We start from the raw sequence: 72,089 nt of genomic DNA, 5'->3' as shown, positions 1-72,089 counted from the left end.
ACTTCCAGTCACCCACATGGTAGGTGCTATCATCATTGCTCTTGAGTGAAGAAACTGAGACAGAGAAAGATAAAGCAGTTTTCCAAAGTCATACAACTAGTCAGTGAAGGAGGCAAAATTTTTACACCACGAGTAGGAACTCAGAGCCCAATCTCTTCACCTCTGTGCAATTAGTGTCTTAACCAATCATTGTAATCCCATCCCTCTTGCCAGTGATTGGTTCAGCAACCTAGGTTTAAGCCAATTAAAACACTCCATAGGTTCCCTTGGAGACAATTTCTGCCCCAAGGATGAGGAGTGATCTAAAGTGATTCACAAAACCTGGAGAGTGAACTTTTTTCAGAAGACTTAAACCTAACTCACAAAAACTTGAAGTAAAACCGATAGTTTATTATTCTTTAATGTAAAATTCAAGCTGGTAAGGTAGCTCTCCTCCACAGAACTGTCAGATGTCCCAGCTACTTCTACCTTACTGCTCTGCCCTTTTCCATAACAGACCATCTCAAGGACTAAGCCCACCAACAAACCCTCATTCCATCATGTATGTGTGTGTGTATATATACACACACACACACACACACACACACACACACACGGACAGAGACAAGGAGAGAGAGAGATTGGAAGAGAAATGTTATTATAGGAATTGACTCACGTGATTACGGAAGCCACGAAGTCCCACAAGCTGGAGAACAGGAAAGCCAATGGCTTAATTCAGTCCAAGTCCAAAGGCTTCAGAACCAGGGGAGTCAATGGTGTAAGTCCCATTAGGAGTCCCAAAGCCCAAGGCGGCGGGGCGTGGCCCAACTTTGTAAGTCCTGGTCCAAGTTTTAAAGCCCAAGAACCAGGAACACTGACGTCTGAGGGTGCTCAGCTCAACACAGTGAGCAAATTCACCCTCCCTCCTCCTTTTTGTTCTATTGAGGCCCTCAGCAGACGGAATGATGCCCACCTGCATGTGTGAGGATTATTCGCTTTGCTCAGTCTACTGATTCAAATGCTAATCTCTTCTAATGTGTGTTTCTAGAAGACACATTTTACCAGATATCTGGGCATCCCTTAGCCTTGTCAAGTTAACACATAGAATTAGCCATCACAAGGAAGAATAGATATTGGGTTATAACTAAGGTGTCTGACATATTCAAGAAGAGATATTTGCTTCTGGACGTGACCAAGGAAGCATGCTTCCTTGGATGTTGCTGGCAAGCATGTCAACACAATGGGAGAAGCCAGCCTGAGAATAAAGACAACGTAGAGAAGAGGGAAGAGGCCAAGAGAACAGAGAAACAGAGCAAGCATCCTGATTTCCTCATGCCTGAGGTCCATGCTACCTGTTAACCACCTGTTAGGTGAGATAATAAATTTCTTTATTGGTTGAATTAGGTTGCCCATTAATTGCAGCTGAAAGGAATCTAACTACTACAATGGCCAAAAGACAAACAAGAGGAGGGAAGGAGAGTAGCAGTTGGATCCCAGTGACCTCATAATAATTAATGAGGGCTTTCATTTCTCTTTAGGTATAAGAACAAACTTCTCTACTGCTTTTTACTTTATCCTCTCAGTAAATTCTTAGTTTTCTACAGGAATGTTGTACATCATCTGTATTTGAAAACAGAACTAATTTGATGCCCCTGACAGGATGGGCTGCCTTGTGCTGAATTGCAGGTCTCTCTAAGTGTGGTACACAGTGATACATCTTAATTAGAGAGGGTCATTGTAATCTCTAAGTCAATTAAAATTGCTCAGTGGCTTAGTTGTAAGCAGCGTTCAGTGAAGCTGCAGACTTGTGAATAATAATCTAAAATCATCATCATTGCACATTAAGAACAACACCTAATGTCAGCATAAAGCATAAAAGTACAAGAAGGAATGAAAATGCAGTGTTTTCATCATGCTATGTAGTGCCCTGCAATTACTTAAATATCCACACAGCACACACTGCCGTTAAGCTGTTCTAAGTTTTAATCCCTAATTCTATAACCAAGTTTAACTCATAAGTTCATACCTCAGCCAGAGCCATATTTACAGTCCCATTACAAGGACTAACTTATGCTTTTGCCACACACCAGGAAAATGACGACTTCTGTCACTCGTTAAAACAGAAATCATACAATATACCACCCGGTTTTGCAGGGGAAATCAGTTGTAAGGCAAACAAAACATAAAGACTGTATCAGTAACATTGCAGTTATATGTAGCTTAGTCTACACTGTAAAATATTCACCATATCCCTCAGTCCATCCCAACCTCCCCCCTAAAAAAATGTGTTCCTATGTTTAAAGACCTATGGATCACTCTAATCCTGGCTGGATGATGAGTACTATTACATCAGTTCTAAATTAATGAATAACTGCTCAGATATTTCTCACACATGGATACCTCCAAATTATTACAGTCTAAATTTTAATTTTTCCCCCATGGCAATCTTACCCCAAGTCAAGTATTTCAGATCATGACAATGCATATCCTTCTAATATCAACTCATCTAATATAGCATGAAAGAAAATTTTAGAACATTTCCTTTGCACTGTAGTATTTTCTAATAACTTCTGATCACAACACTTCTGAAAGCGATTTCAGTTTATCTGTAGAAGTTATTTTATTTTAAAAAGTACAATACATATATACTTACATCGTGGTAGCTTGTATTTATCAGCAAACATTCACGCTACCTACTCCCACCCTTGCTCTGTGGGAAGAGTATACTTCTCAGCCCAGTTATGGGTTTGCTCAGAAGACTTTCTTTGCAAATGGAATTTGAGTGAATATGACTTATGTCCAAGCAGAAACTTTTAGTACAAGTTTCTATCACTCATTGAGCTCCAGCCCTCCACCATGAAGAAAACTTTCCCTACATAATGGCTGCTCATTTCACTTAGGGCCCCAGAATGAAAGAATATATGAAACAGACTTGAACCCAGTCCACAGCCTGGAGCCCAGCCCAGAGCAGCCAAGCAGAGCTGAGCAAAGCTATAACCAACCTGTAAACACATGAGTGAGAAATAAATATTATAAACCATTGAAATTTGGCGGTTGTTTGTTACTGCAGGAAAAGCTCACTAATATATACCCAATGCTTCTGAAGGGCATTTAAGAGGATATATAATAAATGTAACCCTAAATTAACCCCTTTGAATCAGATACTTAAAAGTTATTTGACCAGAACATAGTCAACTAGAAAACCAAAGGGCCATTTTCTTCTTCTCACTTTAATAGGCTTATTTTTTGTCTGCTCTGACACCTCTCAGTAGAGACAAATAGCCCAAAACTGCTATACAAGTCTTTGAACACTTGAGGGTAAAGGATGGGAAATCCCTATGAAAGAGTTTAAAATTCTATCTTGATTAGGATAGAATGGAGCCAGGTCAAACCCTGAATCTAGCTCCTTCCATTTTCATCTACCTCTCAGCTACTGTCACCTTCATGTCATTGGGATATGACATTCCTACATTCTAAGAACTTTTAAGGATAAGATAGGGACCCTGTCATATTCATTGCTGTATGAATTCCCCCAGTGTTTATTAGTGCCATCCGTAGAGTAGGCCTTACATAGATAGGATGATAAACAGAGAGACAGCTAGATGCAGCTAGCTATCCCAGCCCCTGGTAGATTTAACTGCAACATTACTAGAAGCAACTACTTCACTGGATTCTCATCGCATGCATTCCACATGATGTCAGCCCACACCCCCCTGTTTGCAGTTCTGAAAATTCACCAATCTCTTTCCAAACTGTAATTCTATCTACAGGAGCCCCTTACAGGAATGGCTTTCCTCCCTTTTCACCAAAAAAATACTTCAAGACACGGTTTAAAGTCATCTCCTCTGTCTTTCCCACTAAAGTGCCAGCTCCATGAAAACAAAGGCTCATCTTTCTTATTCAAAGCTGTATCTTCAGCATCTATCTTGATGCTGGTATGAGGTAGATGCTCAATGAATACTTCTTGAATGGGGAAATAAATTAAAATTAATGCAAAAGCTCCCCTAATCCTCACAGACTGCTTTGAACCTCTCTTCTGGTCTCCTATTATAGTTAATAAATACTTTAATTAAGGAATTGACAAAACTGTATGATAACTATCTATCACAGTACCCAACTGTTAATGACCAATAAATATTTGAGGAGTGAAATATTTATGGCAGAAACAGACTAAGATTCTCAAATCTGTGCCTGTGGGGGGTTTTTTTTAGCACACATAACTGAGAACTGGTTTTCTAGTGAGAGATTAAATAATACAGTTTGCTTAGGTTGGTCATCTCCAAACCCTGTTTTCTTTTCTAGCAAACTCTCAGCTTGAGGATGACCAGAGACTGCTTTGGGTCTGGCTAGGCACACACACACACCTTTATTTTAATTTTTTTCACTATTTTTGGCCCTCTTTGTCATCACTAAAATTGCCTTCAATGATATTTCTTATTTTTTTCTGAGTTTTGCTTTCACTTTCAAATTATCTTAAATCATTTTCTTGTCTATAAGGTGTTAGACTCCACTTCCCAATGTAACACGGCTCATTAACTTAATAAGCATGTTTTATTATCTCCTAACAAGTCATTATTGCAACATGAAGCCTGGTTTCTAGGACAACAAGCCTCCCTGGAACATCACACCATAAGGTTCCCAGGTTGGTGTTAACCACTGATGCCCAATCTTTGAAAATAGTCCTGAAACCAGTGATCTAGGTTTAGCCCTATGTTCCTTAATCCTTTCTCTTTTTTTAATGAAGCAATCATTTGTTGATGAATAAGTGTCTTTTTCCTTTGTCCAACATTTAATTGGCCCACATTCAAAGAAAAGTTTAAGAAATGACAGCAATGTTGGATTTCAGAGATATAAAAAATACCTCTTGTTGGTCATTCTTGCCCCGCAATTTCCCTCAAAAAATTCTCCATCAGCTTCCCAGTTTCTGAAATTCCACCATCAGTATTCTGTTGATTTGTTTCATTTCCTTTCAAAAGATAAATATCTAGGGGTTAAAGTAACAAAGAATTTTCATTAATATCTAAGCATTAATTCACTTATATCTAAGCATGAATTCACTTTTGGGAGCAATTTTAGTCCCACAAAAGTAGAGAACCACTAGGGGAGCTTACATTTGAGAGTTCTGGAAATCTAAGAGGAATGAATGAAAAGCAGGAGGGGGCTCAGGAAACAAACTGACCCACTTGTAGAAAAAGAGAAGTAGATTAAAACTCCAGAGACTTGCATGCAGACAGTCTAAAGAACTCCTCTAAATCAAAACGAAAAAGACAACCCACTAAAATTTGGCCAAAAAGTTGAACAGGCACTTCACAAAAGAGGATATTCAAGTGGTGAATCAGTATACGGAAAGATGTTCAACATTTTAAGTACTACTGATACACACAACACCATAGATGATATTCCAGACAGATGTTGAGGAAAGAAGACAGATATGAAAAACTCTAAACTGCATGATTCCATTTATATGAAGTTCAATAACATGCAAAATGAATCTATGGTAATAGACATTAGAGTCATGGTCATGTTTGTGGGATGGGGTGATTTGACTGGAAGTGGGCACAAGGAAGCCTTCCAAGTACTGGAAATTTTCCATATCATGACATGGTGGTGATTTCATGGGTATCACCATCTGTTTAAAGCCACCAAGCTATACATTCAACACAGCTGCACTTTTCTGAAGGTATATAATATACCAATAATTTTTTTTTCTTTTTCAAATCAGAAGCCTTTGGCTGCAATATGAATGCTGCAATATTTGGGTCCTTGGGTCACACATCTTGAGTTGCAGAATCCAGGCTTTGGACTCTCTTCCCTCATGAGGAGTTGGTAAGGTGAATATAGAGATCCTTTCCAGGCCTGGGTGAAAGCTTCTGCCTCCTTTGGTTCTGGACTTTGCCAGCTCAACTTCTGATTTCCCCACAGAGTCTTTAGCCCTCTCCTGCTTGTCAGTCCAGGATCTTAGAAACAAGACTTAGGGTCCCAGATTGTAATACCCAAATGTGAAAATGTCATTCTTGGGTTTTTGTTTAACATTTTTTTCCTACTAAGACTGAACTTTTTGAAATAAATTGCTTATCTAGTACTCCATGGAGTAGTTAAATAAGAACATCAATCAACCAACTTGCTGGATTAAGTGTTTTCTCCAGTTCTCTTAGAATAGCTATGGCATTTAGGTTCTTGGTCATCCCTGAGACAAAAGGATGGAACAACCCTTGTCTTTACTTAGTCACCTCTTCCATTCGACTGTGACTTCCTTGAAGACAAGAAATTATCTCATTCTTCTTTGTATCCCTGGCATCAAGCCCAGTGCCTGGCACATAGTAGGTGCTTATTAATTTTTCTTGAATTAAAATGAATGAGTAAGACCTTCACAAAATCTTTTGTCAGAGGCAATTTTAACTTGCATTCAACATCCAAGGAGAGTGGGTGTGCTGCTTTGGCTCTGACATTGAATAATCTGGATGTTCCAAATTTCTTCTTGCTCATTTATCCTCAGGGAAAAAGGGAAGCAGGGGAAGATCATGTTTGTGGGCCTGGCAGACACATCTCAGACTCATCACCCCGTGTGACAGATCACATGAAGCAGCAGCAAGACCAAGGCCACCTGCCCTGCCGTCTTCTGACTGCTGGTGTTGCCTTAATCACCGAGCCGATGCAATTTCCTGCTGCTAACCCTCGCTATGGTCCACTGGGAGGTCTCATTTGTCACTGTCATTACCTTTCAGATCAGCAAAACATCCATCTTTAGTTGGGCCTTCCTTCAATGCCTTGTTCAGGTATATAGGAAGCTTATGGTCAGCAATGGCAATCCAGGACAGTGGTCCTCGGTGCCTCAGTATGAAGGTGGATTCATGCACTTTGATATACTAACTCTATCAACAGTAATTTTGAGGAGAGGGTGAACCTCAGTCTCACTTTAAAGGAGTAACACTTTATTTTTATATATCCTTTATAGAACATATTTTTTGTATTTGTTTTAATAACTCACATATTCTATGGAAAGGCCTTGATTAAATGTATAGCTCCAGGGCTTCCCTGGTGGCGCAGTGGTTGAGAGTCCGCCTGCCGATGCAGGGGACGCGGGTTCGTGCCCCGGTCTGGGAAGATCCCACATACCGCGGAGCGGCTGCGCCCGTGAGCCATGGCCGCTGGGCCTGCGCGTCCGGAGCCTGCGCTCCGCAACGGGAGAGGCCGCGACGGTGAGAGGCCCACGTAACGCAAGAAAGAAAAAAAAAAAAATAGTATAGCTCCAATTCCACCAACGCTCTCACCTCTGTTACTACCCTGGACCCAAATCAGTCCTCTTCCCCCTCCACTCAGCTGAAAAACTGAAACATACCTGACCCCAAAAAGGAATCGGAACCATATGCAAAATGCACCCTCTCACATTTGACTTGAATAGAACTGGCTTTCTCATCTGACAAACATCTGTCTAGCATTCACTATGTGTCAGACACAGTTCTAAGAATTTTGCAAATATAAACTCATTTATAACACCAAAATCTCATTTTATGGATGAGGAAATGGAGGCACAGATAGACTAAGCATCTTGCCCAAGGTCACATGGCTAGTAAATGAAACTCTAACCTAGTGCATCCCATTCCTGAGTCCATGCACTTAATCAATCACTACAGTCAGACAATAGGAGGTCTTTGGACCTAAAGGCCAGGCCCAAAGCTTCCAGTAGTGTTCTGACAACATTACTTAATTACCTAATCAATTCTTTCAGCCCTGGCTCAGAACAAAGGAGAGGCGTATGTGTAGGTGTGGGTGTGGGTATGTGGGCGGGGGGGGCGGTGTGCACATGTGTGAGTGCACAGTGAACAAATGGTCCACAAAATTGTACCTCTACCACTGTCTCTCACATTTTCCATCTCATGGTCACCAGTTGGGTCTCCAGAAGCAAATGTTCAGAGAGAATCTGAGGCACAAGATGTTTATCAACCCCTGTGAAGGGAAGGGAAAGGAGGCAGAACTGAGCAGGGAAGAGCCCAACTGTAAGGAAGGCCCAGCAAAGCCTCAGTCAGGAAGCAGAGAGTCTGGAGCACATATGGGTCATCCAGGTAACCACCAAGGGCTGAGCAGCTGGGCCTTTTTCCACCCACCTTGCTCGGTTATCGGTCTGGGGCTGCCCCACGAAGGGCAGTCTCAAAAGAGGCAGCTCTGCAGCCAAGGCAGACCTTGAAGGAGCACAGTCCCTCAGGAGGGCATCCAGACTTTCCTTGAAGGAGGTGAGGTCTGGGTGGCGCAACTCCACATGTACCAAACCAAAGTCCTACACAATCTGTGACCCCATTGCCTCTCTGACCTCACCCCCCGCTTCCTGCAGTCTCACTGGTCTTCTTGCCAAGCAAGCCCCTACCTGAGGGATTTTTGTCCTTGTGTTCCCTCTGCTTGCTCTCATGTCCACATGATTCGCTCTTTTGGCTTCTTCATATCTTAGCTCAAATATTACATCTCAGTGAAGCGTTTTCTGAACACTATTTTAAATCTCTCTCACCACCCCCCAACCCTACTCTGATACTCCCAATCCTTCTTCCTGCCGTATTTCTCTCCATACCATTTATCATCTTCTGACATAATATATAGTTGATGGCTTATATATTTTTAATTCTTTCTCTTCATAAGCACTATGAAGACAGAGGATGTTTTCCCCTGTTGTGCTCACTGATTTATCCTCAGTACCAAGAACAGTGCCTGGCACACAGTAACCCTAAGGCAATGAATGACTACACAGAGAGTAGAAGAAGGAAGCTTCTGTCTCCTCAGCGTCCTCCACAAGCTCAGGACAAGAGAGATGCCTTCCATGCATTTCCTACCTTAGAGGCAAGGAACCCTGAACATGCAAATCTCTCATGTCATCTCTATTAGACACAAGGTAATTCTTATACTTCAAGCAACAATAAATATGCTTTAATTCTAGTTCCTAGAACAATCAAGCACTCCTACTAAATTTTCCCACCAAACTCACATGGATTATTCACTAGGCTGATCAGAGCGCCCAACTACACACTCCATTATCAGTAAACCCCATCAGTTCCAACTGCAGTTTTGCATGAAACCCATTCTTGTATCCCCTGCTGAAATATCAGTGGATTCTTATCCCCTTCTCATTCCCTTTCCCACTTGGGGTGATAGCCTTGAGAAACTGAGCTACTACCATTCTTTTTCCCATTATATCAATACCAGGTCTTACCAGTTAAGCTTTTTAGTAAACACTGCTTTGCTCCATTGGTTAAGAGGGCGGGTTCATGATATCTACAAAACAAAAACAGACACACAGACATAGAGAACAGATTTGTGGTTGCCAAGGGGGAGGGAGTGGGGGAGGGAAGGAGTGGGAGTTTGGCATTAGCCGATGCAAACTGTTATATATAGGGTGGATAAACAACAAGGTCCTACTGTACAGCACTGGGAACTATATTCAGTACCCTGTGATAAACCCTAATGGAAAAGAATATGTATATGTGTAAGTGAATCACTTTGCTGTACAGCAGAAATTAACACAACATTGTAAATCAACTCTACTTCAATAAAATTTTTTAAAAAGAGTGTGGGTTCCTGGCTCCCCCACCTACCAGAAGGGTGTCCTTTGACACATTGCCTAATAACCCCATGCCTCATTCTCCCCACGTGATCTATCACTTAAGGCACTTTAGACACATAAAGCTCGGTGCCTGGCACGTTGTTGGGACCTAGGAAATAGCAGTTTCTATGACTCCATAATTCTCTCTCTCCTGCCTGCCCCACCCCCATCTTTGTCACTGGTAACAGCATTGCTCTCAATTTTTCCTTCTCCCTAAGTCCTTCTTCCAAGTTTTACAGCATCCTTATATCTTAAAGTCTTACAGTCTTCTTGCCTCATTTTAAAATCATTTTGTAAGTGGCTTCACAGATATAGAATATAGTAATTCCCAGGACTCAGGATGACCCATTTGGGGCTGGGTTAAGAGATAAAAATGGATTAGACACCCACTCAAAAGGAGCATCATCGCCAGCAACAGGAGACACGTTCCCCTTCCATACTTGTAAGCTCCTCATTGCAACCCTGTGGAACCGCCCAGTAGTCCCCTGTCCCCACAGGAAAAAAAAATTCTGTAGCTCTTTGAAACACAATGAAACATAAAACATGGCATTTCATGAAGCCAGTTTCTTAATTATGAAATCTAAGAAGTCACAGTTTTAGTTGCTTTGCAACTAGACTAGTAGTTTGTCATTGTTGTTTTACATTAAGATGGAAACCAAAAGCAAGATAACCTGTGAGCATCACCTTGTAGAGAGATTTACAACCACCACAGCAGCTTGGACCCCATCAATCTTCATTCACTGAATTAATGTGCTGGTGCTGGGGAAAGGGCAATAAACAGATAAAAATCCTTGGAGTCCTGGAACTTACTTCCTAGTGGGAAGACAGAAAATAAAGATCAGTAAGGGAAATATATATTAGATGTGGTGAGTGCTGTGGAGAAAAAAGCAAGGATGAGAGGATGAGAAATAGGACATGGGAATGCAATTTAAAATCAAGTAGTCAAAGACCTTACTGAAAAGGTGATATTTGAATAAAGGCTCTAGAGAGAGGAAGGGGCCAGTCATGCAGTTACCTGGGATAAGAGCCATTTAGGTAGAATGGCACGTGCAAAGCCCTAGCCCTAAGTGGAAATATGTGAGTGAATTGGAGAAATAGCATTGAGGGCAATGCCCAGAGTGAGCGTGGAGGAGATGGCAGAGTCAGAGGGAAAGCAGGGGCCCGATCACACAGGGGCCTTTCCGGTCATAGTAAGGAATCAGCTTCTACTCCCAATGAGACAGGAGCTTCAAGAGGCTTTGAGCAGAGGAGTAAGATGATCTAACTTCCTTTTTAACAGGATTGCTTTGATTAAAGGAGTTGGAGACAGAAATAGGAGATACTGCCTTTAGACCCAAGCAAGAGGGGCCCCTGCCCTGGGCCCCATATTGTACGGGGTCCTGCATAAAACAAACACAAAACATGTACATTTATGATAGTACCCAGGGCATCCTTCTTAGCAATCAGGCTCAATTCTGGCACAGCACAACCTGCAGTCTTAAATATGTATTCCCATGACTACCACATTTTAGACCCTTTTAGACTCTTCTCCACACCTCCTGCCATGTGTGCATCAAACAAAAGGTGACTGCCTCCAAATGCCATCAAGGCTGCAAACATGGGAGCTGGACACTGCTTAGGAATGTGGGGAGGATTTGAGAAATGGATGTGCCTAATTAAGAGAAGTACGACGTCACTTACTAACTTCCTCTTGGAGAGCATAAGTGCCATAGATAACAACATATTATGTCTCAGTTGTGCTTCTCTTTGTGTTCCAATTCAGCATTCTTGAGATATTCACGAATGGCCCAGGGTTTGCAATGGTTGCATACTTAATGGCTAGAAATATTAAACAATTCATATCTCTCTAAATTTGTATTTATGCAGGTCCAAACAAAATTCATGCTGGAGCTAAATTCTAGAATATTGTTTCAAGAGATGACGAAAATGGCAATATAAGTGATCATAGTTTATAGGATGAAATTTAAATATTTTGAAATATTGTTTACAATAGTCGTAATGTATCATCTGCAACCCCAATTACAATACTTGAACATGATGTGTAGATGTTGTGGTTCTTATTGCTAGTTCAGATGAGCAAAGTTTCTCCAAACTGAATTGAAATTAATATGTTTAATTAATTTTTAAAATACAAGGACTCAACAAGAGTGGTCTAATTTGATAAAACTATCAATAGAACATCAACTACATGGAAATCTTGGTTATGTGGCATATATTTTACTGAAATTAAGTTTTAAAAATAACATCTACAGGATAGACATATAGTAATTCATAACTTAAACTCTTTCTATACTCATCCAAATGTCACCTACCCATTAAGAGAACACCCAGACACACACAGTAGTAATTCAGTCATCTGTTATGTTTTGCTTACTGTTGGTCATATAAAAATCATTAATTGTTTCTTACTTTTTCAACATAAGAGTATACGTTAAAGTAGGAGGGTAGAACATATTTTAAATAACTTTGTTAGATTGACTCATAAAGTTCAAATATTTAGATATTTATTATGTTGGGTCCCATTTGTATTTTGGCCCCTTGTATCTTAGGGAAATCCATTTTGCAGGTTACTGCAATAAAAAAATCCTGGCAATAAATGATGATGGTCTCATCAGGGTGATGGCAACGGAGATGTGAGAAGTCATCAAATTCTGAATTCTTTCTGAAAGAAGCACCAGAAGGATTCCTGACAGACTGGATTTAAGTGTGAAAGGGAAGAATCAAATGACACAAGGTTTTTAGCCTGAGCATCTCCATAAAAAGCTGCCATTATGTGAGCTAGGGCAGGATGTAGGAAGAGCAGCTTGGGGAGACTTTCAGAAGCTTGTTTTGTCATGTTAAGCCTGAGATGTATTTTAACTCTCAGCAGTTTTTTTTTTTTAAATACATTTATTTATTTACTTACTTACTTGCTTACTTTTGGCTGCATTGGGCCTTCACTGCTGTGCACAGGCTTTCTCTAGTTGCGGCAAGTGGGGGCTACTCTTCGTTGCAGTGCGTGGACTTCTCTTGCAGTAGCTTCTCTTGTTGCAGAGCATGGGCTCTAGGTGCACAGGCTTCAGTAGTTGTGGCACGCAGGCTGAGTAGTTGTGGTTCACGGGCTCTAGAGCGCAGGCTCAGTAGTTGTGGCGCACGAGTTTAGTTGTTCCGCGGCATGTGGGATCTTCCCGGACCAGGGATCGAACCCGTGTCCCCTGTTTTGGCAGGTGGATTCTTAACCACTGTACCACCAGGGAAGTCCTCTCAGCAGTTTAATACTCTAGGCAGGCATTCAGGGGAGAGGTCAGGATATGCGACAGTCATTAGGGTAGGAGCAGGATATGGGTTACATTCAAATCCTTAGGATGCAAGAGATCCACTCTTTGTTTTTGGGCTTTCAACGAGATGGAAGACATGGTATAGTTGAAAGAAGGGACATTGTTGTGCCACTTCACCCTTGTAGCAGAGAGTGGCATACAGAACCCAGAAGTCACCTCCCAAAGCCATCCCAAAGGCTAAGAACTTCCTTAGTTGGGATGCCCTGAGGAAAATTCATAACTAACCACCAACCCTGGATCCTAACCCTAAACTCTTAACTTCAGACTTCCTACAAAATGTTTACCACAAACACACATGTAAGACACCGCTGGATATCATATATCCTCCATGTGAATTTTTCCTCTCTTACTGGCCCTCTGCCCAGCTGCCTTTTACATCACATCCTTTGATATGGTTTATCTTCCATCTTCCTAGGTTAGTTGGTCTCAGCCTCCCAAATCCCTATGACCCAAAGATGGAGAAGGCATAAAGAAAGAAATATATCTATAAGACAATACAGAGAGACAAAACTCTAAGTTCCTGGAATCTCTTCACTATCCCGTCCTCAAACTGGAAAAGAAAAGTCTAAGTGCAAATATCGCTGCCTTAATCATTTGTGAATTCTTACTCTCCCTGTGACAAATACAAGCAAAGCCACAATTAAAGCAATATTGCAATCTAAATAGAGAAGAATTGCTGAAGCAAGGGCTAAATGTCAAGAGTAAACTTTATCCCAGCCTGCTGGGTAATCTTTGGATGAGACACTAATGCAACATTTCCAAAATTGGCATCTTACAGAACGCTGTTCCATGGGATGCTGCTTGATGAGTTCTATACTCAAAATAAATGGACAAAGCAAAATTAAACAAATTTCTTTTCTGTAGGAATATCAGGGACTACACTAACATGCTCTATGAATCTTTAAAAGGGAGATAGAATACAGCATTTCCAACATTTGTTTGACACAGAACCCACTCTTTGCAGTAGCTCATAATAACAACTTCCAGTAATGGTTTTCCTCTGAACACAGTTTGAGAAGCACTATTCTAATATATATATACATATATATGAAGATCAAAAATAAATTATGTTTTTCAGAGCTTGTTTATCTGGCAGAGCAAGGCCAAAATGTTTCCCATCACCCACGCCCTGATTTGACTCACCAAGATTTGCAAATCTGCATAACTATATGCTTCATTAAACCAAATTCAAGAGTCAACAAATTCACTTCTTAGTAAATGAGGCTGTTGAGTTATTATATATTCACAGCTTTAAATATTCACATTGCAAGTGAATTCCCAAATACCCACCTGTTACAGCAATGTTATCACTGAATAACTAGAATTAATTATTTTAGAGATGATGATAATGAAGCCAAAGAATTTATCCAAATTGAATTAACATTACCTTCATGTTCTTCCATGAAGAAAGGGCTGAAACTTTAGATCAATAATGATTTAATTTTACTCTGAAATCTTTGGGGGACATTCAGTTCTTCTAAGCACAATAATTAGATGAACCGCTGGATCTTTGCTATGATGAAGCAATATCTATATCAACTTTCTTTTTACCTTTTACCCAACACAGAAGTCCATATAATACAGGTTTTTTATGAGCAAACCCTTACACACTGATTGATCTTAAAAATACTTTAGCTAGTCTTTACTATTCTTTCTGTGTACTCTCCCTGAATTAAACTAACGTGGGAATCGTCCTATTTTGTGGGAAGGCAATCCTCCCAACAGAATTAGAAACTTTTGAGAAATACCTACCCATCATATGTCAGCTGTTAGCCTCACATTCACACTGAAAAGAGTTACACACGTTTTTATGAGACAGAAAATATTTAGTTAGAATATATGTATTTATTACAAATTTCATTCATATTTTTGTATACAAATATTATTTGAAGGGCTTGAGAAATGCCATTAAATGCTAAATGAAAAAGGCTAGCTACAAAATTAATAGACACATGCTCTCAAATACATATAAATATTTTTTAAAGGTGATGTTCTAAAATAGGATTATTGACTCTAGGTGATATAATTTTTTCTTAATTTTTCTGTATTATTTTTATAATCATGAAAAAAAAAATGAAGCTTACTTTTTTCAATAGCACTACCCAATGTTACCTCACTTATTCCACTAAACCCAAACTACAGTGTTGAAGATACAAGTTTATGGTGAAATGCCAGGGTTTTCCTCTGGGTACAAAAGGAACCCAGTAAAAATGCTATCATCCTCAGCACTGACATACACCCCATTCCAATCTTTTGAAACTTCTAGCCAGACTTGGTCCCCTGCTTTTAATTTCAAGATGATGAGGAGAGAGGCCTGGTCTATTTCATGACCATAGAGCGTTTCTCTGGACTTGAACTGCTTCCTATTCCAGGCCACCAGGCTGATCTGAGCAGGTCGGCCCCTCACGGTGACGTGGTAGGAAAAAACATATGCCCCAGGAATACTACAGTTAAATTTCCCAGTGACAGGGCTGTAGTTCCCTTGGTCGTTATAGAGAACCTTGTCAAACTTGATAGGGGCATTTGGAGGGGGGAAAGGCTTGGATAAAGCAGCACTGAAAGCTGACTGTGGGACTCTGGCCATCTCCCCCTTGGAGCCCTTGAGGCCCCGAGAGCCCTTCTTCCCAATAGACCCTCGGACCCCTTTGCTCCCAAGTTCACCCTTTGGCCCTGCAGGTCCCACAAGACCAGGAGGACCCAACTCTCCCTTTTCTCCTTTAACTCCTGGATCACCTTGGGGCCCAGGGGGCCCAGGCAGCCCGTCTGAACCACTTTTCCCTTCCATTCCAATATCTCCTTTGCTACCTTTTTCTCCTTTCATGCCCTCCTCGCCTTTTTCTCCTTTTCCCCCCCTCTCCCCAGAATCTCCACAGTAGCCCTTATCCCCCATCTCCCCCTTGTCTCCCTTGGCCCCAGGCTCTCCATTCAAGCCTGGTGCACCCACAGCCCCTCGGTCTCCTTTATCTCCTTTGGTACCATTGGCACACGTGTCCCCCTTCGAGCCTTTTTGTCCTTTCACTCCTGCCAGGCCAATATTTCCTCTATCCCCCTTAGGACCAAGTCCACCTGAAATGGAAAAATTAAAATAATGGTTAAGGCTCACATATGGTATGAGCAGTATGCTATTATCAGAGAGCTCACAAAATGAAACAAAACCTCTTAACTGGAGCTGGAAACCTGCTTCTTGCCTGAGCAATGGCCATGCAGAGCAGACTCTTACACTGAGCCATTCAAATCAAGAGACTCCCTCATAAAGGAAAGAGTTAATGTTACTGAGAAGTAACAGCTTATATTTAGATCTTATATATCTAGTTTGTCTGTTTGTTTGTTTGACTTTTAAGATAATGAATATTAGAACTATAGTTGCCCGTTGTGTTCCATTATACTTTGCATTTTGGCCCAACCGAGCTATTCTCCTAAATCTCCATATTGTCCATCCAAACCCAAAATCTTACAGGCAAAAAATCTGCAACCCAGGAAGATTTAGAGATCTTTTTCCCAAGGACAGCGAGAAAGAGGTGCAGAGTTCAGATACTTTTACCATTTCCAGATTCCTACACCAGTGCTGATAACACTCCATCCAATCAGTACACTAAATTATTAGAAGATTATTACTAATTGATATTTCCATCTTACCTCCCTGATAACTTTAAATACAAACAGGAAGAAAATTAAGGGCCATACTGCACATGTGACTACACACAGTAGATATACTTTATACACTACCTGGTACTCCAGGTTTTCCTGGGTATCCTGGAACTCCATTTGTTCCTCGCTCCCCACGTTCTCCCTTAAGTCCTAAAATGATACCAAGATTAACTTTTTTCTAACTATATTAGCTATGATATAACAAACACCCATTTCACAACTGTGTCACATTCTAATGCTTCCTTTACCAAAATGTGTAAAGGTAAAACAATATGGAAAAAGAATTTATTGAGCAACATTAGGAATATTTTATTCCAATTGATGGTGAACCATTTAAAGTATATTTGGAGGTAGTGCCAAATCTCTTCAAACAGATTTCAGCTTTTCCCTCAGCATTCTTGTAGCTCTTCAAATCTCTTACAAAACCTATGACATTCTGCCTTACATTATGTATGTCTGTGTTTGTGCTCTTCTTATTACGAATTCTGAATGACAGTTAAAAGGTCCTCTTTTTTTATATCCCTCACAGTGTGTGAGAGATCGTACCGTGCACCATATAAGCTAAAACACAGAGCACAACACTCTGCAGTCAGCTAAAACTATTCATGATAAAAACCCACACAGGGGGCTTCCCTGGTGGCGCAGTGGTTGAGAATCCGCCTGTCGATGCAGGGGACACGGGTTCGTGCCCCGGTCCGGGAAGATCCCACATGCTGCGGAGCGGCTGGGCCCGTGAGCCATGGCCGTTGAGCCTGCGTGTCCGGAGCCTGTGCTCCGCGACGGGAGAGGCCGCAGCAGTGGGAGGCCCGTGTACCGAAAAAAAAAAAAAAAAAAAAAACCCACACAGGATAAAAAATATTGTCCTTGATATACATAAAGCACCAAGGAAAAGCTAATTTTCATTTTGTTTGGAATTTTTTTCATACACTCTTTGGGCAATTATAAAGCTATGAAAATTCATGTTTGAAAAAATAAAAATATCTGGGCTTTTAGATATTTGCAATATTACCACAAAATGGACTTTTATACTGGGCCTGGCCAAAGGCCCATCCTGTTACAGTGCAGCCACTCTAGATTTATTTTAATTGTAACTAATAATAGCAAAAATAACAGTAACAATAATAGCTAACTCTCATTGAGCACTTACTTTGCACCAGGTAATGTTCCAAGCTCTTAACATGAATTTTTAAATTTCAAACTTTTAGTTTAATATTAATTTTTATTTGATAATAAAACAGCCTCTCATATAACAGGGAGGCTCACATAACAGAGCACATTTCATCAATTGGAATATTTTTCATTTACAAAAGTTTGTAGCATCTCCCATCAAGAAAGGTAGAGCACATATTTTTGTTACCACTTTCATCACAAAAGCAACTGAGGTATGAAAAAGTTTAGCAATCTGTACAGAGTCAAACATAACTGTATATAATATTGGTTGGCATCAACTTACCAGCCATATTATTTATGATATAACCAACATATTTTGTTTCATTTTTTCCAGGGAAAAAGAAACCCTAAGTCAAATTAAAAGTCATGAGAAGAGGGGGCTTTTCAAGATGGTGGAGGAGTAGGAGGACATGGAGTTCATCTCTCTCCACAAATGCATCAAGAATACATCTACAGGGCTTCCCTGGTGGCGCAGTGGTTGAGGGTCCACCTGCTGATGCAGGGGACGTGGGTTCGTGCCCCGGTCCGGGAAGATCCCACATGCCGCAGAGCAGCTGGGCCCATGAGCCATGGCTGCTGAGCCTGCGCGTCCGGAGCCTGTGCTCCACAGCAGGAGAGGCCACAACAGTGAGAGGCCCGTGTACCATGAAAAAAAAAAAAAGAATACATCTACAGATGAAACAATTCTCACAGAACACGGGCTGAACACTAGTAGAAGACCTTGGACACCAGAAAGGACAATAAAGATGCCTGCATAACCAGGCAAGATGAAAGAAAGGGAGAAAGAAGAGGAGAGGAAATGGGATGGAACCTGCTCCCCAGTTGGGGAGCTGAAGCAGAAGAGAGGTTCCCACATCTGGGGAAGCCCCCTCACCGACAGAGAAATTGGTTGGGACAGAAGGGAAGCACCTGAGGCTGACAGAGGAGGGTGGAACGGCCAGTCTGTGGCAGAGAGCACAAAGTGAGACCTACACAGACAGTCCATGCAACAGCACTGCATGCCCCACACTGGGACGTGTGTCCACTGGTGCGCACGGTGGTGGGAGCTGGAGCGTGGGGACTGGAGTACAAACCCAGAAGGAGTACTATTGTTGGCTGCAAGGAGACAGCCGATGGGGATGGGAGGGAGGAAATATGCAACTGGGAATGCCTGTAGAGGAAACCTGGACTGCCATGGAAGCAAGGCACCACTGCTGAGTGACATGCAGGGGATGGAGCCACCGCTGCAGCCTCTCTCCCCACGCACCAGCCCCTGCCCATCCCCGCAGGTGCTAGGAGAGGGCCCTGACAGGGCTGGCCCTCGCACACCTGCCACTGGGCACTAGAAAATGCTCACACTAGGCCAGATCTCTTGTGCCTGTGGCTGCCACTTCCCTGCACATCTGTCACCACTGGAGCTCCTGCGACCCAGGCAGCCATGCCACCTCCATGCCATGTCCTCATGGGGCAGGCCCAAGTGCTCCAGGGCAGCCTAGGGAGCAGAATCCTGTGGGTGGCCCACATGCAGAAGTGGGGCTAAAATCACAGCTGAACCCCAGGGGCAGGGTGACTAAGGAAGAGGAACAAAAATCTTTCCATCAGTTGCACAAGCTACATATTAAGGCCCTGTGATCAGCTTAGTAGACCCTGCATCTATGGATCTGAATGGACAATGAGTGTTCCCACAAATGAAACTGGTCTAGCTCTGGCAGCTGTGGACTTTGGGGGCAAGCACACACATGAGCTGGGCCAGATCAGAGTCTGACCTGTCCTCACAGTGCCCACAGCAGGTCGAGAGACCAACCTAGAGGCACTGGAGGGCCTACTGGGGAGGTGGAGGTGGGCTGTGGCTCAGAGCAGGGGCTAGCACAATGACAGCTGAGACCCCAGGAAAATATTATTATTACTATTATTATTATTATGTTTTGATTTGTTCTGTTGCTGGCTTTGTTTTTTGTAATTATTATTCTTTATTTTTATTTAGTAGTTTGGGGGGTTTTAGGTTTGTTTGGTTTTTCTCTGTTTTCTTTTCTTCCTTTTTATAATTTTGTTAATTTTTTTGTTTTTATTTTTCATTGTTCTGTTTTTTTCCTTTTCTTTGTTCTATTTTGTTTTTATCTTTTTTTCCCTCTTTCTGTTTTTTCTTTTTATCCTTTTTTTAATTGTTTTTGTGTGTCTGCTTTTGTTTGCTTTATTCTTCAGTTTGCATTCTGTTTAAGTTTTGTTTTTTGTTTTCTGTTTGTGTTAGTTTTGTTTTTAATTGTTTGATTTCATTTTGGGGTTCTGTTTGCCTGGTTGTTCTCTTGGGTTTTGTTTTCTTTGGTTTTGTTTTTGTTTCTTTTTGTGTGTGCATGAGTTTGTTTTCATTTTTGTTTGGTTGGTTTTGCTTTTACCATTTGTCTGGAGTTTTGTTTGTTTTTTGGTTTTATTGCTGTTGTTGCTATTTGTTTCTGTATTTGCTATTTCTCTTGGGTTTTGTTTCTCTTTTTATTTTCCTTTGTTTTATCCCCCCACCCCTTTTTTTCCCTTTATTGCTGTGATGTGTGGCTTGTGGGGTCTTGGTTCCCCAGCCAGGGGTCAGGCCGGAGCCTCGGGGAAGGGAGCACTGAGTCCAGGATGCTGGAATGCCAGAGAATTCCTGACCCCAAGGAATGTTAATTGATGAGACCTCTCACAGTGGTCTGCATCTTGAATACAAGACATGGCTCTACCTAACTGCCTGCAGGCTTTAGTGCTGGATGCCTCACAGCAAACAACAAGCAAGACAGGAACACAAAACTACCTCCTATCAGCAGACAGGCTGCCTAAAGTTGTGCTAAGCTCACAGACACCCCAAAACACACCACCTGACATGGCCCTGCTCATCAGAGGGACAAGATCCAGCTCCACCCATGAGAACACAGGCACCAGTCCCTCCCACCAGGAAGCCTACACAAGCCACTGGACCAACCTCACCCACCAAGGGCAGACACAAGAAGCAAGAGGAACTATGACACTTCAGTCTGTGGAAAGAAGACCTCAAACACAGTAAGTTAGACAAAATGAGAAGACTGAGAAATACGTTGCAGAAGAAGGAGCAAGGTAAAAACCCACAAGACCAAATAAATGAAGAGGAAATAGGCAGTCTACCTGGAAAAGAATTCAGAGTAATAACAGTAAAGATGATCCAATTCTGTTAAACAGAAATGTTTAACAAGGACCTAGAAGAACTAAAGAACAAACAAACTGTGATGAGCAACACAATAACTGAAATTAAAAATAAACTCAAAGGAATCAATAGCAGAATTACTGAGGAAGAAGAACAGATAAGTGACCTGGAAGATAGGATGGTGGAAATAACTGCCATGGAGCAAAATAAAGAAAAAAGAATGAAAAGAAATGAGGACAGTCTCAGAGACCTCTGGGACAACATTAAAGGCACCAATGTTCAAATTATAGGGATCTCAGAAGAAATAGAGAAAGAGAAAGTGTCTGAGAAAATATTTGAAGAGATTATAGTAAAAAACTTCTCTAACATGGGAAAGGAAATAGTCAATCAAGTCCAGGAAGCACAGACAGTCCCATACAGGATAAATCCAAGGAGAAACAGGCTGAGACACATATCAAGCAAACTAACAAAAATTAAACACAAAGAAAAAATACTAAAAGCAGCAAGGGAAAAGCAACAAATAACATACAAGGGAATTCCCATAAGGTTATCAGCTGATTTTTCAGCAGAAACTCTGCAGGCCAGAAGGGAGTGACAGGATATATTTAAAGTGATAAAAAGGGTAAAATCTACAACCAAGATTACTCTACCTGGCAAGGATCTCATTCAGATTTGATGGAGAAATCAAAAGCTCTACAGAAAAGCAAAGCTAACAGAATTCAGCACCACAAAACCAGCTTTACAACAAATGCTAAATGAACTTTTCTAGGCAGGAAGCACAAGAGAAGAAAAAGACCTACAAAAACAAACCCCCCAAAATTAAGAAAATGGTAATAGGAACATACATACTGATAATTACCTTAAATGTAAATGGATTAAATGCTCCAACCAAAAGACACAGATTGGCTGAATGCATACAAAAATAAGACCCATGTATATGCTGTCTACAAGAGACCAACTTCAGACCTAGGGACACATACAGATTGAAAGTAAGAGGATGGAGAAAGATATTCCATGCAAATGGAAATCAAAAGAAAGCTGCAGTAGAAATACTCATATCAGACAAAACAGACTTTAAAATAAAGACTATTATAAGAGACAAAGAAGGACACTACATAATGATCAAGGGATCAATCCAAGAAGATATAACAAGAGTAAATATTTATGCACCCAACATAGGAGCACCTCTATACATAAGGCAAATGCTAACAGCCAAAAAAGAGGAAATTGACAGTAACACAATAATAGTGGGGACTTTAACACTCCACTTATATCAATGGATAGATATCCAGACAGAAAATTAATAAGGTAACACAAGCTTTAAATGACACATTAGACCAGCTAGACTTAGTTGATATTTATAGGACATTCCATCCAAAAGCAGCAGAATACACTTTATTCTCAAGTGTATGTGGAACATTCTCCAGGATAGATCACATCTTGGATCACAAATCAAGCCTCGGTAAATTTAAGAAAATTGAAATCATATCAAGCATCTTTTTTGACCACAAGGCTATGAGATTAGAAATCAATTACAGGGAAAAAAAAACAGTAAAAAACACAAACACTTGGAGGGAAAACAATATGCTACTAAACAACCAAGAGATCACTGAAGAAATCAAAGAGGAAATCATAAAACACCAAGAGGGGGCTCCTGGTGGCACAGTGGTTAAGAATCCATCTGCCAATGCAGGGGACACAGGTTCAAGCCCTGGTCTGGGAAGATCTCACATGCCACAGAGCAACTAAGCCCATGCACCACAACTACTGAGCCTGCATGCTACAGCCCACGAGCCACAACTACTGAGACTGTGTGCCACAACTACTGAAGCCCACGCACCTAGAGCCACAACAAGAGAAGCCACCACAATGAGAAGCCCGTGTACTGCAATGAAGAGTAGCCCCTGCTCGCCACAACTAGAGAAAGCCTGCATGCAGCAGTGAAGACCCAACACAGCCAAAAATAAATAAATAAAAAATTAAAATACCTAGAAACAAATGACAATAAAAACACGATGAACCAAAACCTATGAGAGGCAGCAAAAGCAGTTCTAAGAGGGAAGTTTAAAGTAATACAATCCTACCTCAAGAAACAAGAAAAATCTCAAATAAACAACCTAACCTTACACTTAAAGCAACTAGAGAAAGAAGAAGTTAGTAGAAGGAAATAAATGAAATAGAAACAAAGAAAACAACAGCAAAGATCAATGAAACTAAAAGATGGTTCTTTGAGAAGATAAACCAAATTGATAAAACTTTAGGCAGACTCATCAAGAAAAAAAGGGAGAGGGCTCAAATCAATAAAATTAGAAATTGAAAAGGACGAGTTACAACTGACATTGCAGAAATACAAAGGATCATAAGAGATCCTTTGTAAGCAACTCTATGCCAATAAAATGGACAACTTGGAAGAAACGGACAAATTCTTAGAAAGGCATAACCTTCCAAGACTGAACCAAGAAGAAATAGAAAACATAAACAGACCAATCACAAGTAATGAAATTGAAACTGTGATTAAAAATCTTCCAACAAACAAAAGTCCAAGACCAGATGACTTCACAGGCGAATTCTATCAAATTTTAGAGAAGAGCTAACACCTATCCTTCTCAAACTCTTCCCAAAAATTGCAGAGGGAGGAACACTCCCAAACTCATTCTATGAGGCCACCACCACCATGATATCAAAACCAGACAAAGATATCACACAAAAAAAGAAAATTACAGGCCAATATCACTGATGAACATAAACGCAAAAATCCTCAACAAAATACTAGCAAACCGAATCCAACAACACATTAAAAGGACCACACACCACGATCAAGTAGGATTTATCCCAGGGATGCAAGGATTCTTAAATACATGCAAATCAATCAATGTGATATACCATATTAACAAATTGAAGGACAAAAACCATATGACCATCTCAAGAGATGTATAAAGAGCTTTTGACAAAATTCAACACCCATTTAAGATAAAAAAAAAAACTCTCCAGAATGTAGGCATAGAGGGAACTTACCTCAACACAATAAAGGCCATATATGAAAAACTCACATCGAGCATTATTCTCAATGGTGAAAAACTGAAAGCATTTCCTCTAAGATCAGGAACAAGACAAGGGTGCCCACTCTCGCCACTATTATACAACATAGTTTTGGAAGTCCTAGCCACAGCAATCAGAGAAGAAAAAGAAATAAAAGGAATACAAACTGGAAAAGAATATGTAAAACTGTAACTGTTTGCAGATTACATGATAATATACATAGAGAATCCTAAAGATGTCACTAGAAAACTACTAGAGCTAATCAATGAATTTAGTAAAGTTGCACGATACAAAATTAATACACAGAAATCTCTTGCATTCCTATACACTAACAATGAAAGATCAGAAAGAGAAATTAAGGAAACGATTTCATTCACCATTGCAAAAAAATGAATAAAATATCTAGGAATAAACCTACCTAAGGAGGCAAAAGACCTGTACTCAGAAAACTATAAGATACTGATGAAAGAAATAAAAAAAGACACAAACAGATGGAGAGATATACCATGTTCTTGAATTGGAAGAATCAATATTGTGAAAATGACTATAATACCCAAAGCAATCTACAGATTCAATGCCAATCCCTATCAAATTACCAATGGCGTTTTTCACAGAACTAGAACAAAAATTTTTTACAATTTGTATGGAAACACAAAAGACCCCAAAGCCAAAGCTATCTTGAGAAAGAAAAAAGGAGTTGGAGGAATAAGGCTCCCTGACTTCAGACTATACTACAAAGCTACAGTAATCAAGACAGTATGGTACTGGCACAAAAACAGAAAGATAGCTCAATGGAACAGGATAGAAAGCCCAGAGATAAACCCATGCACCTACAGTCACCTTATTTTTGATAAAGGAGGCAAGAATATACAGTGGAGAAAAGACAGTCTCTTCAATAAGTGGTGCTGGGAAAACTGGACAGCTACATGTAAAAGAATGAAATTAGAACACTCCCTAACACCATACACAAAAATAAACTCAAAATGGATCAAAGATCTAAATGTAAGGCCAGACACTATAAAACTCTTAGATGAAAACATAGGCAGAACATTCAATGACATAAATCACAGAAAGATCCTTTTCGACCCACCTCTTAGAGAAATGGAGATAAAAACAAAAATAAACAAATGGGAAGGACCTAATGAAACTTCAAAGCTTTTGTACAGCAAAGGAAACCATAAACAAGACGAAAAGACAACCCTCAGAATGGGAGAAAATATTTGCAAATGAAGCAACTGACAAAGGATTAACCTCCAAAATATACAAGCAACCCATGCAGCTCAATATGAAAAAAAATACAACCCAATCCAAAAATGGGCAGAAGACCTAAACAGACATTTCTCCAAAGAAGACATACAGATTGCCAACAAACATATGAAAGGATGCTCAACATCAGTAATTATTAGAGAAATGCAAATCAAAACTACAAAAAGGTATCACCTCACACCAGTCAGAATGGCCATCATCAAAAAATCTACAAACAATAAATGCTGGAGAGGATGTGGAGAAAAGGGAACCCTCTTGCACTGTTGATGGGAATGTAAATTGATAAAACCACTATGGAGAACAGTATGGAGGTTCCTTAAGAAACTAAAAGTAGAACTGCCATATGACCCAGCAATCCCACTACTGGGCATACACCGAGAGAAACCACAATGCAAAAAGACACATGACATGCACCCCAATGTTCACTGCAGCACTATTTACAATAGGCAGGACATAAAAGCAACCTAAATGTCCATCAACAGAGGAATGGATAAAAAAGATGTGGTACATATATATAATGGAATATTACTCAGCCATAAAAAGGAATGAAACTGGGTCATTTGTAAAGACGTGGATGGACCTAGAGACTGTCATACAGAGTGAAGTAAGGCAGAAAGAGAAAAACAAATATCGTATATTATCCCATATATGTGGATTCTTAAAAAATGGTATAGATTATCTTATTTGCAAAGCAGAAATAGAGACACAGACGTAGAGAATAAACGTATGGATACCAAAGGGGAAAAGGGTGTGGGTAGGATGAATTGTGAGATAGGGATTGACATATATACACTATTGATACTATATATAAAATAGATAACTAATGAGAATGTACTGTAAAGCACAGGGAACTCTACTCAGTGCTCTGTGGTGACCTAAATGGGAAGGAAATCCAAAACTGAGGGCATATATGTATATGTATAGCTGATTCACTTTACGGCAACTATATCCCAATAAAAATTTTTCAAAGAAGAAACCAAAATAATTTTTTTAGTTTCTTAATCTCTTTTATTTTATTTTTAATTGAAGTATAGTTGATTTACAATGTTGTGTAAGAAACCAGAATATTATCAGAGTCCCAGAAGACTCTAATGTGTCCCCTTTTTGTCACAGCCTAATCTTTGAGAGTAACTACAGTTGACTTTTAGCATCATAGACTTTAGGGGGTTTGTACTAACCATTATATAATTGAAGTTGTAGAGTATATAATCTTTTGTGTCTGAATTCTTTCACTCAACATTATATTTGTAAAATTGATTTATACTGTTGCATATAGTTGTTTGTTGGTTCTCATTATCATTGTATAAATATGCCAGTATTTAATAATCTACTATAAAGAATTTATTAATTTTACAATAAAAGCACAATGGCTGTAAATAAATAAATAAATACATAAATAAAAGTCATGAAAAGCAATTCAGCCAAATTTCATAAGACTAGCTAGAGAAATCCCACCATAAGCTGCTCAACTGAGTTTTCTAAGTAGCTTGCTCCTCTTTATCATTCCATTTAAAACTTAAAATTTGGAAATTAGGGCTTCCCTGGTGGCGCAGTGGTTAAGAGTCCACCTGCCGATGCAGGAGACACGGGTTCGTGCCCTGGTCCGGGAAGATCCCACATGCCGCGGAGTGGCTGGGCCCGTGAGCCATGGCCGCTGAGCCTGCGCGTCCGGAGCCTGTGCTCCGCAACGGAAGAGGCCACAACAGTGAGAGGCCCGCGTACCGCAAAAAAAAAAAAAAAAAAAATTGGAAATTAACCCATAGGCCATCGGGAGAACATCTGTATACCTTTGAAGAGAACATAACTATGAATGGAAGTGAAGGAATAATTCTATTCCCAGTCCTTGTCAATATTCATATCCTGACCTTCACTGCACAGTTATTCTGATTCTCGAGTTCATTTAAAGAGTTTAACTGCTTATAATGAATTTACTCAATCAGATAATGATTGAGTAAAAACTACAGTCATTCTACTCATTTATTTTTTTAACTTTAAGTCTTAAACAAGAGTCCAAGTTAAGTTGAAGTAAAAGGAAAACACAGTTGTCACTTTATAGAGACTGGTTAAATGATTTTATACTTTTGATCCTTCATCAAGGCATATTCTTAAGAACCCCATTTTATAATACTTCCCTGTTTTTTTCTTCTACTTCCAGAAGTCTAACTTTCAAAATGTATGAAACACTGGGGAGGTTCATCACTCATCTTTATTTCACAGGGCCTTCTGCTAACATAATTCAGCCACAAAAGGATTAAATGCTTCCAAGAATGAAAATCGCATAACTGACAAGTGTGTAGTGGCTCTCTCTTACCTTAGCATCTTTTTTGAGTAATTACTTCACTGAATGTTCTACCAGAAATGAGTTAGGCGGTTCCTGAGCCATGCAGAGGGTGATGTATAGATGATATTATGTCTTTTGACACGTGACACTAAGGCTAAAACATTTAACTTGACGGATATATAGTATTTCTACAGGCTGGTGGTATTCCCTGAGGAATTTCTAAATGTCCCAGTGAATCTATAACCTTCCCTCAATACCTTGAAGCACTTATAGAACCAGGGATTTCCCAGAGCAGAGCACCCTCTTTGCTGATACATCTATGGAATTACAGAATTTCTGAGCTGGAAAAGATCTAGGAAAGGCCCCATAATGACAAATCTTCCTTAAACAGAGTATAAATAAATATCTAGTCTAGTCCTCTCAATTTCCAGATGAGGTAAAGTGACGGGTCCAGGGTCACTGCAAATAGCTTGACTTCTTCCATTTTAATTCAGTTCTCTTCCCACCGTTGACACTGCCCCTGATTTGAGAGTAAGCCAAAGGATATGTCATACTCTCCTTAGTAGGTAGTCTATCCATCTATATGGAATATTCTAGAGGATTGCCTGCTCTGATTAGTTTTGTGTAGTATGAGATTAATTTGCATCATAAAGAAGAACTCAAACAGGAGTATATAGGAAAGGACCCTTTCCCAGAGTCTATGCCCTGTGGCTCCCAGTCACTGAGTCAGCCAGGTGGACTATAAGAAACAGAAAAGGTATGTGTGTGGGGGCGAGTATATTACCAGGCAAGTTTTAAATTTCTCAGTTGGCTATTTATAAAGTTAACATTTTTATATCAAATATAACTCACAATATGCTTTACCAAGTTTTTACATTTTAAAAAATAGATCTACCTGTAAGAATCTGGTATTTACTTAACAAGCTGCTCTTCTTAAAAATGATGCAGAACATCTCTTGAGTTCTGACATGAAATGGATATAATTACCTACCCTTCTCTCCTTTCTGGCCTTTTGGACCTTGGGGTCCAGTGACTCCTGGTGGCCCTAGGATCCCCATATCACCAGCTTCTCCCTTAAAACCTGGAAATGAGATTGAAAAACCATCAGGGTAGAAAAATTCTCTTTTGAAATTCATTACTTCCCAAAAAATCAGTCATTTTATTGAGGCCAATGACTGTCAGTGTCCTAATGATAAAATCTGGGTGAGAATAAACTATTACAGAGTTCTAAGGACAATATTTTTGTCTGATTTACAATTTTTCACTACCTGAATAGATAAATTGAGCCCATTAGTACTTGTCACTGAATTCATGGCAGTGATCAAATGATTCAGAGAAGCAGTACTATATCAAACAACAAGAAAAGATGATTATCTGACTCTTAACCTCATGTGGACCACACTTTCAAATTGGAAGTAAAACCACAATACCTAGCACTTTTGGTTTTCCCATTCCTTCACTTATATACTCATTCAGGAAAAATTGCTGAGCCCCCCTACACACCAAGCATCCTGATAGGTGTCAGGAATCAGCCATCAACATTCCAGCAGTCCCTTCCCTCATGGAGCTGAGAGTCCATGAAAGATAAACATGAACAAATAACCACACAAATAAATAGAAACGGCCACACTGTTGTTAGTTATGTAAAGAAAAGAGAAAGTTCCTATTGTAGATGGTGGTTTAAAAAAACACTGGTTTATGGGATCAGAGGATACCTCCTGGAAAAAAATGTCATTAAGCTAAGACCCAATGAACAAATTAGAAATTTCTGAGACAAAGAAAAAAAAAAAAAACATGGATGAGTATTTCAGGAAACACAAGAGTAGAAAAGACCATGGTGTTTTTAAGAAACTGAAAGAAGAGCACCATGGGCGGAGCTAGCGATCAGGGTAAAAGAGACTGAGGGGCAGGCGAGACCTCACTGGTGTCCTCGCTCATCCCAGCAGCCCAGGTCCCTTCCACTTACCTGGGCCACACAGACACCCAAGCCTAGGACAGTTATCGTTCCTGCAACCCCAGTCCTGTTCAAGCTTGATTGGAATAATTTATGGCCAGGTTCTTTGAAAGTTAACCATATAAATAAGTACACTCAATTAAATTGTAATCTTTCATCTTAATTATTATAATTAAGTTGATGGGATGGAGAAAATTATTTTCAATCTGTTGAATTTCCTCTTTGAAAGAACGCTGTATTTGTTTAGATGAAAAGCTTTAATAAATTGCATGCAATGGAGGTTAAGGCTGAAGGCAAGCTTAAGAAGCCAAAGTGGTGGTTAAGCTCTTCTGTCTAAAAAAGAAGGAAGAGCAGAGAGGAAAGGAATGGAGAACAAAGAGCAGGGGAGGCAGAAGCAAGCAAAATGATCAATTACAGTTCACTGTGCAGTGACCCCCCTTCCTCACGACCCCCAAATGCCCAATGTGGTTATGAGGGAAACGCACAGGGAGCACACAGCAACTGCCTGCAAGGGCACAAGGGGCAGGCAGGCTGCCCCTTCCATCTAGGCAAGGTGTACATCTTGGTTAGTTTAGTGTAAATATCGGAAGCCTGGACCTAATGGAAGAGCTGGGGCTGGAGGGTGCACAAACCGAGTTTGACACCAGGTTCTATACTCTCAGGTGCTATAACCTCTAGAATTACCTGAAACTCTCTGAAACGCAATTAAATTATGCACTGAAATGTAATAATATTTTAATCATCTTCTACAAAGATGAGAAACAACATAAAGTGCTTAACATTTCTTGGCACATAGTAGGTAGCTATTATATAACTGAATTAATGAGAGAAGCTGGAGATAAAATTTCAAATGGAATTTTACCTTTACAAGCTATTAGATAGAGCTGAGCTGTATACTTCAAAACACTTTCATTCAGAAACTCTGTAACATTAGGCTCATAACTTTTAAAGTCTACATTTATTATTCACATTACAGTAGATAACACAAATGTGATGTATGTACTATGTGTGTTAATTAATGTATGTAATAAGCTGAGCTCTAAGAACAGTGCAGCTAAATCCACCACTGGGTAAGACAAAAGCCCTGATGCTATGACTTATAAGACAGTTTAGCAACCAGCTGTGTTTACATGACCCCCTCCCGCTCCCCGCTAGCAGCTTGCCAGACATGATACTAAGAGAAACCCTGGTAAATATAATTTTCTCAGTCTCATTAGATCTCCGGTAATGTTTTGGCAAGCCTGAAATCTTGGTTCCCCAGACCCCTGCCCAGCTTCTTTCCCATTCAATACCACCTCCACATAAACACTGATCACATTTCCCAAAAGCTTCCTGAAATGGGATGAAATGAATGAAAAGCTTAATGAGGATGCAGAATTCCTGATTTTATAACTTGAAATTCTTCAGGCAAGACACAACAAATATTTATATGTAATTCTTTCAGGGAATAGTGGATTTGAAATTGACATTCTGATCTCACTTTTTCCTTGAATTCTCTGCTGTAGGACATGTGAAAGCTGAACTGTATTACAATAAAAGTGAGAGTATATTCATACTGTATACATGAAAGACATCTGAAATTTTGAAATATTTAACCATGACGTTCAATGGAGAAAATTGCTGGGCAAGGGGACTGTGTTGCCTCAGAATTTCAATGAGAAGTGAACTGAATCCTGCCTTTATTCTCCACCTCACAGGCATTCCATTTCTAATCCTAACTACAAGTAGCACTCCAAAACCCCATCAGTCAGTACGCATTCTTACCAGACCACAGAATTTTCACTTACCCTACTTACATCAGCCATTAATGAAAAGATTGTGTAACTGGAAGGACTACACACCAGTGCTAGGGTTGGTAGGCCAGTCTCCGCTCTAACCAGCACCATCCAGTAGAACTTCCTGCAATTATGGAAATGCTCTATATCTGTGCTGCCCATTGGCCACACGTGGCTACTGAGCATTTAAAATGGGACCCGTGTGACTGAGAAATTGAATTTTTAATCTCATTTAATATTAATAGCCATACATGGGACTCTGGCTACCCCACTGGGCAACAGAACCCATTGCATTTGTCACAGTGTTACACCTAGGCTTGTCCCATTCGCATGACAATGTAGAAACCCTTGAGGCAATTCCACCACCAATCCACCACCTCTCAACTCTAAGGATGTACAAGTGAGAAATATAGGGCCTCGTATATTTTCAAATACCTGGATTTCCAGTCTCTCCAGGTTCTCCTTTTTGCCCTGGTCCAGATGAACAACAATCACAGCAATTCAAGAAGAAATCAGCCGTGTCAAGAGTGAAGTTTTCAGAGGGGAAGAGGGTGGCAGCACCAAAGACAGAATTGAAAGCTGAGGGGTCAGGGGTTGGTTCTGCCATTTCAGCTGCTTCTGTGAAGGGAGTTTCTTCTTCTTCTGGAGGTTGGCCACTGGATGGCTTTGGACCCTTTGGCATCTCTTTTCCCTCAGACTTCTTCGTGAATTTGGTATATGGTGTGGTCTTTACTATTGTGTCCACACCAGCAACAGCCAAGATAATTAAAATGGCACAAAACCAAGAAAATATCCACATATTTGAGGCTGGAAGAAAGATATAATGGGAATATATACATATATTACAAACAAAAAGACAAAGTGATATAGATATATTCTTATATGAGAGGAATATATATACATATATGAACCATAAGAATGAACAGTATGCATAATACTAAATGATTTTTATACATTTCATATGTAAATGTATGCTTGATTCACAATGGAATATTTTATTTACTTAAAGTATTTATTGTAAGGAACATTTTGCTTCAATACTCCTTTCTGGTTGTTTTCCCAGTGTTACATGTACTAAAATATTGTTCTCAATCGTTAAAATTATCTTGCCAAAAAGCAAACATGATCTATAATAAATGCAACATGACTTAATAGCTCATATACCCTGTGGAAAACAAATATGAATAAAATCATGACTGACTTCACCCAGATTTATAGGAATCAAATACATCTGTATTAGAGGGAGATGAAAAATATTGAGCTGAATTGTTTATTTCAGCAAACTCAATTATTTCAAGAAAAAATACTGGTAAAAGAGTCCTTAAATCTACTCAGGATAATGGTCTTGTTATGAGAACAATCTTTTAGAATCTGTTGTAATAAATAGAGAGAGAGAGAATAAAAAATCATAAATTTAAATATGTGTTATGTCTTCAGATTCTTCACATGCCATTTAACTCTCCAATTCTTTGCTTTATAATTTAAGGGTTTTTCTGCAAACTCACATTTATCTTTGGATTATTTTAATGGGCCAAATAGTGGTTATTCTTATTAAGGCTTTTATCACTGTTCAAGGGGATATAAGGTTCCTGATGAAATGAAATTTTGAGAGTTCATAATATTCCATTCCCCAGAAACTCCCAGTGGTCCAGTGGCTGCTAACAGATAGCCAGGGTTAGAAATGCATGATTTCTGATTGGAAAAGGAAGGAGTGTTTAAGATAAACAGTAAGAGAGAAAAGAGAATGGAAATAAGGATAGTAACAACACCTACTATTTATAGAATCCCTACAAAGAGTAGGTGCCTCATATTCATCAATCCAATCTGTTCTCAAAACAGCTCTGCCAGGTAGACAACACTCACACTCACCTTCACAGATGAGGAAAGAGGCACCAGGTGGTTACATACCTTGTTCAAGATCACACAACCCACAAGTTATTAAGTCAGAACTTAAATCCACGTCTGAATAATATCAAAGTCTCAACCATAGGACCTTCAAGATGGCAGGGAAGTAAGATGTGGAGATCAACTTCCTCCCCACAAATACATCAAAAATACATCTACATGTGGAACAACTCCTACAGAACACCTACTGAATGCTGGCAGAAGCCCTCAGACTTCCCAAAAGGCAAGAAAATCCCCATGAATCTGGCCGTGGGGCTGACAGGGTCTTGGTGCTCTGGCCGGGTGCCAAGCCTGTGCCTCTGAGGTGGGAGAGCCGAGTTCAGGACACTTTTCCACCAGAGACCTCCTGGCCCCAGGTAATATCAATTGGTAAGAGCTCTCCCAGAGATCTCCATCTCAACACTAACACGCAGTTCCACTCAACGATCAGCAAGCTCAAGTGCTGGAAACCCCACGCCAAACAACTAGCAACACAACCCCACCCATTAGCACAGAGGCTGCCTAAAATCATACTAAGTTCACAGACACCCCAAAACACACAATTGGATGCAGTTCTGCCCACCAGAAAATTCCAGCCTCATCCACAAGAACACAGGCATTAGTCCCTTCCACCAGGAAGCCTACACAAATCACTGAACCAACCTTACCCGCTGGAGCAGACACAAAAAACACTGGGAACTATGAACCTGCAGCCTACAAAAAGGAGGCCCCAAATGCAGTAACTTAAGCAAAATGAGAAGACAGAGAAATACACAACAGATAAAGGAGCAAGGTAAAAACCCACTAGACCAAAAAAAATGATGAGGAAATACGCAGTCTACCTGCAAAAGAATTCAGAGTAATGATAGTAAAGATGATCCAAAATCTTAGAAATAGAATGGAGAAAATACAGGAAACATTTAACAAGGACCTAGAAGAACTAAAGAGCAAACAAACAATTATGAGCAACAAAATAAATGAAATTAAAAATTCTCCAGAAGAAATCAATAGCAGAATAACTGAGGCAGAAGAACAGATAAGTGACCTGGAAAATAACATAGTGGAAATAACTACCACAGAGCAGAAAAAAGAATGAAAAGAACTGAGGACAGTCTCAGAGACCTCTGGGGCAACATTAAATGCACCAACATTCGAATTATAGGGGTACCAGAAGAAGAAGAGAAAAAGAAAGGGACTCAGAAAATATTTGAAGAAATTATAGTTGAAAACTTCCCTAATATGGGAAAGGAAATAGTTACTCAAGTCCAGGAAGCACAGAGAGTCCCATACAGGGAAAACCCAAGGAGAAACATGCCAAAACATATATTAGTCAAACTATCAAAAATTAAATACAAAGAAAACATATTAAAAGCAGCAAGGGAAAAACAACAAATAACACACAAGGGAATCCCCATAAGGTTAACAGCTGATCTTTCAGCAGAAACTCTGCAAGCCAGAAGGGACTGGCAGGACATATTTAAAGTGATGAAGGAGAAAAACCTAAAACCAAGATTACTCTACCCAGAAAGGATCTCATTCAGATTTGATGGAGAAATTAAAATATTTACAGACAAGCAAAAGCTGAGAGAGTTCAGCACCAGCAAACCAGCTTTACAACAAATGCTAAAGGAAGTTCTCTGGGAAAGAAACACAAGAGAAGGAAAAGACCTACAATAACAAACACAAAAAAATTAAGAAAATGGTAATAGGAACATACGTATCGATAATTACCTTAAATGTAAATGGATTACATGCTCCAACCAAAAAACAGACACTGGCTGAATGGATACAAGAACAACACCCGTATAAATGGTGTCTACAAGAGACCCATTTCAGACCCACTTCAGACACATACAGACTGAAAGTGAGAGGGTGGAAAAAGATATTCCATGAAAACGGAAATCAAAAGAAAGCTGGAGTAGCAATACTCGTATCAGACAAAATAGACTTTAAAATAAAGACTATTAGAAGAGACAAAGAAGGACACCACACAATGATCAAGGGATCAATCCAAGAAGATATAAAAATTGTAACTATTTACGCACCCAACATAGGAGCACCTCAATACATAAGGCAAATGCTAACAGCCATAAAAGGGGAAATCGACAGTAACACAATAATACTAGGGGACTTTAACACCTACTTTCACGAATGGACAGAAAAAGCAAAATGCAAATAAATAAGGAAACACAAGCTTTAAATGATACATTAAACAAGATGGACTTAATTGATATTTATAAGACATTCCATCCAAAAACAACAGAATACACTTTCTTCTCAAGTGTTCATGGAACATTCTCCAGGATAGACCACATCTTGTGTCACAAATCAAGCCTTGGTAAATTTAAGAAAGTTGAAATCATATCAAGTATCTTTTCTGATCACAATGCTATGAGACTAGTTATCAATTACAGGAAAAAAACTGTAAAACATACAAACACATGGAGGCTAAAAAATACACTACTAAAAAACCAAGAGATCACTGAAGAAATCAAAGAGGAAATCAAAAAAATACCAAGAAACAAATGACAGTGAAAACACAACGACCCAAAACCTATGCGATGCAGCAAAAGCAGTTCTAAGAGGGAAGTTTACAGCAATACAATCCTACCTCAAGAAATAAGAAACATCTCAAATAAACAACCTAACCTTACACCTAACAATTAGAGAAAGAAGAGCAAAAAAACCCCAAAGTTAGCAGAAGGAAAGAAATCATAAAGATCAAATCAGAAATAAATGAAAAAGAAATGAAGGAAATGATAGCCAAGATCAATAAAACTAAAATCTGGTTCTTTGAGAAGATAAACAAAATTGATAAACCATTAGCCAGACTCATCAAGAAAAACAGGGAGAAGACTCATATCAACAGGATTAGAAATGAAAAAGGAGAAGTAACAACTGACACTGAATACAAAGGATCATGAGAGATTACTACAAGCAACTATATGCCAATAAAATGGACAACCTGGAAGAAATGGACAAATTCTTAAAAAACACAACCTTCCAAGACTGAACCAGGAAGAAACAGAAAACATAAACAGACTAATCACAAGCACTAAAATTTCAACTGTTATTAAAAATCTTCAAACAAACAAAAGCCCAGGACCACATGGCTTCACAGATGAATTCTGGCAAACATTTAGACAAGAGCTAACACCTATCCTTCTCAAACTCTTCCAAATATAGCAGAGGGTGGAACACTCCCAAACTCATTCTATGAGGCCACCATCACCCTGATACCAAAACCAGACAAAGATGTTTCAAAAAAAGAAAACTACAGGCCAATATCATGGTTGAACATAGATGCAAAAATCCTTACCAAAATACTAGAAAACAGAATCCTGCAGCACATGAGAAGGATCATACACCATGATCAACTGGGGTTTACCCTAGGAATTCAAGGATTCTTCAGTATAGGCCAATCAATAAATGTGATAAACCATATTGACAAACTGAAGGAGAAAAACCATATGATCATCTCAATAGATGGAGAAAAAGCTTTTGACAAAATTCAACACCCATTTATGATAAAAACTCTCCTGAATGTAGGCATAGATGGAACTTGCTTCAACATAATAAAGGCCATATATGAGAAACCCAAAGCCAACATAATTCTCCATGGTGAAAAACTGAAACCATTTCCACTAAGGTCAGGAACTAGACAAGGTTACCCATTCTCACCTCTATTATTCAACATAGTTTTGGAAGTTTTAGCCACAGAAATCAGAGAAGAGAAAGAAATGAAAGGAATCCAAATCGGAAAAGAAGAAGTAAAGCTGTCACTGTTTGCAGATGACATGATACTATACATAGAGAATCCTAAAGATGCTACCAGAAAACTACGAGAGCTAATCAATGAATTTGGTAAAGTAGCAGGATACAAAATTAATGCACAGAAATCTCTCCCATTCCTATACACTAATGATGAAAAAACTGAAAGTGGAATCAAGAAAACACTCCCATTTACCACTGCAACAAGAAGAATAAAATATCTAGGAATAAACTTACCTAAGGAGACAAAACACCTGTATGCAGAAAACTATAAGACACTGCTGAAAGAAATTAAAGATGATACAAACAGATGGAGAGACATACCATGTTCTTGGATTGGAAGGATCAACATTGTGAAAATGGCTATTCTACCCAAAGCAATCTACAGATTCAATGCAATCCCTATCAAACTACCAATGGCATTTTTCACAGAACAGGAACAAAAAATTTCACAATTTGTATGGAAACACAAAAGACTCCAAATAGCCAAAGCAATCTTGAGAACGAAAAACGGAGCTGGAGGAATAAGGCTCCCTGATTTCAGACTATACTACAAAGCTACAGCAATCAAGACAGTAGTGTATTGGCACAAAAACAGAAATATAGATCAATGGAACAGGATAGGAAGCCCAGAGATAAACCCATGCTCATATGGTCATCTTATCTTTGATAAAGGAGGCTAAAGTATACAATGGAGAAAAGACAGCCTCTTCAATAAGTGATGTTGGGAAAACTGGATAGCTACATGTAAAAGAATGAAATAAGAACACTCCCTAACACCATATACAAAAATAAACTCAAAATGGATTAAAGACCTAAATGTAAGGCCAGACACTATAAAACTCTTTGAGGAAAACATAGGCAGAACACTCTATGACATATATCACAGTAAGATCCTTTCTGACCCACCTCCTAGATAAACGGAAATAAAAGCAAAAATAAACAAATGGGACCTAATGAAACTTAAAAGCTTTTGTACAGCAAAGGAAACCATAAACAAGACAAAAAGACAACCCTCAGAATGGGAGAAAATATGCGCAAACAAAGCAACTGACAAAGGATTAATCTCCAAAATATACAAGCAGCTCATACAGCTTAATAACAAAAAGACAAACAATCGAATCCAAAAATGGGCAGAAGACCTAAATAGACATTTCTCCAAAGAAGATATACAGAATGCCAACAAACACGAGAGGATGTTCAACATCATTAATCACTAGAGAAATGCAGATCAAAACTACAATGAGATATCACCTCACACCAGTCAGAATAGTCATCATCAAAAAATCTATAAGCAATAAATGCTGTAGAGGGTGCGGAGAAAAGGGAATCCCTTTGCACTGTTGGTGGGAATGTAAATTGATACAGCCACTATGGAGAACAGTATGGAGGTTCCTTAAAAAACCAAAACTAGAACTACCATATGACCCAGCAATCCCACTAGTGGGCATATACCCTGAGAAAATCATAATTCAAGAAGAGTCATGTACCACAATGTTCATTGCAGCTCTATTTACAATAGCCACGACATGGAAACAACCTGAGTGTCCATCGACAGAAGAATGGATAAAGAAGATGTGGCACATATATACAATGGAATATTACTCAGTCATAAAAAGAAATGAAATTGAGCAATTTGTAGTGAGGTGGATGGACCTAGAGTCTGTCATACAGAGTGAAGTAAGTGAGAAAGAGAAAAACAAATACTGTATGATAACACATATATATGGAATCTAAAAAAAAGTGGTTCTGAAGAACCTAGGGGCAGGACAGGAATAAAGACACAGATGTAGAGAATGGACTTGAGGACACGGGAAAGGGGAAGGGTAAGCTGGGACGAAGTGAGAGAGTGGCATGTACATATACACATTACCAAATATAAAATAGCTAGCTAGTGGAAAGCAGCTGCATAGCACAGGGAGATCAGCTCAGTGTTTTGTGACCACCTAGACGGGTGGGATAGGGAGGGTGGGAGGGAGACGCAAGAAGGGGGGGGATATGGGGATATATGTATATGTATAGCTGATTCATTTTGTTACACAGCAGCAACTAACACAACAATGTAAAGCAATTATACTCCAATAAAGATGTCAAAACTATAAATAATTAAGAAGGAAAAAAATTATAAAATAAACAGCCTCAACCCTTTCCCACAAATCATGTGACATTTATAAGGGTGAGATTAAAGAATAATAAATCCAAGTGTAAGATCAATGAAACAGCTATGGAGGAGACAGATATAAATCAAAGCAGATGAGAAGGGACAAAGGATGCTGCATTTCCAAAACACTATAAAGATCCAAAAGTGCTAATCTTCCTTCAAGCTGTCTTTGCTACCATATTCATCCATTCAACCAATATTAACTGAGTACTGACAGTATTACAAGCACTGAGAAATTATATGTGGTAACATACAGTAATACAGAATAAGCCATGGCCTGTGCCCTCTGGGAGTTGACAATCTAGTAGGAAAGTTGAGAAACAACAAAAGCAAAGAGGAAAGTGTGAAGGGCAGATGATAATAATGCATCTCTCCAAATACAGATCCCACAGCCCCACTCCCCCCATCTCTGCAACACTGAGCACATAAACAAGGTTACTATGCATCAGTAAGCTAAATCCAGCCCCAGCCAAAACCAGACAACACAGATATTCAGTTTAGATATAAAATAACTCAACTTTCATCAGTTCATACAATTGCATTCAATGAAACATTCATTTGTTCAACAAACATTTACTTAAGCATCGAAGAAGTGTCAGGTCCTGTGCTGGGTCATACAATATATAGACAAATAAATCGAGCCCCATCCCTAAGGATCTTGTCTGCAGTAAACATTCAAATATCCAAAGTGCAAAGTATGCAAAGTGGAATATCGGTAACTTTTAATTTTCTTACCACTTTGCTATAAAAATAATTTGAGCTTACAAAATGTTGAGTGTTAATGCTCTAAGGCATTGTTTATGTTCTCTTAAACAAAATGAGGTTATATGGGGAAAAAACCGTGTTTTTATTCCTTACTAAAACATATCTGTATTATTCTTCTAGGCACACAAAGTATTTTTGATCCTGAAAACATGGTGTGATAGCCCCTTGGTAAACCAGTCATGAGGTGGCAAATAAGAGATAGCTATTGGGATGGGGAAGGGAAAGGAACTAACACTGAGATCATGACAGACATTTTCTAAGCACTTTGTAATTATTATTACAATTACCTCACACATGAACCATGCAAGGTAAGATTTACTATGCCCACATAATGGATTATAAAACTGAGGCACGGAGAGGTTAAGTAGCCTGCCCCAGATCACAGTATTAGTAAGCAGTGGAGCTGGGATTAAAACCTAAATCCATTTGACTCCAAAGTCATCCCATGTGCTCCCCACTGTGCTGTGCTGCCTGGGGATCAGTGAGTGATCAGAGATGCTGCAGAACAAACTGAGTTAGGCCCTTCAAGGAGCTCAGCCTGAGGCCCTTCAGTGGAAGAAAGTGGGACAAGAAACGGGAACCTAATGGGAGACATGAGGAAGAGGAAAGCTAAGAAGTCTGGCTCTGACCGTGGAACATATTAGTGTGGGGCAAAGTTACAGAAGGGAACACAGCCCATCTGACAAGAGGCTAAAGGACCACAGAAAGGAATGAGGAGAACCAAGTAATATTGTGAAGGTGCTCAGTGTTCCTATTGGAGGGTGTGACTTGTCCTCATAAATGTCTTCCTTGCGTTGTAGCTTCCTGCTTCCCAATTTAAATACAGATATTAAAGGATAATGTAGTCAGTACCTTAAGACTATGATGAAGCTCCCCAAGAACTTGGAGATGAAGCCCTTTTTAAAACAGTAGAGCAAGAGTTGATAGCAACCTGATTGATGGTGTTTATATATTATTTCTTTTCATTTGGATTTTTTCATGTTTGTGTAAAAACACAAAAACTTAGCCAAACAAAACCTCCACAATGAGTCAAGCAAGTAAGGGCTTTTGACCAAATTTTAAGTCACTAAAACAATAAGACATGACTCAAATGCTAACTCTGAAGTTTAACACAGGTATAAATCTTAACAGAGGGCTTAGAAGTAAAGATCTAAAAGGAGACTGAGGTCCCCAATAAACCTAAATACAGTAAAAGCCCTTTTACCCCTCCTGAAGTTTGCCTGGACTGTAGGCATTTCAAGAGCAGAAAGTTAGGTCTCTTTTGTTTCTGTGTTCCCAGTGTCTAGCATAATATGTATCTCATAAATGTTTGCTAAAATGAAATGAAGTAAATGTAGTAGATTGCATTATTGTCTCCAATTTTCCACCCTTCCCTGTACTCACACTCTTTGATGAGTTTTGCACTGCCTCCCACAAAAGAAATGATGTCTATACTCCAGCCCCTTGACTGAGTTCAGCCATGTGACTTTGGCCAGTAGAATGAGGTGGAAGTGACAGGATACCATTTCCAAGCCTAGGTCTCAAGAGGCCTTATGGGCTTCCACTTGCTCTTGCACTTTGGCCATTGCCGTGAGATGGATATGCATGGCCGACCTTGCTTGTCACAGAAGGAGGATGAGAGACACATGGAGCAGAGCTTCCCCAGGTAAGCTGCCCCAGCCCAACTCAATCTAGATGAAAGTCCACAGCTGATCCACAGATGTGAGTGAGCCCAGGTGAGACCAGTTGAGGCCAATCTAGATCAGACGACCCTCACTGATCCCACAGACATGTTCCAGTCATCTATTGCTGTGTAACAAAGTACCTCGAACTCACTGACTTAAAATAACCATTTTACCATAGCTCATAATGTCATGGGTCAGGAATTTGGGTCTAGATTATTTAGGTTGATTCTTCTGTTCCAGGAGGCATCAACTAAGGTCACTCAGCAGTATTCAGCTGGTGCATGGGCTAGTCTGGAGAGACTTAACTACAAATCCAATGCCTTGATAAAAATGGGGGAAAAAAAGCTGAGCTCATCAATCACAATCATCTCCCTAGCACGTTAGTCTCAGGATTGTCAAATTTCTTCAATCAGACCTCAGAGTTCCCAAAGAGAGTGTTCTAAGAACATGGAAGCTACCAGTCTACTTAGGCTGTACCTGAGAAGTGGCACAGCAACACTTTTATTGAATTCTATTAGTTACAGAAGTCACAGAGGCCAGCCAGGCTCTAAGGGAAGGGCCATAGACCCTATCTCTTAATGGAAGAAGAGACAAGTAATCTTTGGCCATCTTGAATCCACCGCAGACACTCAAACAATAATTTGTAAGCCATGGAGTGAGTCTGGGAAAGTTTAGGCAGCAAAAGATATTACCAATAGTTCCAGCCTCTAGCCTAACACTATATTTGCTACCATTGAGACAAAAATGACTAAGCAGCCTCCAGGCAGCACCATCTTTCCCTTTCCCAGCAGCAGGTATCCTATGTACTCCTCCCCCTTGTCAATCAACCCCCATAGTCTTGGACGTTGCCCCCGTTGAAAGTTCTTAAGCAGAAGCTGGGCCACGTTTTGTTGAGATGCTACTATAAAGAAACTTGAAGACTCTTCAACCTTGAATGCCCTGTCTAACCTTAAATACTATGATGTGGTTTTATAACAGTAGACATTTTATCAATATATGAAAATGAGTTAATACCATAAAATTGCATTCTAAATACAGGAGACATTACATTCCTTCTAATGGTGTACTCTTTCTTCTCTCTCATTAAGCTAGTGCCCATGCTTGGGAGGATGTTCTTTAAAGATTCATTAGTTTTTTTCCCCAAAATAACTGAGGTATTTACACCAACTTAATAATGTATATTTGTAAGATGACTGGAAAATTTTATGTTGAGGTTAAGGCCATGGATTATAAATAAATTTAATAACTGACTAGCAAGTAATATTAGTAAAAGGACTGAAAGCCATTGGCTTTGTAGACAGTGAGTCCTGAGTACAAGATTCAGATCTTCTATTTACGAGTTGTTTGGGAGCAAGATATTGTACCTCTCAAAGTCTAAGTTCCTTTTTTTTTTTTTTGCGGTACGCGGACCTCTCACTGTTGTGGCCTCTCCCGTTGCAGAGCACAGGCTCCGGACACGCAGGCTCAGCGGCCATGGCTCACGGGCCCAGCTGCTCCGTGGCATGTGGGATCTTCCCGGACCAGGGCACGAACCCGTGTCCCCTGCATCGGCAGGCGGGCTCTCAACCACTGCGCCACCAGGGAAGCCCTAGTTCCTTATTTTTTTAATAGAGATAATAATAGTAGAGACATATTTTACGGTTGTGAAACTTAATGATGTAATGCATGTAAAGCTCTTAACACAGTGCACCTGGTGGTTACTGTTGGCTATTATTTTTAGTGAGGATTAGAGCTAATGAAATTAGCCAGAAATAGTATTTTAAAGCAGTGACAAGTATTTCCTATTCTCATATTGTACCAGATTGGCATTTGGCCCCATTTCCATCCCTTTATATGCTCTCTCCTTTATCTCAGGAACTCAAAGCCTGAGAACTACTTGTCCCCGAATCTCTTGCCATTAGGGCTCCAGTTCAGTTTCTGCCAGTGAGAAACAGTTGCATGGGATGTGGAAGACAGAAAGGAAGCAGAAGCCATTATACTTCTGCCGGCCGCAGCTAGTGACCGTATGGACTTTGGCAGAATCGAAGTTTTGCAGTGTTCTCTGGTACAACAACATGATTTCTTGCCCTGGTTGTGTAGCTGGCTGTGACCATCACTAGCAAAGTCTTAATTCTCTGAAGGCGGGTGACAAACCTGACAGCTAGTGTCAGCCCTTCCTGCCCTGTGCTCCTTCCCCTTCAATGACTGCATGAACACCTAATTACCTGTATCAAATCCCTTTCTGCCTTACACAGCTACAGGGGTCCCAGACTAAATCCTACTATAGTCTTCTTCTTCTCCCTTTACTTTTACTTCCACTTCTCTTATTATAAACTCCCAGCCTGCCTGCCTTAGCCCATCTTATATCCAATCCTACATTCTCTTTTTTCTTAACCCAGTCACTCCTCATCCATCCACAACATCTTAATCTCTTAGAAATTAGCTGGATCCAATTATATCCCAAAAGATTTTGTCAAAAGATCCTCCCACAATGTTCTGAGCCTGCAAATACATCATCCACACCAGTGATGCATCCCAGTTGCATTCTTGAATGCTGACTCCAGTATAATTATAAAGACTTTTGAAATAATTTTAGGCACACAGATAGGTATGGATATGTTGTTGGGCTGTAACAGTGATGGTCTTTTTCGACCTTTTGTAGAGAATTCTTCCCTTCTGACACTTGTATCATTATATAAGATTTTAAGATGGACTTTTATGTATATAGCATTCCTTTCCTATGTGAACAGTTACTTTTAATTTCTCACAACACTTCATTATGAACAATATTCCATGCTGTGTTCCTTCTCATACCCATGTTTCACATTCATTCATTCTTTTATTAAACACCTATTTTGTGTAGACACATTATATGCAGGAGTCGTAGAACAAAATATCTGCTCTCATAGAACTTACATTCCAATGAGAGTAATAAATATCTGATGGTAAAAAAAAATCCAATATTTCAGACTGTAATAGTGCTATGGAAGAAATAAATAGGGGTATTTGATAAAGAGTGACAAGGAAAGATCGTTTCAGACAAGTGGCTAGAGAAAGCGTATCTAAGGAAGTGATACTTAAGTTAGGAAGGCCTGAGGAAGGAGCATTGATGAATCAGAGCAGCCAGTCTCAGGAAGAGCAAGGAGAAGAACTTTTCAAGCAGCAGGAACCAGGTGTGCCCTTGGTACTGGAGGCCTGACCATATGGAGTGAGGAAGAGAGATTACTGTCATGGTCACCCGGGATGCACTTTGTAGGGTGCTGTAGACCATCATTAGGATTTGGGGTTTCTTCTACAAGCTTTAAGAAGTCACTGAAAATTAAAGCATGAGCGAGACCCTGGCTTCTGTGTAGAGGATGGTTGCAGGTAGATCAAAACAATAAGCAGTAAAAGCACATGGGAGCTGCTGCAGTCCAGGCAATAGGAGATGAGGGTGGCTTACAACAGTTTGTTGATATTAATTCACAACTAATAGGTCAACCCATTCTGGAAAACAAGTGTTACTTTAATTTTTATCTGAAAAGTGCATCTTTCCCCAATGTTCATCACAGTGCTGTTTACAATAGCCAAGACATGGAAGCAACCTAAATGTCCATCAACAGATGAATGGATAAAGAAGATGTGGTACATATATACAGTGGAATATTACTCAGCCATAATAAAGAATGAAATAATGCCATTTGCAGCAACATGGATGGACCTAAAGATGATCATACTAAGTGAAGTAAGTCAGATAGAGAAAAACAAATATCATATGACATCAGTTATATGTAGAATCCCCAAAAATGATACAAATGAACTTATTTACAAAACAGAAACAGACTCACAGACAAAGAAAACAAATTTATGGTTACCAAAGGGGAAATGTGGGAGAAAGGGATAAATTAAGAGGTTGGGATTAAGGTATACACACTACTATATATAAAAAAGGTAATCAACAAGAACCTACCATAGCACAAGGAACTATACTCAATACTCTGTAACAACCTATATGGGAAAAGAAGGTTATGAGGAAAAGAGGAAGTTTTATTAGAGCCTGAGCCCCAGTCAAGAAACGGGATGACTTCAGGGCTTGTTCCTAGGATGTCGGCAGCCCCCTGTGACCTTTCCGCCTAAACAAGTAACCAAAAGTGGAGCTGAGAATCGAGAGCCGCAGACAAGTGAGATCATTAACATCACACTCACTTCAGGCATGTTTACCCCAAGGAAGAAGGTCCCACAACAGAGCATATTATATAAGGATGTCAGGAAGAGGAAAACAGGGAGGGCCAGTTGCTGCCACTACTTCCTTCTCCTTCCCCGAGAGCCACATCCATCGAATAATCTCCTCTTTTCCTTTTTAAGGTGCCTGCTGTTGAGCTCTCAATGCTATGCAGCCATAAGGGTGAATTAGGGAGAATTTCTGAGAAGCTGTTTTCTCTTGCCTGGTTGCTTCCAGCAAACTCAGGCAGGCCTCCTTGAGCTCAGAGTTTGAGTTCACAAATAAAACACCATCAAAAGGAAGGAAGAGAAACTTTGCAACTAGAGATTCCTATGTCCCACTTTATTTTTTAAGGGCAACTCCAGAGTGACTGTGATCAGCTCTAATAAGGCTTGCTCATCCCTTTGTGTCAAGAGATGCAGCAAAAGCATCATAATTTCCGTTATCCAGTGGGAGACTACTTCTCCCAGGGTGTCAAAATAAGTGAATCCATTCCAATTTTATTAAGCACATTGAATATAACATTACCTTCTGCCCAGTTAAATGCTTCTTGTATTTAACAAGTATGCAGTAAAATAAAAACATATTCTCATCATTTTTCAGTTAGATAAAAGGGATTAGCTTTGGTTCAGAGTCTAACACCATTGAAAAAAAAAAAAAGTCCGGCAGCAAATGTGGATGCTTTTTTCCTTCTCTGCATGCCACCACTTTTTCAGTTACACCTCTTCTCCGCCCACTTTGTGTTAAATCCAGGAAGCAAAATGTTCTAAGCGGCAGGCGAGGCCCATGGCACAGAATTGGGTGCAGAGAAGGAATCGCATTCAGGAGAGCTGGGAGCAATCAAGCTAAGGCAGGAGGAAATAATCATTCAGGCGAGCAGCTGGTGGAAAAGCCAACTCGACCCACACGGATGAGCAGACAGGTTATAAATGTACTTTAATTTAGGCATGAAAATAAGCCCTGGCCCCAGATCTCCAAAAACCAAAAGAAACCTTTAAGAATGGAATTAGGCAAAGGCAAGAATGAAATTCTTACTACTCTGGTTCATCTTTGTTTATTTCCCTCACAGGGATTCTGAGTGTGTCTGCTGTAGTGGTTTTCCTATTTTATGGAGAGAGAGAAAGGAGGTGAGAAAAGGGACAGTGTGACTGGGTGGGTAGACAGTGAGCCACTGATTGTAAAACGCAGTGGATAACTGTGTGTGAGGGGTGGGGGGATGGGTACATGGGACTCTCTGTACTTTCTGCTCAATTTTCTGTAAACTTGAAACTACTCTAAAAGATAAAGTCCATTGATTAATAAAAAGAAAAAAGCAATGGGGCCCAAACATGATTGATTTGTTCCCTTACTTGTTTATTAGCCGGTCCTGGTGGCAGTTAATAATCTATCGAAGTTGCTGCTAAAAAACTGAATTTAAAATTTACCTATGCCCATGATATATTTTTGTTAAGTTTTGGCACGTTAACAAAAATCTATGGTGGAGCCAAACTGGCTTCCATGTTAGAAACTTTCTTCATGAAGCAGAGATTTCACTGAAATTTTTCAACTTCCTTGACATAAATTATTTAGACACCCATTTCAATAAGTATAACCAAACCTAAGCAAACCACTTCACGTTTCTGTCGACCAAGCAGAAGGTCTGTCGTGGGTGTTCCTCAGTAGGGAATTATTATGGAAAGGAGTGGAAGCCAGCTCACTCGTGCTCCATCAGGTCCACCCGAAAATTAGCCAGAGGTACCCTGATGGGGAGGTTCTGGACAACCTTGAGGATACAGAATCTAGCAGATTAGAGGGTTTAAAGAAAAGAAGTTTGTAATAACCTGTACTGGAAAAGGATCTAAAAAAGTATATAGATGTATATGTAACTAAATCACTTTGCTGTATACCTGAAACATCGTAAATCAACTATACTTCAATTAAAAAATAAAAATAAAAAAGCAAGGACAAGGAGTTTGTCTTTGAAGCAAAAGGTATTTTTCAGATAACGTGATAGATGAAAATTTTCATCACTAGTAGCTTACCTTCTGCTGGTAGCCTTGCTTCTCACTGTTGAAAGATTAGTGTTGATCCTTTTATCAGCTTACTCACATGGTCATATGTAGGGAACTCAAATATGAAGTAAATCTACTAAAGATATGGCATGAAATAAATGCTTTATTATACAAAAATATTTCCAATTACCAAACTTCTATTTGTCTTCAATTTCTGCAGTGTTTAAGATCTCCCTTTTTCTAAAATCCAGTGTTCCAAACTTATTCCAGTGCTCTGAATGTCTTATAAACAAACATTAGAAAAGTAAAACGTTTGAGGATGCCAACAGACATTACATATATCCCAAAAGATATCAGTTCCTATCCTGCCCACCTGAATCCGAACTAGTAACAGCTGTTTAGCATCTTAGATCAAGGCAAGAGCAGGCCCCATAGAAACATTTTAATCATAAGTTACTAAGAGAAATCAATCTAGGCCTATAGGTAATGGAGTTGGTCCTTACCCTGCCTCTAAAACATTTCCAAAAGTTTTTGAAAAACCCTTAATTACTTCCCACCACTCATAAGGTCATTGTCACTGACCCATACCATTGACCAAAAAAAGGCAGGAAACAAGGATATTGGCCACACTGCATTTTTCTGGGTCGTACTGACATGCTGATTCTAGCACTTTCCTGCTTTGCTCTAACTCCATAATTTGGCATTAATTTCCAAGACTTCATCATGGATATGGATTCTGTTAACTCCATAAAATGAAGTCAAGAACCTGGGTCACTAACAGCTGTGAGAGACCTGGGGCAAGTCAGTTTACCATTAAAAACAATGAGTTCAGACTAGATGAGCCAGAGTGATAAACCCTTTTCTAATTCTAAAGTATTAAGACTCTTTTCCCAACAAACCCTGGCTAATCATATCGTTCGAGAATTAAATATTGTTACATCCTCATTTTGTCACCTGGTCCAGGGCCTATTCCAGGACTTGAGAGGCACGTCATGGAAAGCTCTGCCTGTGGCAGTGGCTCTGGAAGACCCTTTAGAGGTCAAGGGCTCTCCTGGAGAAAGCTGAGAATCCCAGAATAACAGGGATCTCTGATGAGCATCAGGTTTGGTACCAGCCCAGAGAAGAACAGAAGGGAGTCTGTCCCTGAAAAAGCTACCAAGAGGTTAATGCTTCACATGCAAACCAGCAGTCCATTTCCTCTTCCAGAACAGCCACGCTATTTAATACCCAAAAGATCAAGGACAAAGAATAAGCACTGTAACTCAAGCAATTAGCCAGGTAATGGTCTATGGGGTTCATTATAGCAGAATGTCAATTAGAACACTTGGAAGGAGATTACACAAAGCCCTTAGATTTCAAATCTTATAAGCTACGCAGTAAGACTAAATTACAGTAAATGTCATATCACTACAGTAGGTATCACATAAATGAAAATAAGTTTCTTTTCTAGTATGGACTCTTGCTTAATATCTTATCAATTCCAGAAATTGAAAAAAGCAGCCAAGTGTCTAGTTTTCATTCAACAATAAAAGATAAGGGATAAAGGCTGTGATGTTTCAGTTGAATATCTTCTTTCCTACCTTTGGCCTTATTAAGCAGTATTTTGTATATCTCTAGTTAATTGTGTTTTAAAGATTAAAAAGTAAAGCAATTAGTTTCATTTTAGACTTCTGCCAAAGAACTTAAGGAGAAAGAAAGGAAGAGGAAGGAATAAAATGCGAATTTCAGAAGGAAAATTATTTCTTAGAAAGATCTTTAGATAAGATTTCTTCTGTTTAATGATCTGCCTGACTTCATTCTCACAGAAGCATAGCATTTCCTTTTTTTTTAGTACAGATATGTTATTAGAAAAATTGGCTTCTTAAAAATAGAAAAATAAATGAAAGAGTTCTTTATGAAATTTCAAAAATGAAAATAGCATTTAGGATCAAAAAGAGATGGCCACAATGATTTGCCTTAAACACTGGTAGAAAGAACATAATACATAAAAATTAGCTTCTGTCCTGAAAACCCTCAAGTCAAGTTTAAGTCAGCAGTTAATTTTTTTTTAACATTTTTATTGGTGTATAATTGCTTTACAATGGTGTGGTAGCTTCTGTTTTATAACAAAGTGAATCAGCTATACATATACATATATCCCCATATCCAGCAGTTAATTTTTATTCATGAATTATAAATCCTTTACAGAGGGGGTGAAAATAAAATGACCATTAGATCTAGAAATGTAATGCTCCACTAATTCTATCATAAGAAGCTAAATGCATATTAAATTTTTATTATTGTTCGTAATTGTTCCCTAAAATACCACAGGCATAACATATTTTTGAAAGCAAACTATCTTTTCTCCTCACCAGATAATTATTATGATAGAAACCACATTTCTGATACAACTACCTACATCATCTTAACTGAAGATATACCACAGTATTGTAATCTAAACAAAACCTGATTTTTAATATCTTCATCTCTGAAAGGGAGTTAAATATTGCATGGAACCAAAAATATGTAGCTTGACCTCAGTAATACCAATATATTATAATCTCCCTTTAGAATTTATTTATTCTACATGTCTCATGGATATTCACAAACTTAGTGACTTTAAAATTAAGAATGATTTTATACTCCATACCACAACCTTCCACATTTCAAAAATCAATACAAAAAATAGATTTAATACAACAGAGGAAAGACTGCCTTCTACCAATTGCATGCTTTTATCATGTCTATTCATATTCTTACTTCCTTGAGGCAAATTACATCAACACAACTTTTTTAAGCCTGGGATCTTATTGCAAAAGACCTGATAGAAGATAAAATAAATCCTTGTTTGTAATCATCACCTACCTTATGGATGTTTCCTTATCAGTAATCCCTCTCCTGGACAGCACATTGGAAAATTCAATCACATTCACCATCAGACAGGGGTCTGTTTTACTCCTTTCAAGATTTGCCCCTACCCAATGAGAGATGAGTACCCTATGATGAGGGGAGGGGTGACTTTTTTTGACTCTGAAGAAAGGCTCTGAAATCTGATGAAATGCAAATATCTTGGGAATATTAAAGCCTTAGCTCTTCACCGGCCTGAACTTCTCTGCCATTCCTCTTGGTTTACAGGATTATCTTTCATCCTAATACTTTAAGACCATGGCACCAATGTGTCAAACAATTCTCCTGTTTAGTAAGTGCCACCGTTTTCTGGAGAATCTCCACTGGAATCTATTATTCAGGCAGCATTTGGGTATCTAAAGGCATCTGTTTCCGCTACTGAGTGAGCCCTCACTGCAGGAGAACAATCACTTGGGTGACATTTCTGAACAAACACATTCCCCCCAACCTTCCCCTTTACTTCATAAGCCTGACACCCATTGAGGATTGACCAAGACTTGTAGATTCTTGGCCAGGTTCATTTCTAAGAAGATAACTTTGTCATATTGTTTGGGATTACAATAAGATGTTCCCAAGAACTTATACATTACAAAAGCACCATTGATCTCTTGAAAGATCATTCATTCAGCAAACAAGTAAGCAAGCATTCATGAGAACCTATCAAGTGCCAGACTCTGTTCTAGATGCTGGGAATAGAGAAGAAGAAAGGTTGACAAGGTTCTTACCTTCATGGATCTTATATCCTAATGGGAGAGACAACCAAAAATTAAAACGCAAAGATGTAAATAGTAAATATCATATACTAATAAGCCAATGAGCATTACACACAAACTAAAATAAAGTGAAGTGACAGAGAACGAGTGGCTTCTTTAGACTGACTGCTCAGGGAAGGTCCTTCTAACAAACTGACTTTAAGCTGCTTCAGTTTGAATGTGGAGAAGGAGAAATCAGAGGATAATGCAAGAGCACCCCAAGTGCAGAGACTCTAAGATGGCAACAAGCGTTAGACTGTGAAAGCAACACAACATAGATCAGAGGAGAGATACAAAGAAAACCAAATTAAATCCCAGATCAGCAAAATGGTGATATGATTAAATATATTAACATACCTAGGACTGGTGCTATAGAAGGGACTAATCAACCATCAGAACATAGAAAAAGGAATTTGTGAGGCACAAACAGGATTGGAACCCAACCAGACAGGCCCAAGGAACCTAAGGCAATGGGACTTCAATATTCCAGTCCCATTGGTAACCTGATCCCCATTATGAGCTGGATGCAGCTTAACCAGAAGCCATGAAATATTTGATTAATGTAAATCCTCTCGTTTTGATTCCACACTCACCAAGTCCTTCCTCATTCTGCCCTCAGAGAGAATGCGTTGATCATAATGCTTAAAATAATTTGACATAGTGATTACTCATGGTAAGTTACAAAGCGGGTTTCTAATTATCATTTGGCTTCCGCTGTAGCTTGCTGGCTTGGAGAGTATGCTGTGGTCAGGCTAATACAAACACAGCAGCCCATATGGTTATATTTCTCATTATAAATTAATAGGCATTCTGAAAGCTATCTGTCTCCTCCTCATTTTAGTGTTTCTGGGGTCTTGATCACTGCTGGACATTGACAAATGCAAGTTTAATCAAGCCACTACCTAGAGAATCCCAGCCCAGCCCCAGCTGGCCTTTCCTTCATAACCACTGACTCCTGATGATGAGGATATATATGTCTATGTCTACCACATCTTCATCTAAAATGCCTGATGAGTTCAACTGGGCATGATGAAGAAAGTTACTGCCCTGAAATAAACAATCAAGCACATTGAATTCTCCCTTTGGGTTTACCATGCTCTCTGAGAGCCTTGGCAAGCAAATATCTGTTTCCTCTATAAAATGGAAGCATTGGTCTCCTCCAGGTCTTTTTTCATAGATTTTTAATTACACAAGTATTATATATCAATACATTTGTCCTGTAAATGCATAAAACATTACAAGCAACAACACCCCAATTGCTGTCTGCTATTCCCACTGTCCAAAGAGGAGCACTGTTATCACATCTGAATCCTTCCAAACCTTTTTAAGCATTTACATCCTATGTCTACATACATATATACTCATAAAAAATAGTACTGTTTGCTTTATGTTTAATAAATAGTTCCACATGGTACATCTTGCTCTGTAACTTGCTTTCACTAAGCAATATATCTTAGAATTGGACTCATCTTCATAGGCAGTGTGTGAATGACAGTGGAAGATGGTTTAAAGTTGAAGTAATGGCCCCACGACCTTCACAAAGTTCGTTTCTCGGGTTACTTACATTTCTTTTTCTCTGTAAATACCTAAAACCATTATACTGCTTGGAGTTAAAACATCTTTACCTAACAAAATTGCAATAGCTTTGTTCAGATCTCCTGTATAGCAGTAGAAGTAGATATTTTCCTCACAAAGTATATGAAAGTAAATGTAGATGTTTCCACATCAGAACATAGCTCTCCCTTAGTCTCTTTAATTGTTGCCTAACATTCCATCATATGAATACACTACACTTTTGTGTATTATTTATCAATTGGAAGCTATTTAGGCTTATTTCAATGTTTAACCTCTACCAAATGTCACAATAAATATCCTTGTACATTCTTTACTGTGTACATAAAAGAGAGTTTCTCTAGAATAGCTCCAGGAAGGGGAACTACCAAATGACAGCATCTGAGTCTAGGCTCAAGCTATAGTCTGTAGACCACCTGGATCATAGAAGTGTTTACTAAAAATAAGGAAATGTATAATACGAGATAAAAAGGGAGCTTTCTTGGTCCCATCTCACACCTTCTGTGCCAGAATCGATAGGTATGGGGGCCAGGACCTATGTTTTATACAAACACTTTCACAGTGAAGTTAGAGAACTATTAGAGTAGGTGGCTCTCAGGTGCTGTCTCTAAAAATGTACTAAAATGTCCAGCTAGCAAACACTTGTATGTGCAAGGCTCTGCATTAGGAGTTTTGCACACGCTTCTTGTTGAATCATAACTCCCGTAGTCCAGAGCTGGGTTGCAGTTAAATCTGGATTCCAATCCAGACTTTATCTACTAAAATATATGTGGGCCCATGGACACAGTGTTTCCCTCCCACTGTGCACCCTTCGCTCCCACATCCCACCACTGTGACTGTCCTCATCCACCTCTGCCTCAACACTGCTGTTTCCCAGAATGTGCTCTGATGAGCCTGAGTCCCTGATGCGTGCTGTCCCTGTCAGAGTGTGATTGGCCTGCTGCTCTGACTGTCTGGTTTTCTATCATTTTTCCTCTGTTATTACCAAATCTGCCTGGATAGCCTTTCTCCTTAGCAGGAGAAGAGACGCTAAATGAGCAAAGACCCACCCATCTTCACTGTGGTTAGAAGGTTACAGAGAAAGCTGTAAATATTAACATATTAATAATTGTATTTAATTATTAATTTACTAGTAAATGAAACCGTGTGCAGGAAGTACTGTTATCCCCATTTTATAGATGAGAAAACTGAACACAGAGAAGTTAAGAAATTTGCTCAAGAGAACCAGCCAGGGAGAGGTAGATCCAGCATTCAAACCCAGCTCTGTCTGGTGTCAAAGCCCAGCTCATAAGCCTGTTTTGTACTATTTCCCATTTCTAGTCCACACGTACTTGTGAATTTTTTTTTGCGGTACGCGGGCCTCTCACCGTTGTGGCCTCTCCCATTGCGGAGCACAGGCTCCGGACACGCAGGTTCAGCGGCCATGGCTCACGGGCCCAGCCGCTCCGCGGCATGTGGGATCTTCCCGGACCAGGGCACGAACCCGTGTCCCCCGCATCGGCAGGCGGACTCTCAACCACTGCGCCACCAGGGAAGCCCGTACCTGTGAATTTTATCCTTCCTCTTTTCTGGGCATTTGTGTAGGACTTTATCATTAAAGTACAAGAAACAACCTTGAGCATGAAGTTTAAAGGAGCGTGGACCACAGAAGTCTGCATCAGTTCATCTGAGAGTGTTCAACAGGCATCACACACTAGGCTGAGTCACATTAGGAATCCATGCCAGCCTGTAATTCTTCACCCTCTCTGATGTGCTGGCACTGGATGGATTTCTGTACCACTAAACTTAGATAGCTTAAAACACCTCATTGCCTAAGCCCTCAGTACTGCTGATAAAATACATGTAGCTGCATTTATAAATCATTACATTTACTTACACTTAAAAAATTGAAAATAATCTTCTCCAAGAAGTTGTTGGACAGTTTCAACTCACTATGGACTGGCTGTGATTGCTTTTTATGCACCATATCTTTATACTCTTATCACCTCTTAGGTAGTTACTATGAACTAAATTATGCTCCTCCCCCCAAAATTCATATATTGAAGCCCTACCCCTCAATGTGATGATATTTGGAGATGGGACCTTTAGGAAATAATTAGGTTTAAATGAGGTCGTGAGGGTGGGGCCCTCGTGATGGGACTAGTGCTCATATAAGAAGAGATACCAGAGAGCTTACTCTCTCTCTGCCACGTGAAGACACAGCAAGAGAGCAGCTGTCTGCAAACCAGGAGAAGAGCTCTCACCAGAACCCTGCCATACTTTGGCATAGAATTAGCATTTTTAACTCATACAGTCTCTAAATATTAACTTTTCTTTAATGGCCATCACAATCACTTAAAGGAGTCTTTCTGTGTATTAAATTTTGAAAAAGAAAATGTGTTAGGGTGAAATTTAAATTATGAGCAGCAGAAAAACAAATACATAAATATATTTGTGTATTATAATACATACATATATGATATATATCATAATACATATTTATAACATGTATTTTATAATATATGCATTATATATAGTTATAAATAAAACCAAATGACTTCATAAAATGTTTTATGTTCCTCTTCAGGGTATATTTGTACTCAAACTAATTTATTAGGAGGAAAACAATGAAGGCCCAGAATAAAGCTCTTTTTATAAAACAGCTACATCACCAAGCAGATTATATTCCTGACCCTGAGCTGAAGGAGCTTGTCAGCTTTCTTTCTTTCCAAGTAAATCTTCCCTGTTGGGCTTCAGTCCAGGAAACCTCTCTGCTTTAGCTCACTGCATCTCCCTCTGACCTCTACTTTTCAGATGTGTATCTCATGTAACAGGTCTGTACACTTGACCCTGACTCCTTTGAGCAAACATGAAAGAAGAAGGAGTTCAAGGAGAAAGCTTCCCTGAGTAAGAGGACTGCAGAAAGTCTTCATATATCAGAGCATTTTGATTTTAATAATATAATTTTCCCTTAAATGTACCTATTTAAAAATTAAAGTTTCATTAGTACCATGGAGCTTGGAAAGTCCCAAGCAGTTTGAAATTAATTTTATACTTTATAAGATTTTAATTGTATGAAGTTCTGTTTCATCCTCTCTCTAATTGAAAATCTCATTGCAAAAATACTCACTTGTTTTCAACTCTGGTAAAATTATAAACCTTACAGTGGAAAATTTAAATAGCAGAGAGCTTCCTTCTATTTTGTAATTTAATGTGTAAATAAAGTCAAATTTTTAACAGCTAGACATTTCACTATACTTGTTAATCATTCAGAATGACTACCAGAAAAAAAGAAAGATGATCTCTTTGGTTGCTTCAAACCTTTTTCTAAAACCATTTAGCTTCTTTCCCATTAATTCAAGCAATAAGAGACCTAATGTTCCTTGAACAACTTATATTTGAAAATGCTTTTTGCTTCCTGAAAATATTCAAGTTTTATAACATTGGGATTTTTTTCAATAAAGTAGAGTTCAAGAATATAGGCAAATCTCTCACCAGGGACCTTTGAAGTATTGCAATATACCAGCAATTCAATTTAAACACTAAAAATATTTTCTTTTATATCATATATTTTCTTTAAGGTCTGACAGATTTATACTTTTCCTCCATAAAATCAATTAATTTTTGCTAATCTGCATCCCTCACTAATATACATTAATGTCTAAATGTTTGTTTTAAATGCATGGTAAGGTGCCAATTAAAATGAAAACCTTCTTCAGTTATTTGAATTCCATCAGAGCAGTTAGTCTGTGCATATGGAAACAATCCCAGTTGCCCACAAAACAACCCCAACAATATATTGATGGATCAAAAATGAAATATGTGTATAACCTGATTTTTCTCCAGCCTCCAGGTTGCCTAAAAAGTAATTACACAAAAAAAAAAAAAAAAGTAATTACTCATATTTTACCTGCTTTCATATCTATGTCCTAAGACACCCGCCCCCCGCAAGTATCTCTAAGACATCTCATGGGTGTCTTGCCAGGTGGCACCACAGGCCCCGCATGGTCCACTGTGCCCCACCTTCCCCAAGTCTCTACTGGACCCACCCCTCTGCTCCCCCTCCAGCAGTGGAGGTGATGGTGCACTGTGAATCCGGGGAAATACCACTCCCCGCTGTGTACAGCCACTTGGATGTCTGTTTATTCTCTTGATGGCTTAAAGAGATTTAAGTGTAAAATATTTTCTGTTTTCTCTCTCCCGCTCCACGTAGAACTCAAACATGAGACGAAAGAGGGCTAGCCTGGGAGATAAATCTAATACATAGACAGGCTGCATTAGAATTCTCCTTCCTCAGTGGCAACTTTTCTTTGATATCTAGTTAATTTACAATGTTGTGTTAGTTTCAAGTGTATAGCAAAGTGAATCGGCTATACACACACACATACACACACACATATTGTTTTTCAGATTTTTTCCATTATGGGTTAGTACAAGATATTGAATATAGTTCCCTGTGCTATGTAGTAGGTCCTTGCTGTTTACCTATTTTATATATAGTAGTGTATATATGTTAATCCTAATTTACTCTCCCCTCCCCACCCCACTATCTCCTTTGGTAACCATAAGTTTGTTTTCTATGTCTGTGAGTCTATTTCTGTTTTGTAAATGAGTTCATTTGTATCATTTTGTTAGATTTTATATATAAGTGACATATGATATTTGTCTTTCTCTGTTTGACTTACTTCACTTAGTATGATAATCTCCAGATCTGTCCATGTTGCTGCAAATGGCATTACTTCATTCTTTTTTATGGCTGAGTAGTATTCCATTGTATATATGTACCACATCTTCTTTATCCATTTATCTGTCAGTGGACATTGAGGTTGCTTCCATGTCTTGGCTATTGTAAACAGCACTGCAATGAACACTGGGGTGCATGTATCCTTTCAAACCATGTTTTTCTCCAGATATATGCCCAGGAGTAGGATTGCTGAATCATATGGTAGCTCTATTTTTAGTTTCTTAAGGAACCTCCATACTGTTCTCTATAGTGGCTGCACCAATTTACACTCTCACCAAAAGTGTAGGGGGGTTCCCTTTTCTCCACACTCCCTCCTGCATTTATTATTTGTAGACTTTTTGATGCTGGCCATTCTGACCACTGTGAGGTGATACCTCACTGTAGTTTTGATTTGCTTTTATCTGATAATTAGCGATGTTGAGCATCTTTTCATGTGCCTATTGGCCATCTGTATGTCTTCTTTGGAGAAATGTCTCTTTTCAAATTAGAGTTTTTGTCTTTTCTGGATATATGCCTAGCGGTGGGATTGCTGGATCATATGGTAGCCCTATTTGTAGTTTTTAAAGGAAGTTCCATACTGTTTTCCAGAACAATCATTTTAAATTCAATATCAGACATGCTCTGAGTAATATTCCATTGCATATATATATACCATATCTTCTTTATCAATTCATCTGTTGATGGATGTTTAGATTGTTTCCATGTCTTGGCTACTGTAAATAGTGCTGCTGTGAACATTGGGGTGCATGTATCTTTTTGAATTAGTTTTCCCTGGATACATGGTCAGTGGCAACTTTTATCTCAAAAATGAATTCCTCCCCCAGGAGAGTTCTTAGTCCTTATGCTTACCAGTTTTTCATTCCTTAACACTAACTCAATATTTTCCATACAACCCCAGAAGTATCTGGATCCCACTTTAAATTTACGACCTCTGGTCCAGGTGATTATCCACATCTAAAACAATGTGTAGATATCACAAAAACATTTTCAAAACTATTTCTATTTGCATATTAAAATAAGAATATCTAATTCTCATAACAACTGTGGAGGTACATGCTATAGTGGACACTTGTAAGTTTTCTGACAAATGTCTCTTTTTTTTATAATTTTTTTAAAAAATATTTTTAAGCATAAGAGTCCTGCATCTTCAAGGTGGAACCCAAAAAACTCACTCACATGACCTAGTCTCTACCAATAAGTACTCAATGAGGCTTCAGTTTGGAAGTAAGCAACTTGAGGAAGGAGGTTCTGCACACAATCCAACATATTGGTGAGGCTTACAGCAGAGCTGCCCAGCTTCCTCAGAGACTTCGTGCAAGGCTCTAAAGCAAAGTAGGACAGAGTCTCTCCTTGCTCTTTGCCTTTGTTAGCAGCATTCCAAATCACTCCTGGGATTGGCCTCAATATTTTATGAAACTTTCACTGAAACCGCTCTTCCTATGTTTCTCACAACCTTTCTGAATTACATGGGACTCAAACATGAATCCAATGGCAACTACATTCAATGCAGAGTATGTCCTCCTAAGTTTGGTTCACTGAGTGTTTTCAGCAAAACTGACTCATTCTTCCCCAAATAAGATTCCTCAAGCCTCCCACAAACAAGTATCTGGCAGACCCAACCCTCAATTTCACTCTAGGTAAATCCCACTTAGACCCAAGCTGGAGTTCCTACTTTATCAATATCGCCAATGATTAAATTACTAAAGATTAAGCAGATAGCCAACAAGCACCTACTGTATAGCTCAGGGAACCCTGATCAATATTCTGTAATAACATAAATGGGAAAAGAATTTGAAAAAGAGTATATATATGTATATGTATAACTGAATCACCTTGCTGTATACCTGAAATTAACACAACATTGTAAATCAACTATAGTCCAATATAAAGTTAAAAAAATAGTCTATTTTGTCTGAAAAACAATTTTTTTAAAATATTGAGCATATTTAAACAAACTTAAACATGTTTAAGTCAGTAATCAAATCAAAATACTCCATTTCAACATTTCGGAGTAACAAAGAAGGTCTTTTCACTACTAGTATAATTCCAAGTGCTATTCTACAATTGCAAGAGGCCCCATCTTTACCCCAGGGGTCTGTTCCTGAGATATTCCTAAGGACCTCAGCATTATTTACTTAATCTAAAGAGTTCATTCTCAGTTATAACTATCTGAGCCTCCTCAAACAGCCCAGCAGCCCCTGCAGTTAATACTAATGGCAGTGGAGCCACCCAGACAAATGCCCCATTTGCTGTTCCTATTACAGTTTTCCTGCTGGTACTGGGCCAGAGAGGTTCAAGCACGAGCCACACTTTGTGGTCAACAGCAGCCTCTCTCACAATTGCTGCAAGCTTGGCTGGAATACACCCTCTTGACTTCCCAGAAGCACAACTAAAAAGCAAGCTCTATGCTCCTGAAGAGACCATCTCAAATTCATAGTTATTCAATCCTTAATAAACCCAAATAGAGATCACTAATAGTCCTGATTGAATATCTTTTAGGAAAACTACTTCTGTTCCCTCTTTTAGAAGTAAAATACGTACATCTAATTGACATTACCAAATAGAACACAATGCATGTATTCTCAGATTCAAGGTAACCTCATACCTCTACTCAATAGCAATAGGTGGCTATTTTTTTTCTTACAAACCTGGAATGAAAGAGCCTATTCTGAAGAATTTCCTTAACAAAAGTAGTGTTGCAAAGGTAAAGACTTTTTTATCTCCATGAAACCAAAAAAACTGTTTCCTCAGTAAATCTTTTAAAAGGTAAAGTACCTGCTGTGTTTTTTGGTTTTTTAGTCTAAAAACAATTCGTGCTTTCTTGCCTAAAAAATCATTTAAAAGCTTTTCAAATTAAATTTTATACATGTATCTTTTGAATAAGTACTACCTGAAGATGGTACAAAATTCAAAATATACAAAGTAGATCTCTCTCCCACCATATTCACCCTTTCAGAAACAACCACTCAGTGATATTTTTTTTCTTTCCAGAGATTGCAGAAGAATTGATGCCTGCATAATGACATAACACTTCTTTGGAAGCTTCCTGAGTCAACTTCTCCTTAATTTTCAACTTTCCATGTGTTACGATTCTATTGTTTTCCAATTTCTGTATTTTCTTCCGGTCCCTATAATTGTTTTGACATTACCATCAATTAGCTCTTTCACTTATTCTTCCCCAATGCAAGATGATGGCTATTTTGCCTCTTAATAGTAGCTCTGTTCTGCGAAGTGGGGAAGTTGTATTTTTGGTTAGATTTTACTTTCTTCTTTGTTTTCCTTAACCAATATAAGGCTACTTATCCTGTTTTTCTTTTTTTTAAGCTTTCCTGAGATTATGCACTTTAGTGCAAAAAGCATGTATAGCATCAAGAACTGTGAAGGGCCTGAGATTTTAACCTACTTGCAAACTAAAGCTTAGCCTCCCACAGTCTGATGGATGTTGGTAGAAGACATAAGACTTCTGGGCCAAAGACAAAGGACAGTTTATTGTTCAGAGCGATAGCAACAACCTGAGTACCATCGTTTGTACCAGTTCCCAAGCCTCAATTCCCACAACGTGACATCCAGGAGATGAAATGATACCTACATGTGAAATACAGTGCATTATAGGAGAGGAACCCTCAGCATAAGGATCCCAAATCATTTATAATGGGAAGTAAACTTGTGTGACTTTTGCTCCAAAAAGGGACACCTTTATTATACTGAACAGTAAGCAAACCTGCCCATTGCTGTGGAGGGAGATACTATCTCTATCTTCCAAGGCCGTTTACTACATAAATATCCTCAAAAAGATAGTTCATAACAAAGGTAGTCAGTTCCTCTGCCCACAAGATGTACAGATGTGAGAGATTATGCAGAATTATCTCCAAATATACAGTGCCTACAATCTGCTAGACACTGCTAGGAATTTCAATCTATTCATTTGTCAAGCTTTTATTGAGCACTTGCTTTGTTCCAGGGACCACGACTAGTGTCCATTAAAGGAAATAATGCATGTAAAGGAATTTTTTAAACTGTAGTGAGACAAGCATTACCTATTTTTCCTACTACCTTAGTTGATTTATCTTTTTAGTATTTGCCAATAGTAGGTATTTTGTCCATTGCTGTTGCTGGTTATCTTCCAATGTCTGTATTGGTCTTTTACTTCCACACTGGGATTTAGGGGAAGAGTCAGAGTACTAAAGTCCCAGAGCCTGTTTTCCTCTGCACAAAACAGACTGGCTTCTCTCTTCTCATAGCCAGCTTTCCTGGGGCTTTCAATTTCCTCCTTTCATAAAGGGATGAAGGGAGAAACTGATTAGGCTGGAACTCAAAAATGTAAAAATTCTCAGTTGTGAAATCAGACAATATTAAGCACATTTAAAAATGTTAAGCCAAAGATTGTTCCATTGGATTAATTTCTAATTTGAGTTAATCTATTTTACTTACCCAGAATTTGGCATATATTTAATTATGGTGTGTTATATAATGAATAAGAAAGTACTGGTAACTCTGAATATTTTTAATACATATTCATGTAAAAAAATTTTCAAGATGAAGAAATCAACTGTTCTGTAAATTTATACATTATAAATTGTTTATGTAATTACAAACAAAAAAACTTTAGGTAAATGAATGTAAATTTCTGGGGTTGATGAGGTTCTCTTACTTTTGTTTACTATTTTCTTTTTTTTTAAACAACTCATTGAAATATAATTAACATGCAGCAGACTGCACAAATTTAAAGTATATAATTTGAGGAGTTTTAACATATGGATATACCCATAAAATCATCACAACACTCAAGATAATAAACGTTCACTCCAAAAAGTTTCCTTGTGCCCCTTTGTAATTCCTCCCTCCAACAGGGTAAAAAGGCATCTTATGGAATGGGAGAAGATATTTGCAAACTATATATCTGATAATGGGTTAAAATCTAAAATATATAAGTCCTAAAACTCAGTAGCAAAACTAAATAAATAGCCCAATTAAGAAATGGGCAAAGGACTTGAATAGACATTTCTCCAAAGAAGACATACAAATGGCCAACAAATATATTAAAATGCTCAACTTCACTACTCATCAGGGAAATGCAAATCAAAACCACAATGGGATATCACCTCATATCTGTTAGGATGGCCATTATCAAAAAAATAAATAAAATCAGAAAATAGCAAGTGATGCAGAGGATGTGGAGAAACTGGAACCATTGTGCACTGTTGGTGGGAATGTAAAATGGAGCAACCGCTATGGAAAACAGTATGCAGATTCCAAAAAGAAAATTAAAAAATAGAATTGCCATATGATCCAGCAATTTCTCTTTTGAGTATTTATTTAAAAGAATTGAAATCAGGATCTTGAAGAGATATTTGCACACCTATGTTCATCACAGCATTATTCACAATAGCCAAGAGGTAGAAGCAACCTATGTATGCATCAATGAATTAATAAAGTAAATGTGGTACATGCTTCCAGTGGAATATTATTCAACCATAAAAAAGGAAGAAATCCTGTCATATGCTACGATGATGAACCTTGAAGGCCTCACACTAAATGAAACAAGCCAGTCACAAAAGGACAAATGCTGTATGATTCCACTTATAGGAGGTATCTAAAGTAGTCGAACTCACAGAACAGAAAGTAGAATGATGGTTGCCAGAGGCTGGGGGGCAGGGGAAATGGGGAATTGCTGTTCAATGGGTATAGAGTGCAGGTCATGCAAGATGGAAAAGTTCTAGAGATCTACTATACAACATTGTGCTTAGAGTTAACAATACTGTGCTGTACGCTTAAAATTTTGTGAAGAAGAGAGATTTCATGTTGTATGATTTTTACCACAATAAAAAAAAATCCAGTTGAGAGACAGATAATTATCAAATAAACAACTGAATTGTCGGGCAAGGATGAATGCTATGAAGAAGAATAAAAAGTGGGGTAAAAGGATAAAGAAAAAAATCCAATTGTATCAATACATGTATGGGTGGATTTATTTCTGGACTCTCCATTTTGTTCCATTGATCTGGGTATCTATTATTATGCCAATTATGACATTTTTTTAGCCATTTTATTGAGGTATGATTGACATTAAAAAATCTATACATATTTCACTTTAAATACCTTAACAATTTTATTTATCAATTTTACCTCAGTAAAGTTGGGGGGAAAATCAGTAATTGGAGACAGTGAAAAATAAAAAAGGAAAAAATCTGTACATATTTAATGTATACAGCTTGATGAATTTAGAGAGAAGTATTCATCCATGAAACCATCACCACAATCTGTGCAATAAACATATCCATCTATATATAATTTTTAAAAACATATCCATCACCTATAAAAGTTTCCTCCCACACTCTTTATTTATTTTGTGTGTGTGTAATAAGAACTCTTAACATAAGATCTATTCTCTCAGCACATTTTTAAGTATATAAAAATGTGCTGTTTACCATGAAGAATATGAAATAGTCAAACTCATAGAAGCAGAGCATAGATTGGTGGTTGCCAGGGCCTGGAAGGAGGAGAAAACAAGAGGTACTTGTGAAAAAACACAGTTTCCATTATGCAAGCTGAATAAATCCTTGAGATCTTCTGTACAATATAGTGGCTATAGTTAGCAAGGCAGTATTGACACTATCTGATTATTGTAGCCATATAAAAACTCTTGAAATCCAGTAGTGTAAAAAAGCTTCATTCAGAATTGTTTTGGATATCTAGGTCCATTGCATTTCCACATAAATTTTAGAATCAGCCTATCAATTTCTACTAAAAATTTCTTCAGGGATTTTGATTGGGACTGAGTTAAAAATAAATCAATTTGGGGACTTCCCTGGTGGAGCAGTGGTTAAGACTCCACACTTCCAATGTAGGGGGCGTGAGTTCGATGCCTGGTCAGGCAATTAAGATTTTACATGCCTCGTGGCAGTGCAAAAACTATATATATATCTCAATTTGGGTAGAATTGACATCTTAATAATATTGACTCTTCCCATACATGAGCCTGGTATATCCCTCCATTTATTCATGTCTCCTTTAAATTTTCTTAACAATGTTTTCTAGTATTTAGTGTACAGTTTTTAAACATCTTTTGTCAAATATATTCCTAAATATCTCATATACTGATGCTAATGTAAAGATACTGTTTATTTAATTTTGTATTTTGTATATTGACTTAGTATCCTGCAACCTTGCTAAACTCACTTATTACTTCTAATTGCTTTTTATAGATTCCTTGGGATTTTCTACATAAAATGTCATGTTTTCCGTGAATACAGTTTTACCTTTTCTTTCCAGCCTGTATGACTTTCATTTATTTTACTTGCCTTTTTGTGCTGGCTAGGACATTTATTATAATGCCAAATGGAATTAGGGAGAGTAAACTCTCTTGCCTTGTTGCCAGTGTTAAAGGGAAATCATTCAGTCTTTCATCACTAAATATTGGGTTGGCCAAAAAGTGCCTTCGGTTTTTAAGTAAAACAAAAGATACATTTTTCATTTTCAGCAAGAACTTTATTGAACAATGTATTCACCGTTTTGTTCCACTACCTTCTGCCATTTTTCAGGCAACTTCATAATTCCATCTTCCCAAAACTTTTTATTTTTTTGAGCAAAGAACTGTTCCAGGTGCCTTTTACAGTCTTCCAGGGTATTGAAATTTTTTCCGTTAAGAGCATTTTGTAAAGACCAAAATAAATGGAAATTCGAAGGTGCAATGTCTGGTGAATATGGTGGATGAATCAGAACTTCCCAGCCAAGCTGTAACAGTTTTTGCCTGGTCATCAAAGAAACATGCAGTCTTGCATTATCCTGATAGAAGATTATGCATTTTCTACTGACTAATTCCAGACGCTTTTCGTCGAGTGCTGCTTTTGGTTGGTCTAACTGGGAACAGGACTTGGAATTAATCGTTTCGTTTTCCCGAAGGAGCTCATAATAGAGGACTCCCTTCCAATCCTACCATATACACAACATCACCTTCTTTGGATGAAGACCAGCCTTTGGTGTGCTTGGTGGTTGTTTATTTCACTTGCCCCACGATCTCTTCTGTTCCACATTATTGTACAGTATCCACTTTTCATCACCCGTCACAATTTGTTTAAAAATGGAACGTTTTCATTACGTTTAAGTAGAGAATTTCAGGCGGAAATACTGTCAAGAAGGTTTTTTTTCACTTAACTGGAACCAAATCATCAAAGCGATGAACATAACCAAGCTGGTACTTATGACTTTCAACGCTTGATTTGGATATTTTGAGTGTGTCAGCTCTCTCCCGCGTGGTATAACGTTTAATGTCTCGATTTGATCGCTATCAACTTCAACTGGTCTACCCGACCATGGAGCGTCGTCCAGAGAGAAATCTCCAGCATGAAACTTCATAAACCACTTTTGACGTGTTCAATCAGTCACAGCACCTTCTCCATACACTGCACAAATCTTTTCTTGTGTTTCAGTTGCTTTCTTACCTTTCTTGAAATAATAAAGCATAATAGGCTGAAAATGTTGCTTTTTTTCTTCCATCTTCCATATTAAAACAGCTACACAAAAATTCACCAATTTTGATATCTTTTTTTATTTTCTAAAGAATTTATTTATTTGTTTGTTTATTTATTGGCTGCGTTGGGTCTTCGTTACTGCGTGCGGGCTTTCTCTAGTTGCGGTGAGTGTGGGCTACTCTTGTTGCGGTGCGCTGGATTCTCATTGCGGTGGCTTCTGTTGTTGCGGAGCACGGGCTCTAGGCGCGCTGGCTTCAGTAGCTGTGGCTCGCGGGCTCTAGAGCGCAGGCTCAGTAGTTGTGCACGGGCTTAGTTGCTCCACAGCACGTGGGATATTCCCGGGCCAGGGCTCGAACCCGTGTCCCCTGCATTGGCAGGAGGATTCTTAACCACTGTGCCACCGAGGAAGCCCCAGATAAGTCTTTTTTTTTTAATGCATGCTGATATGACAGCTGTCACATACAATCTAACAAAATTGTTTTGAATGAAGTTAATGACAATTCAGTGCTACTAGAGCCATCTTACAGAAAAAACCAAACGAAACTTTTGGCCAACCCAATATAGTGCTGGTTGTAAGTTTTTCATAGATGCTCTTTATCAGGTTGGGGAAATTCCCTTGTATTTCTACTTTTATCAGGAAGCAGTGTTGAATTTTTTCAAATGCTTTGTCGGTATCTTACAAAAAAATCATATGTTTTTCTTTTTTCATTCTGTTAATATTAAAATTACATGATTACTTTTTTCAATGTTAAACCAGCTTTGCATTCCTGGGATAAACACCATTTGGTTGTGATATATTATTCTTTTACCATATTGCTAGATTCAATTTGTTAATTCTCAAATGATTTTTTGCATTCATGTTTGTGAGAGATATTGGTCTCTAGTTTCTTGCCATGTCTTTGTCTAATTTTGGTATCAGGATTATTCTGTAGTCATAAAATGAGTTGGAAATTTCCCTATCCTATTCTGTTTTGGGGGGGAAAAAATGTGTAAAATTGGTATTTCTTCCTCAAATATGTGGTAGAATTCACCATGAAATCTTCTGGGCCTAGGGTTTTCTTTGTGAGAAGATTTTTTAACTACAAATTCAATTTATTTAATAGATATAGGGCTACTCAGTCCATCTATTTCTTTTTATTTGAGCTTCAGCAGTTTGTATCTTTTCAAGAAATTTTTGTTTATCAAAGTTATTGAATTAATTAGCATAAAGTTGTTCATAATATATTCATAATAAACATCTTTTTAATATATGTAGGATTTGCTCTAGGGTTACAGTATACATATTTAAGTTATTACAGTCTGTGTTCAACTAATATTACACCACTTTACAGACAGCAGTAGACCCCTATCTACTTACATTTCCCCCATCCTGAACCTTATGCCACTACTGTCATACAGTTTACCCATACTGTCATACAATTATGTTATAAACTGTACAATACATTGTTACTATGTTTGCTTTAAAGAGTCAATTATCTTTTAATGAATTTTTTAAATAAGGAAAAAACTTTTATATTTACATAAATAGTTTTTACTTCTGATTCTCTTCATTTCTATAAGTAGGTATAAATTTCTATCTGACATCCTTTTCCTTGAAGGACTTTCTATGGCATTTCTTCTTGTACTACTCTGCTGGTAATAAATTCTATCAGCTTTTGTATGTCTTTTAAAAAATCTTTATTTTACCTTCATTTTATGAATGTATTCTAGTTGGGTAAAGATTTCTAGAATGATGGGGTATTATGTCTTCTGGTACTTAAAATGTGTTGCTCTACCATCTTCTAGTTTGCATTCTTTATTTGCCATGCTTATCTTTGTGCCTCTGTATGGAATATGTTATTTTCCTTTGACTAATTTAATTATTTTCTCTTTATTCCTGCTTTTAAGCAATTTGATTATCTGCCTCGTGTTGCTTTCTTCGTGTGTCTTCTGCTTGAGGTTAGCTGAGCTTTTGCTGTCTATGGGATTTGGTAATATTCCATCATTATTTCTCCAGACATTTTTTCTTCCCTCTTTCCATCTCTCTCCACCCCTTCTGAGACTCCTATGGCATATATATGAGGATACATGAAGGTTTCCCACAGTGCACTGATGCTCCATTCACTTTTCTGTCTTCTTTTCTCTGTTTCATTTAAGATAGTCTCCATTACTATGTCTTCAAGTTCACTAATCTTTCCTCCTAATAGTGTCTAATAACCTATTAATTTCATTCAGTATATTTTTATCTAAAACATCATATATTTCATCTCTACAAATTTAGTTTAGGTGTTATTTATACTTTCCATTTCTCTCTTCATCATGCTCATGTTTTTCTCTACCTTTTTCAACATATACTGTGTATTTATAACAGCTGATTTATTGTCCTTTCCTAAAAATTCTATTATCAATGCCATTTTTGTTTCTATTAATTGACATCTGTCTTCATTATGGGTCATCTTTTACTGCCCCTTTGAATATGTGGTAATTTTTTATTAGATGCCAGACATTGTGATTTTTACATTGTCAGATACTAGATGCTTTGTATTCCTTTAAATATTTATGGACATTGTTCAGGGATGCAGAAATTTTCTTGGAAATGGATACTAGTTTTTTCCCTTTAAGTATTTTTAGGTTATGTTTTAGGATGTGGTTAATTTACTTGGAAATGGATACTTCTGAGATTTGCTTTTAACCCGTATTAGGCAGGTTTAGAACAGCCTTTAGTCTAGCATAGGGTTCAGCAAACTTTTTTTGTAAAGGACCACATAGTTACTAGTTAGGTTTTATGGGCCACATATAATCTGTGGCATACTCTTCATTTGCTTTCAATAACCCTTTAAAAATGTAAAAACCACTCCTAGCTTGTGAACTGTACAAAAAAGGCCAGATTTGACCCACATGTCATAGTTGTCTACCCCTCATCCAGGGTTATTTGACTCTCTTATCAATCCCTGGGAATAAAGAAGCTTTTCACTCTGGCTGGTACAAACACAAACTATTCCTGGAACTGTGTGAGCTCCATGGACTATTCTGACTAGTCTGAACCTTTCTGTATAAACATTTGAAAGCCAGGTCTCTAGAACTCTCTAGCTGTGCAGCTCTTTCCTCTCGAGTACTCTGCTCTTTCCATTATAAGTGGCTTGGCCACCATGAACTCTGCACTCTGTCTCCTCAACTAAGGGAGACTGCCAGGTTCTGTATGGACTCCCGCACCCTGCAGTGAAGCCCAGAAACTCTCTTTAGCCTGTGGCTTGAGCAATCATAGGGCTCACCTTGTTTGTTCCCTTCTCTCAGAGATCGCTCTCATGTACTGCCTGTTGTCCAATATCTGAAAACCATTGTTTCATATATTTTGTCTGCTTATTTAGTTGTTTAAGATAAATCCTGTGCTTGCTAATCCATCCTGGACAGAAATGGCAGTAAAGAATACAATTTTTTTTTTCTGACCACGCGGTGCATTTTACAGGATCTTAGTTCCCCAACCAGGGATTGAACCCCAGCCCTCAGCAGTGGAAGTGCGGACTCCTAACCGCTGGACTGCCAGGGAATTTCCAAGATTACAATTTTTAAGTATTTGTTTACTTAAAATTAAATACTGATTCAAGCTCAAGTGAAAGCATCTCAGTTTATTTTTTTCCTATAACTTACATAAATCAAATTATGTTCCTATATTACATGAACCACAGGAAGAAAACATTTTCTTAGGACAACTTTTTTGGAAAAGAAATTTCATATGTAAGTATAAATAAGAAAATGTCTATTATTATTGAAATGACAAATTTTCATTTAATTCTAATATTTCCTAAGAATGAGAAAGTTGTTAAAAATTATCATTAGCTAAAGAGAGGAAGCTATAGGACATGCCTCACCTAGATATTATAACTAGGACATATTCATATTTGTTTAAAATTTTTGAAATGTGGGACTGACATCATACTTGGTTAGTAAGTAAGCTTTATATTCAGAACAGCAATAGATATTTTTAGGGTTCTAACAATTTGGTTTTTAGAAAAAATAAAAGAGTTTCACTTATTTAAAAACTAGGACAGCAATTTTGGTATTATATATGTAAAGCCTTTAAATGTATAAAGTAAACAAATTCAAATTACATGGGTCTTTTAAAAACCATCAACTAATTGCTCTGAATAACTCTAATGACTTCTTTCAGACTTTGTTTAGAATGCAAATTACTTCAAATGACATGTTCACTATAATTTTATATCTTTTTCTATTTTAAAACTATTTCAACTTGTGGTGGTATTGCTTTCCAGCAATTAAGCTAAAAATGTGCCTTAAATATTCAATATTAGAACCTAAATTACATGAGCAATAACATCTCATCCATGAATTTCCAAGAAAAAAAATTTTATAATTTAACTCATGCTTCTTCCACTAACTGAAAAAACAATAATACACCTGAGAAGAGACTTCCATTTAAAAAAATTTAAAAATAAAAATAAATGTTACTTCTAACTTGAGATAAATTCACAGAAAACAAGTCTACCTTCACTGGAAGATATTAAGGTCATTCTAGTTCTATAATCAAATAATACATTTTCATGTTCTTATTTATCAATGAAGAATATCTTTTTTACAGAAATTAACTAAGCTCATGCTAGACCCTCTGGAAAGCAAGGAAGTATAATATGCATGTTTCCTGCCCTCATGGAACTGACAATGTGTTTGTAAGACAGGGCATATAAACATAGGAAATAAAATAATAATGTATAAAACATAAGCAATTTGTGATTTAGTTTTAAAAAACAACATTTGTTGAAAGTCTGCCATGTCAGCAATTTTATACATATTATGTCTAATCCTTTCAAAAATCTTTTAAGATGACCATATTAAATGGAATTCTTTGGTTGCAAATAAATCTCTCCAATCCCCTCCATTCTCTCTCTCCCTCTCTGTCTCTCTCTCCCTGTCTGTCTCTCTGTTTCTCTCTCTCTCTCTCTCACACACACACACACACACACACACACACACATATACACTTTTCCTTCTCCTTTCAGATTGGTTTCATTCTAAAGATCAAAGGCTACCGAAACCTGAAACTGACTAGAGCTGTCTTGGGGCTTGCATTCTTATACTCTCACAACCAGAGAGAAAATATAGCTTTTCTATCCCAGCTTCATCTTGAAAAAATAAGGGGAAAATTCTGATTGGTCTGCCTTAGATAAATGTTTACATCTTGGTGAGATTATTGTCACCATAGGGATGAAGAATTGTAATTGGTCCAAACAGAGGGGTCTTTTACCATTAGGAGAAGTAGCAGCACAATAAGGTCACTGAAAGATAAGTCGTAAGCCACTATGTTCCTTCAGATACACCCAAGTTTCTTTTTATTACTCACTCAAGTAACACACAGCATGAGATTAAAAAAAAAAGAAAGCATTTATGGAAAAAACAGAATGTAAGCCATTTTCATGCCAGTAATGTTTTTTTGAAAAAACCATGTCACTTGTCTCACTTTCCAAGTTTGGCTGATTTAATGTGTTTCTGTCTCCGCCAGGTTTTCTATAAAATCTCAAACAAGGATTATGACTTGTGGGCCAAATGTGACCTGCTGCCTGCTCTGAAATAAAGTTTTATTGGGGCAAAGCAATGTCTTCTATTTACACGTTGTCTGTACCTCCTTTCATGCTTCTCAGTAGAGTTGAGAAGTTGTGACAGAGACTGTATGGTCCACAAAGCCTAAAATAGTTACTGTCTTGCCCTTTACAGAAAAGTTTACATATTCCTGATCTACATGCTTGATTATATTCAGATTCAGTTGCTTAGACCAGAATACTTTGTATGTATGCTGTATATTTTTTTACATCATATTATGAAGCGCATAATACTTTACCATCCTACTTTTAGTGATAAGATGGAATCACCTCAAAAAGTTAAACATAAGTGACCATATGACCCACCAATTTCAATCCTAGGTATATAACAAAAAAAACTAAAAACATATGTCCACACAAAGACTTGTACACAGATGCTCTTAGCAGTGTTACAATAGCCAAAAATAGAAAGAACCTAATTTCCATCAACTAATGAATGGATAAACAAAATGTGGTATATCCATACAATGGAATATTATTCAACCATTAAAAGGAACAAAATACTGATACATGCTACTACACAGATGACCATAAAA

General features: G+C 38.4%; 1 protein-coding gene across 1 annotated transcript; it reads right to left on the bottom strand.

Moving 5' to 3' along the window:
* Positions 1-14,937: 14,937 nt before the first annotated feature.
* OTOL1 (otolin 1) lies at positions 14,938-47,870 on the bottom strand. Its single transcript, XM_024763626.1, has 5 exons — positions 47,589-47,870; positions 31,578-31,949; positions 28,405-28,494; positions 16,609-16,680; positions 14,938-15,948 (listed from the first exon to the last, which is right to left on the bottom strand). Exons 2-5 carry the CDS (start codon positions 31,939-31,941, stop codon positions 15,041-15,043), a joined length of 1,434 nt encoding a protein of 477 aa, XP_024619394.1. The 5' UTR covers positions 31,942-31,949; positions 47,589-47,870; the 3' UTR covers positions 14,938-15,040.
* Between the last annotated feature and the right edge of the window lie 24,219 nt (positions 47,871-72,089).

The sequence above is a fragment of the Neophocaena asiaeorientalis genome, unplaced genomic scaffold (genome assembly GCF_003031525.2).
Source record: "Neophocaena asiaeorientalis asiaeorientalis breed wild unplaced genomic scaffold, Neophocaena_asiaeorientalis_V1.1 scaffold395, whole genome shotgun sequence".
NCBI lineage: Eukaryota > Metazoa > Chordata > Mammalia > Artiodactyla > Phocoenidae > Neophocaena > Neophocaena asiaeorientalis.
Note: the sequence above shows the minus strand (reverse complement) of the source record. Positions and strands in the feature narration are given on the sequence as shown.

Bases quoted from the DNA above. Each gene is read 5' to 3' on its own strand.
- OTOL1 (XM_024763626.1), bottom strand. From the start codon at position 31,941: ATGTGGATATTTTCTTGGTTTTGTGCCATTTTAATTATCTTGGCTGTT. The intron at 28,495-31,577 runs GTATTTGAAAAT...TCTCATTTCCAG, and splicing joins TGGAGAGACTGGAAATCCAG to GTTTTAAGGGAGAAGCTGGT. The intron at 15,949-16,608 runs GTAGTGTATAAA...TTTCCATTTCAG, and splicing joins AGGAAAACCTGGAGTACCAG to GTGGACTTGGTCCTAAGGGG.